Raw genomic sequence first — 70,421 nt, 5'->3', positions numbered from 1 at the left:
AGAATGGTGGCTGAGGTCAGCGTGCTAATATTATGAGGCAGGATACTTTTCCTTTCATAACCATGGGAGCTACTTCAATTTCTAAGGGTGTGTGTACTGTGTCTCCAACAACAAAATACTCACTCTCCATTTCCATGTGCAATATGGTCACGTCTACTAGGCTGCTTGACAGATCCACTGTAATAATTGTCCAATCAGTAGTTCTGAAATGAAAACCTTTGGTAGTCTCCAGCCTGACACGACTACAAGGCTGCCAGATCTGGTTAACAGAAAATTTAACATTTAAATTATTTGGTATACCCACACTTTTTATCCCATCCTCCCCCTTTGTTTTTAAGAGAGAGGCCTTTGCCACTGTAGTGCCTGCAGTATTTATATCTTTGTGCATTATGATGTTAAGAGCAGGCACACGCTGCAAACTCAGTTTTTTCTTTTGTTGGACTTCTTGAGCTTCTGGTTAAGAGGGCATTCCCTAGCGAAATGTCCTTGCTTTTTACACTGGAAGCAGGTGATACGCTGCCGCTGTTCAGGTGGCATAGGTTGCTTCCTTTCTTGTGATGTTTCAGCTGCTGCAGGCTTGGATGGAGCTGGCCTTGGATTCCTTTCTGGTACTCTGAACAATTCTGCTTTACTGGCGCAGGCTTCTATCATTTGTGCTAGGTTTGGCTCAGGGTACATAGGAAGACTTAGAATGACTCTGTGACAGGCCTCATTGGCATTTTTTTGTACCATCTCTTTTATCAATTCAGCCTGGGTTGCTGGATCATGCACTTGTCTTTCCACCTGCGCACACAGACGATGTACGAACTGCAAAAAGTCTCAGAAGCATATTGTTTTACATTAACATAACTGCCAGTTATCTCAACTGTTGGTAACGGATTAAAACTTTTTTCAGCCATATTGCAAATTTTATCTAAAACAAATTTGGATAATACTCGAGTTTGTTTTTCAGGGCAATGCCAAGTCCCTTCACCACTTAAATGATCCAATGTTAATTCATTACCTTCCAAATCCTTGGAATTGTCAGTGCTTTGGTGAAGCTCTGTTAAAAGAGCTCCTAAAGAACGTTTCCACATATTAAACCACACATCATATTCTAAGGGAGTTAGCAAACACCTGAAAATATCTTTTAAATCGTGAGGTGTCATCTCATTGGAAGTAAATATCGCTCTCAGCATACCCTTAAAAATCTCACTGCTTCTACCAAATTCTCTTTTCACTTTATAAATTTCTTTTTTATCTTGATATGAGAGAGCTTTATACTCCCTTCTTCCATTTCTTCTACCCACATAAATTACAGGAGCAGCTGATGGTATATTATCTCCCTCTAAGATCTGGACTGCAGAGCTTGGTACAGCCTGTATTCCCCCGCTGCTGTCAGCCGAGGCTTCCCCTCCCCCTCCTCCTTCTCCCTCAGCCTCTGGGCTGTCCCGCTCCCCCGTGGCCCCGCTGTAGCCTGGAGGATTGTTATTTGTAACCTGAGCCAGGAAGAGGTGACTAGGGTAAATCATAGGTGTAGGATTAGGATAGTGGACAGGGAAGGGGGTGGAGAAGAAAGGATTGTGGGATGAAGAAGCTGGGGCATGCTTGCCGCCATGGACCATGTGGTCCCCATCACTGTGAGACAAGGAAAGATTACTTTTCGGAGTATCATCAGAGTTCTGTTGAGGTAAATTCGAAAAAGATGGGTATAAAGAGGATTGGTTGACAGACTGCTCAGAATTTACAAAGTTTGGATCCTTTGAAGGGACAGGGGAATTTGGAGAAGATGAGGGGGATTTCAAAGCTTTTATCTGTGGCTGTTCTTTATTTTCCAATTGTAATAATTGTTTGCGAATATTTAAAAATATGGGGAGGAACAAAGCTGTAGCAGAATTACCTTTTTTTATTTTAGAAGTCAATACATTTCCTATTTCATCCCAAAATAAAACCGAATTAATGTCTTGTTTTTCAAAATTTGGAATTTCTTTAGAAAGCCAAGATACAAATTGTGCTATTGTTTTCTTTCTAATTGTTACATGCTCTGCATTAATCAGTTCTTTAAGCTGAGAAATAATACTGTTTTGTTGTGCCGATAAATGTGAGCCCATTGTGATGTTATCAGAGCAATTTGCACAATATCCTATACCTTCACGTAATAATCACACAGAGAAAAACGACACTTTCCTGACCCGAGTTTAAAAAACTCCGCCATAAAAGGGAGTGCGGGCTCTCCACGGTCGGGATGAAACCCTGAACACGTGGCCCGCGTTCCGCCGGCCGTGTCAGCTCCGGGGAACCCTTGCCGCCTCAAGCGGGGTTCTGGGGAGCCCCCCAAAAGCTGCGCAGCGCCGGTTCGAAAGGGGTTAATTTAGCGATCCCGCTTGTCTTGGTGGGGGACCGCTCCTTCGAGCCACTGCCGCAGCCACCCGAGGTGCCGCAGCTCCCGCGGCAGCTCTGGGTCCTAAAGCGCATCCTGCTGCCGCACCGCGACCGTCTCCGCCCGGGGAAACCTGTTGCCTGGCGACCTGGTCCAAGTCTAGCACAGTGGCCCTAACCCAGGGTCACTCGGTCCATCAGCTCCAGGACACCAATGTGGTGGACAGCAAATGGCGTTTATTGAGGGGTTACAGGGGGTTTTAAGGACAAGTGTGCTTGGGTCATTTCCTCTAGCTCACATCCGGCAAGGGGCGGCCAGGTACAGAGCTGAGGTCAGACCACAAGGGGGAGGGGAAGGGGGTCCCTGGCTGCCCGTACATCCCGAAAATCTTCCGTGCGCAATATCCCTATCTCTCTACAGAAACCCCTTCCCTCTGGGATCCCCGCCTCCACCCAAGGGAGTAGACTTTACTTGTCCTGACGGACCTCGGTTTCTCGTGTGATTCGTAAAGGATGTTTATCTTCTACAGCCGACTCCCTCCAGGACTGAGAGTGGAGTTATTGGCCATCTCCCTCCCTGGGAGCTGTTTAAAAGCAGCTAGCTAAGCAAGGAGGGTAGTTGAACAGACCAACGAGCTTATTAAATTCCTAAAAATGGAATTCAGCTACTTGTGGGCTAGTAATTAAAACAAGCTGCACACGTTGGTCGCCAACTGTAACACCTTGTAACTCCTTCCTAGTTACTTACTCTGAGGGAGCCAAAGGGTGCTACATTAGATAAACGAAGGAATCCCAAAGAGGCTCTTTGTCTTTCTCAGGGATCTTGTTTATTGCATGGTGACTCCGGAACAAAGAGGTTTAGAGTCTCAGCTAACGGACTTTTCTAGGGAAAAGGCCAGGGAGGGGACTTGGAAAGAAGCCAATAGGATGTGGACACGAAGTTAGGATAACATATTCCTTATACCTCTTAGGTATTGGGTTACAGCATCAGGGGAGCTCAGGAGATCGAAAATCTTATCCAGGCATTAAGAAGTTAAAATTGTATCCAGATCGTGAAGAAAACCACAGCTGGAGGCCTTTTCTGCCACGTGCAGAAGTGAGCCGAGCCAAGCCGAGCCGGCAGGGCCAGGGCCATGCGGCCGGTGCCGGAGCCATGCAGCCAATGCCGGAGCCATGCGGAGCCGGGGGCCGCCAGGCCACCTCACCCTCTGGGAGCCGGAAACTGAAGGACCATTACTTAGCTTGATCCAAGGTGATTTGTGAAAGTGAAATAACTTTTCATTGGTTTCCCAAGCTGTCCCTCACCAAATCAGCTCCCCAATTAGTGCCAGCAGCTCACAGGGGAAACTCCCAGAGACGGGAGAGTCCCTCCCACTCCCCAGCCTCATGGAGCTTCCCTCAGGCAAAATCCAACACTCCCCCTAGCATGTGAAACCAACACAAGGCCCCATGGTATCGCAATATCTCCGTAGTTACTTGAGGCCCCATGAAGCCACAACGACCCCTAATTTCTCTTAGGCCCCATTGTGTCACAATGACCCTTTGGTTCTCTTAGGTCCCATGGTGTCACAGTTGCAACTTGGTTCTGTTAGGCCACATGGTGTCACAATGGCGCCTTGGTTCTTTGAGGACCCATGATGTCAACATTGGCCCATTGTTTCCATTACAGCCCATAGTGTCTTAATGGCCCCTTCGTTCTAGTAGTCCCCGTGATGTCACAATAGCCCCTTGGTTTTGTGAGGCCCCATGGTGTCACAACAGACCACTGGTTTCAGGCGGAGGAATCCCGGCAGGGATAAAGGTGCTCCTGCCCTGCTGCATCCTCAGCCAGCGCTGCCCAGAGCGAGAGGAAGATGAAGGTGGCTGTGCTCAGCGTGGCCCTGCTCTTCTCCATCCTGCTGTGTCCCCTGGCACAGGCCAAGGTGAGGCACCAGCCAAACGCTGTCCCCACACCCTGCCCTTTGTTGCCACCCATCCCATCCCACCCTTTTTGTCCCTTCAGAAATTCCCTCTCTGTCCTCTCCAGGTCCCCAAATACCTCCCCTGACCATTCCTGAGGCCTCTCCTTCCATGTCCTCCCTCAATCCTTTGCCTTTCTTCCTGGCCACTGCAGCGGGGCCCCCTTCAAAAATTCCCTGACTCACCCCCCTTCCCAAATCTTCTCTGGGTTCTGTCACTTTTCTCCCCACCCATCCTCGTTTTTCTGTCCCCACCCAGTCACTCCCTTGCACTCCCATATCCCTACCCTCCAATTCCTTTTTCCTCCCCTGTACCTCTCACCGAGATCCTTCCACACCCCCAGCCCAGTCCCTTGGGCCCTCCACTGGCCCCAGTTCAGTGTCTTTGGGTCTCCCCCCCACCCCAAACAGATCTCCTTGGAGGCCCTGAATTACCACCCCACTGCCCCCACCCTGCTCCCTGCACCTGTGTCCCCTCCCAGCCCCACAGGGTCCAATCCAGACCAAACTTTTGTTCTCCTTTCCCAGGCGCTCCTGGAAGGAGTCCAAGATGATCTGCAGGAAGTGAGTGGGGTGCTGGGATTGGAGGGCATCCCCTCAGGGAATTTGGGTGCAGTCATATCCTCCCATCCCTCCCTGGCACTGGGGCCATGCCAGTACCCGGTGAGGTCTCCTGGTCTCTCTGCAGATTGATTTAGACAATGTCGCCGTCCTGGAGACGCCTCTGGTTGGTACCACTAGTTCTGCCAGTGCCAGACCTTCCCCTTGCATGGCCACCACACCCCAGATCATCCCAGTACATCCCAGCACAGCCCAGTGCACCCCTACTGACCCCCCAGACAACTCCACTGCCCTGCAGATCCTCCCCAGGGAACTTCTTTTCCTAGGCCCCCATTCCATTCCCATCCCTGTGCCCCCAGCACCCCCTGGATGTCCCAGGTTGCAGCCCCCTGCCCCAGCTGTGCCTCTTGGCCAGGCCCCCAGTGCTTCTGGGCAGAAGCAGCTCCTGCACCCCATTGCTCCTCTCAGGCCCCTTTCCCAAGGTCCCCCATGCTTTTCCCTACCTCCCAGTGCAGCCCAGTGCCCCCAGTCTGTCTCTAATGCTGTGTTTGTCCCCAGCCCCCAGCTGTTGAAAAGGTGGAGGCTGTTTTGTGGCAGAAGTGCCTGGCTGCCTCTCTGGGTGCCTAGGTGAGCCGTGCCTGCAGAGTGAGGGGTGAGGAAAGGGTGTCACTGTCGGTGTGGTCTCTTTAAGCCTGAGATCCTTCACCGGAGAACACTTGGTGGTCTTAGAGTTTGTGTTTTTCCCAGCTCGAGCACTGAAGAAAAGTCAGAGGCCGTTTTCTGAGGTTTCCAACGTTGTTTATTCTTTCTTATCTAAGAAATTCTTTCTCTGACTAACAGAGGTCTGCCTAGCATGTCTGTTGGAGGCACACTGCCTGCCCTCTGGGCAGGTCTTATATTTTATACTATAAATTACGTACATTATGCTTACAATTAATTTCCAATACATGACACTTACATTGCACTGTCCAACTTTTTCCCAAACCAATCCAGAAGTGCCATCCTGGCCCAAAAGATGGAGGCTACAAAGAAGAAGAAAGAGAGATATTCCAAGCCCAAAAGCCTCCATCTTAGCTCTTATTATAAACCATTCTATAAATTCACTTTTCAACCTTCTAACAATCTAATTTATGCTCTACTTATTTTTTGTGACTTGTAATTCTTTCCGTAATGATGGGAATTTTTCCCAGAGACTGAGATCAAACCCACAGGGGTCTTGGGCACTATGCCAAGGTGTCTGAACCCCCTGCCTGGATCTAGAAGCATCCAGGGAAGCCAGGGGAATACCCTGGACTCCCACAACAGGGCCCCTCTCATATCCCACTGGGCACCAAAGGTCACCTTCTGGGGTTTGTTTTTAGGATTGGAAGTTGTGGGGACATCAGTGTCCTGATCCCCTCTGGCGGCATCAGGAGATGATCACCCCTGGAGGAACCCCCTGACCCCTTTGTGCCTTGGGCCATTTCCCTTGAATAATCAATAAATCCTTTGAGCAAAGCTTTGCTCTGTGTCCGTGTCTGTGTCCGTGGGTCTGGATTTCCTCCTTTCCTGCAGCTGGGGAAAATCAGGCCAGGTCCAGTTGCTCCATGCTGGGCTCTGCTGCCTTGACACAATCTGTGCTCTCCCCTGGACAAATTGTGCTGGGAGTTGTGCAGGGTCCAGGGTGAGTGAGTTGAGTAGGTGTTTGGGTTTCCAGGTGGAGGTTCACTGTGAGCATGAAAAGAATGGCCCTGGGTTGAGAGGAAAAAAAAATAAATTTTGATACAAACTTTCTTTTAATACCCTTTCCCTAAAAATTCCCTATTTACTAAAATAAATTTATTTTATTTAATTCAAAAACTTTTAATTTTAAAAAAATCTTAATAAGTCAAAGGTATGTTTAATAAAGAATATTTACTGGTCTTGAAATTTGGTTCCCTGGCAGATTGTGGCTGCTGGGTCTACCTGTCCCTGGGCAATGGGGACTGTGGGGTGTTCTGGGTGTGGGGACCTACACGGTCACCTGTAGTGCCTGGCTATGGTGGGGTAGAACAACCAGGGTGTCCTGGCAAAGGGTAAGTGGTTCTACCTGGCTCTGGGGTCCTTCTTGGCCAGCAGCTCCAGAACTGGGATGGGCTGGGTGGATCAGTTTTCCCCAGGCATCCTGGGAGCTCACCAGGGGCTGGGTCGTGTTTGCTGACTCTAGTTCCAATCCTGAAGGAGCTGCTGGTGCTGGCACCACCCTGGGGAAGCTGCACAGCAGAACCAGCACAGGGCATTGGCCCGGCAGAGGGACAAGAATCCCCCATGGGGACACTCTTCTCTCTCATCCATGGGCACAAAGCAACAAAACTCCAGAGGAAAATCTTCCTCTGTGGGCATTGTGGCTCCTCGGACAAGTTCCAGAGCAAACAGTCAAGACAGTGGCCTGAAAGGTTTTCCCAGCTGGGTCACAACACATCTCTGATGAATCTACAAGAAGGAGAAAGCAGAACCCTTTACTAATGTCCTTGGATGCAAACAAGAATCACAGCCATGGACAGCTCTCAGGAGCCACTTCTCAGGGGATTTTCACTTCTTGGATGCCCAAGATGTCTGAATGTCTTCCTGGTGCCTCAGGCCCTGGGCAAGCAGGGCTTATCAGAGGTGCTGACAGGGGACCAACACCCCTCCCCTGACTGGGCACCTCTGTTTGCCCAATTTGATCCCAGTGGCTGCCTGGGGACAAACACCGCTCCCCGTATCCCTGGGGGTGGGCACATCCTGCTGTGGGGCAGTGTTGGCCTTGGTTCAGGGCATTGCAGAGACCCTGTGTGGGGACAATGGCCCTGGGGAGCTGTGGGTGAGTGCCTGTGAGGGACAGTGCTGGAATGTTGGGGATGGGGTCCCTGGCACCCCCCATTTGTGGCAGCTGTGCAGAGCAGGGCCCAGGAGCTCTGGGTGGGCAGGGTGGCTCTGGGTGGGACAGGTCAGCCCCAGGACAGGGGACATTCCTGTCTGGACTCTGCCCTGTGGCTTGAGATGGGACTGGCTTGAGTGATGCAGGGAAAGGGAAATGGAGTGCTCTGTCTGTGGGAACAAGCACACCTGGGGTATTCCCCAGGCCTCAGCCTTGTGTTCAGGTGATCAGCCCAGTGTTCCCAGTGTCTGCAGTGACTGCAGATCCCAATCACCCACCTGCCCTTGACTCAAACTCCTCTCACATTGCTGTTTTCCCTGATTCCAGATGCCCCAGGAAGAGGGGCAACTATCTATCAAGATTTGAGTCAGAGACAGGGACAGCTGATTTGGGAACAGATTCCAAATTTTACTGTGAGCTACATTTGCTTATACAACATTTTCAGGAAGGCTAGGAATTTTTTACCACATTCATTGGGTTAAACATCACATGGACAAACTTTACATTTCTTCTTAATTCAATCTTCCTTCCTTTCACCAGTCCTTATCAAATCTTCTTGTAATTTTCAGAGCTATGCTTGCTCTTGCCAAGGCTTCTTGGTTATCAAACTGCATGTGCTAATTAAAGCTACACTGCTATCAGTCTTAGTTACCACAATTCTCAACCCCATGGAAGCTCCCAACACATTCCTGATCCCATGGAAGCTTCTGCAGCAGTTCCTGACCCCATGGAAGGATCTGGGGAATTTCCTGAACCCATGGAAGCTCCTGGAGCAGTTCCTGACCCATGGAAGGATCTGGAACATTCCTGACTCCATGGAAGGACCTGGAGTAGTTCTTGACCCCGGTGGAAGGATCTGGAAGATTCCTGACCCCATGGAAGCTCCTGGAGCAGTTCCTGACCCATGGAAGGATCTGTGTGGAGAGTTAGGGAAATGCGTGCAGAAGACACCGGGATGTGCGGTTAGATAGAACCCCCTCCCCCTCACAGACCCTCTGCTCTGGATCAGAGCCCACAGCTGGACGTGAGCTAGAGGAAATGATCCCTACCACCTAAGCTATAAAGACCCTTGTAACCCCTCAATAAGCGCCATTTGCTGTCCACCACATTGGTGTCCTGGAGCTGATGGACCGAGTGACCCTGGGTTAGGGCCACCGTGCTGGACTTGGACCAGGTCGCCAGGCAACATCTGGTGCTGAAACCCGGGAGCCGTCGGGGAATCGGGGGTCGCCTGAACAAGTGCCAGTGGCTGCACAACTGGATTTGTGCAGCGGGGAAGACGTCCCCGGACCCGCGAGGTGCATGGACGCTATCACGAAGGTCGTAAGTGAGATCCACGAGCAGTGGGGTATTGACTGTAAGCTTAAGGACTTTATTCTCGCAGTGCCAAGACTAATTAAGGTGGGGGCTATAGAAAGCCCGATAGAAATTCTCCATCCGGAGATATGGGATAAACGCACACGGGCTCTGGCCGAGGATACCATGTCCTCCTGCTCAGGAAAACCCCTCAAATCGTGGGACAAAGTTATCCAGGTTTTGTGAAATGCCCGGCAGGAGCAGGAAAACTGGAAAGCAGCGCAAACTTGTTTATTAGCCACGCCGCAGCTGGGGATCGGGGCCGCTAATCAAACTGCGGAACCGGTTGAGCACGCAGACGCGCGGACCCCAGAAACCCCTCCACAACTCACCAGTTCAGAATCACCGCCACCGGAGCGGGGGGAGTGCGCACGGGCATTGTGGCACATTGGGGCTAACGGAGGAGGCGCAGAGTGCTGCTATAATATCGGAGCTCGCAGCAGCTGATAACAAAGCACCTCTGCCGTATGTGTTCGAAAATGGCGCCGGGCCGCGTGGTAGGGGGTGGACGCGAGGGGCGGAAATGCAGAGGGCTCGCTGAACAGCGCAAGCGCAGACGAGCAGGGAAGAGGGGCGGCCCCCGAGGTGGAGTGTAAGGCCAATCAAAGAGCTCATTTTAAATCAGGTCCTTATAGGGCAAGAACCTCCCCCAGCAGGAGGCGGGGGGATCCCAGGGGGAGGGAACAGCCCGGCCCCTGGGGGAAGGGGCAGGGGTGGAGCCCGAAAAAAAGGCTGAGCAGCCCGGACGTGTCTAGCCAGTCGACTCCGGCTCTAACTCTGACCAGAGCTGGGATAGCCAGTCGGAGGGATAGTCGAAAGAGGAATCTAACATTGGCTGGGGCTTTAATAAAAAGGAAGCAGCAGCATATAAGACCACTAGCTGCAACCCTCCTGCGTGAGTTAAGGAGACATCAGAAACAAATCGAACCCCCCTTACAGACTGGCGTAAGATAAAAATAGCATGTGTGGAATGGGCTCCGTCTGCCACACTGGTGTTCCTGGTCCGAGTGGGAGGAGCGTACGGGAACCAAAGAACCTACTCACCGATAAATCCGAAAGATGTGCAGGCAATTGTTAAAGCAGTTGCTGACAAAGGGCTTAATTCTGCCATGGTTTCTACAATTATTATTAGCATTTTTAGAGGCGATGATATGCTTCCCTTTAATATCAAACAGACTTGCAGGCTGATCTTTAATGGGGCGGGGATGATCGTTTTTTAAACAAGAATGGGAGGACAATTGTGCAAAGCAGCTAGCTTTAGTATCGGGGGGAAAACAATCCTCTGCACATGCAGCAAAGAAAGAACACCTAGCTCCCATCAAAGCAGCAGTTCGCACTTCAATAACCAGTGTAATGGCATGCACTTGCACTGAGTAGACTCAAAAGAAAAAAAAAAAAAAGATCACAGCTAACCATAGCTCTAGCCACAAAACACAGATGCTAAAATCTACCACCTCCCCATCCAACCTCCTAGCCAAACCATCCCTCTCCAACCCATTCCTAAGCGTGTTAACCTTCTGTGTCCAAGTTTTAATTGTCCCCAGAGTCCTGTATAACCAGGAAGAAGAAGTGTACCGCCTGCTTGAGGAGCCAGGCTGGCTCCACAAGCAAGAAGTATTAACGGGCATCACCATCGCAATGCTCCTTGGTTTAGGAGCTACCGGCGCTGCCACAGGCGTCTCGGCCCTCGCAACACAACATCAAGGCCTGGCCCAACTGCAGATGACTGTTGACGAGAACTTGCAGAGGATTGAGAAATCCACTTCTTCCCTGGAAAAATCCCTTTCCTAACTCTCAGAAGTCGTCCTCCAAAACAGACGAAGACTAAACCTTTTGTTCATGCAGCAAGGAGGCCTGTGTGCCGCCTTAAAAGAGGAATGCTGCTTTTATGCGGACCACCCCAGAGTCGTTAGAGACTCCATGGCCGAACTGAGAGACCAACTAAACCTCAGAAAAATGGACAGAGAAGCTCAACAGAGTTGGTTTGAATCCTGGTTCAACCGGTCCCCATGGCTCACCACCCTAATTTCTACCCTAATAGGCACACTCACCATAATCTTACTAACACTAATCTTCAGGCCTTGCATATTAAACAAACTGGTGCTATTTGTTAAAAAGTGTTTAGAAACTGTTAACATTATGTTCGTCAAACGCCAACAATTACTTTAAGGCGTGCCTGTTACAATTTTATACTAACTTTACTAACCCATGAAATTTTATAATGTCTACATTTTATAATTTTATACAATTTTTACTAATCATGAGGGAGGGGAGAAATGTGGAGAGTTAAGGAAATGCGTGCGGAAGACACCGGGATGTATGGTTAGATAGAACCCCCTCCCCCTCACAAACCCTCTGCTCTGGATCAGAGCCCACAGCTGGACGTGAGCTAGAGGAAATGACCCCTACCACCTAGGCTATAAAGACCCTTGTAACCCCTCAATAAGCGCCATTTGCTGTCCACCACATTGGTGTCCTGGAGCTGATGGACCGAGTGACCCTGGGTTAGGGCCACCGTGCTGAACTTGGACCAGGCCTCCACGCAACAGATCTGGAACATTCCTATCACCATGGAAGCTCCCTGAACATTCCTGCCCCCATGGAAGGACATGAAGTGATTCCTGACCACATAAAAGCTCCCAGAGCAGTTCCAAACCCCATGGAAGCATCTGGCGCAGTTGCTGACCCCATGGAAGCTCCTGGAAGTTCCCAACTCCATGGAAGGATCTAGAACATTCCTAAAACCATGAAGCTCCCTGAACATTCCTGACCCCATGGAAGGACCTGGAGCGATTCCTGACCCCATAAAAGCTCCTGGAGCATTTCTGATCCCATGGAAGGATCTGTACCTGGAACATTCCTGACCCCACGGGAGCTCCTGGATCCGTTCCTGCAGTTCCTGACCCCACACAAAGGGAATCCTCTCCCCAAGGAGCAGAAGCACAAACGAGCCCATGCTCTGTTCAGGGGTTTATTGATCTTTACAGGAACATTCCCGGGGCTCACGGGGCTCAGGGTTCCTTCAGCAATGAGATCTCCTTGTGCCGTTGGAGGGGGCAGCGCTCAGGGTCACCACCGGCTCCATCCTAAAAGCCAGAGGCCAAAACGTGACCCCCCGGGGAAAGCAGACGGGCCTTGTCCCCTCCCCTCCCCAGCAGGAGCAGGGAACTGGGGACAGGCACGCCTGGGACAGGACTCAGCTCCTCAGATCCCAGTGAGACCCAGATCTGCTCCACCCGGCATGCCCCAAACCCTCCCTGAGCCTCTCCTGCCCTCCCAGAGTCCCCCGGGTGTAAGGACAGCCTTGGGGACAGCTCTGGCCATTGTCTCCACACACAGAGCAGAGGCAGCCTTGTGGACACACTTGGGGACAGCCTTGGGGACAGCTCTGGCCATTGTCCCCCGCACATGGAGCAGGACAGCCTTGGGGACAGCTCTGGCCATTGTCCCCCGCACATGGAGCAGGGACAGCCTTGGGGACAGCTCTGGCCATTGTACCCCGCACATGGAGCAGGGACAGGCTCCTCAGGGTCCCTCTGCTGGCCCCAGGCTCTGCCCACCCCAGGGGGCTGTGAGGGTCCCTCTAAAGCCCCCCAGGAGCCCAAAGGTGGGGTTGGGGCAATGCTGGGGGACACTGGTGGGCACAGGGGGACACTTGGGGGCACTGGGATGACCCCAAGGTCTGTGGCCATGCCAGGGGTGCGTCTGGGCCCCACAGAGCTCAGGGTCCTCACCTCAGACCTCTTCACTGGAAAGGCTCTCACTGCTCCCTGCAGAGAGACACAGGGATGTCACCAGGGTGTCCCCAGGGCCACTGTGGTGTCCTCAATCCCAGTGAGGTGTCCCCAGTCCCACTGAGGTGTCAAAAGTTCCACAGAGGTGTCCCCAATCCCAGTGAGGCATCCTCAGTCCCACTGAGGGGTCCCCAAACACAGTGAGGTGTCCCCAGGCCCACTGCAGTGTCACCACACCCAGTGAGATGACCCCAATCCCCAGTGAGGTGTCCCCAGCCCCAGTGAGGAGTAGGAGAAAGAGGAGGAAGAAGATGAGGAAGAAGGAATTCCAATCAGGGGGACAAGGGGCCTGAAGCTTAGGGTGAGTGGTTGGAGGAGAAAATGGGACAGGGGTACAAAACCCGAAGGGTCTGGGAGGGGCTTTGGGACAGGGGGATGAGAAAGGGATTTGGGGACCTCCCACATGGGGGTAATAGAAAGGGCAAGGGGGAAAGAGGGTGGGAAATGGACAGGGAATGAGGCACTGTGGAGTTATTGGGGTAACTGGGATTGCAATGGGGGCCTCTCTGGGAACAACTGGGGTAACTGGGATAACTGGGATTGCAATGGGGGCCTCTCTGAGAAAAACTGGGATTTACTGGGATGCACTGGGGTGCACTGGAATGGGTGGGAATACAATGGGGTGCCTCTCTGGGAAGTACTGAGATTTACAGGGGTGCATTGGGATTTATTTGGAATTATTTGGATTCACTGGAGGGCCGTAGCCCTGAGGGGGAAGGTCTGGGCCCACAATTCCCAATGCTCACCTCGCTGTTCCTGGCTGTGGCTTCCCCCTGCAGAGAGACCAGGACACATCAGTGGGGTGTGCCCAGGGCCAGTAGGGGATGGTGTGCACAAAGCGGTTCCCAGTTCCCTCAGTGAGATGTCCCTAGTCATAGTGAGGTGTCCCCAATCCCAGTGAGGTGTCCCCAGCCCCATTGGGATGTCTCCAGCCCCAGTGAGGTGTTCCCAGCCCCAGTGAGGTGTCCCCAGCCCCATTGGGATGTCTCCAGCCCCAGTGAGGTGTTCCCAGTCCCAGTGAGGTGCCCCAATCCCAGTGAGTTGCTCCCAATCCCGATGAGGTGTCCCCAGTCCCAGTCAGGGATGGGAGGGTAGGGGTGAAAGGGTCCCTCAGTGATAATGAAATGGGGGAACTGGGGACCCCACTGAACTGGGGATGGGGTGTAGGAGGAGGAGAAGGAGGAGGACAATTAGGAGAAGGAGGAGTAGGAGAAAGAGGAGGAAGAAGATGAGGAAGAAGGAATTCCAATCAGGGGGACATGGGGCCTGAAGCTTAGGGTGAGTGGTTGGAGGAGAAAATGGGACAGGGGACAAAACCCGAAGGGTCTGGGAGGGGCTTTGGGAGCAGGGGGATGAGAAAGGGATTTGGGGACCTCCCACATGGGGGTAATGGGAAAGGGCAAGGGGGAAAGAGGGTGGGAAATGGACAGGGAATGAGGCACTGTGGAGTTACTGGGGTAACTGGGATTGCAATGGGGGCTTCTCTGGGAACAACTGGTGTAACTGGGATAACTGGGATTGCAATGGGGGCCTCTCTGGGAACAACTGGGGTAACTGGGATAACTGGGATTGCAATGGGGCCTCTCTGAGAAAAACTGGGATTTACTGGGATGCACTGGGGTGCACTGGAATGGGTGGGAATACAATGGGGTGCCTCTCTGGGAAGTACTGAGATTTACTGGGGTGCACTGGAGGGCCGTAGCCCTGAGGGGGAAGGTCTGCGACCACAATTCCCAATGCTCACCTCGCTCTTCCAGGCTGTGGCTTCCCCCTGCAGAGAGACCAGGACACATCAGTGGGGTGTGCCCAGGGCCAGTAGGGGATGGCGTGCACAAAGCGGTTCCCAGTTCCCTCAGTGAGATGTCCCTAGTCATAGTGAGGTGTCCCCAATCCCAGTGAGGTGTCCTCAATCCCACAGAGGATTTCCCACAACCCAGTGAGGTGTCCCCAGTCCCAGTGAAATGTCTCAAATCCCAGTGAAGTGTCCCCAGTCCCACAGAGGTTAACTCAGAACCCAGTGAGGTGTCCCCAATCCCAGTGAGGCGTCCCCAGCCCCATTGGGATGTCTCCAGCCCCAGTGAGGTGCCCCAATCCCAGTGAGTTGCTCCCAATCCCGATGAGGTGTCCCCAGTCCCAGTCAGGGATGGGAGGGTAGGGGTGAAAGGGTCCCTCAGTGATGATGAAATGGGGGAACTGGGGACCCCACTGAACTGGGGATGGGGTGTAGGAGGAGGAGAAGGAGGAGGACAATTAGGAGGAGGAGGAGTAGGAGAAAGAGGAGGAAGAAGATGAGGAAGAAGGAATTCCAATCAGGGGGACATGGGGCCTGAAGCTTAGGGTGAGTGGTTGGAGGAGAAAATGGGACAGGGGACAAAACCCGAAGGGTCTGGGAGCGGCTTTGGGAGCAGGGGGACGAGAAAGGGATTTGGGGACCTCCCACATGGGGGTAATGGGAAAGGGCAAGGGGGAAAGAGGGTGGGAAATGGACAGGGAATGAGGCACTGTGGAGTTACTGGGATAACTGGGATTGCAATGGGGCCTCTCTGAGAAAAACTGGGATTTACTGGGATGCACTGGGGTGCACTGGAATGGGTGGGAATACAATGGGGTGCCTCTCTGGGAAGTACTGAGATTTACTGGGGTGCATTGGGATTTATTTGGATTTACTGGCGTGCACTGGAGGGCCATAGCCTGAGGGGGAAGGTCTGGGCCCACAATTCCCAATGCTCACCTCGCCGTTCCTGGCTGTGGCTTCCCCCTGCAGAGAGACCAGGACACATCAGTGGGGTGTGCCCAGGGCCAGTAGGGGATGGCATGCATAAAGCGGTTCCCAGTTCCCTCAGTGAGATGTCCCTAGTCATAGTGAGGTGTCCCCAATCCCAGTGAGGTGTCCCCAATCCCACAGAGGATTTCCCACAACCCAGTGAGGTGTCCCCAGTCCCAGTGAAATGTCTCAAATCCCAGTGAAGTGTCCCCAATCCCATAGAGGTTAACTCAGAACCCAGTGAGGTGTCCCCAATCCCAGTGAGGTGTCCCCAGCCCCATTGGGATGTCTCCAGCCCCAGTGAGGTGTTCCCAGCCCCAGTGAGGTGTCCCCAGCCCCATTGGGGTGTACCCAGACCCAGTGAGATATCCCCCGTCATAGTGAGGTGTCCCCAATCCCACTGAGGTGTCCCCAATCCCAGTGAGGTGTCCCTAGTCCCAGTGAGGTGTCCCCAGCCCCAGTGAGGTGTCCCTAGTCCCAGTGAGGTGTTCCCAGTCCCAGTGAGGTGTCCCCAAACCCACTGAGGTGTCCCCAGTCCCAGTGACATGTCCCCAATCCCACTGAGGTGTCCCCAATCACAGTGAGGTTTCCTGAGCCCCATTGAGGTGTCCACAATCCCACTGCAGCTCCCGCAATCTTGGTGAGGTGTCCCCAGCCCCAGTAAGTGTTGGGGTTCACAAACTGGTTCCCGGTTCCCAGTTCCCCCAGTGGTTCCCCCCACAGCTCCAGAACTCACCATGATGATAGAGCAAACTTCTGCGGGCACGTCCAGGGGGCCCTGGGAAAGGGGATCAAAGGAAGCTCAGGACTGGGCCTGGTGGGACCGCAAAGAGACACAGGGGTCCCCAGACCCACCAGCCCACGGCTGCCCCCGAGCCAAGGAGGAAAATCCCAGAGATCCCAACCCAAAGGATGTCCTGCTCACCAGGAGGAAAGAATCCTGTCCCGGAGCCATGGTCGTGGTCACAAATCCAACCCTGTGTGAGATGCAGAAAGCATCGTCTGCCAGCCTGAGCATCTGCCAAGGGGCACAGGAAGATGGAGAAGAGCAGGGCCATGCTGAGCACAGCCACCTTCATCTTCCTCTCGCTCTGGGAAGTGCTGGCTGAGGCTGCAGCAGGGCAGGAGCACCTTTATCCCTGCCAGGACTCCTCCCTGCACCCTCCCTGACACCACCAAGGCCAAAGCCCGGCTTGGCACAGCACTCAGCCCTGGCCACAAGCCCAGCCCTGGCACAGAGTCCATCCCAGCTGTGGCACGGATCCAGACCCCATGCCCAGATCCCTGCAGCTTCCTGCACGGGCCAGCGGCCCCTGGAGGGGACTGGGCACCCAGGGGTCCAAGGGGGACAGGCAGGAATCCAAAGGCAGCCGGGTACACTGTGGGGACAACCCCCATTCCAACACAATCCATCCTCCAACAGACCCCAGCACCACAGCCCCCCATCTCCCGGTTCCCCTCCCCTCCCCGAGTGCTCCTTGCAGGACACCCCAGAGCTGAGCCCAGCCCCAATTCTGATGAGGCAGAGCAGGATTGTCCCTGTTCCCACTGCAGCCCCTGGGCTCAATGGGGGTGCACTGACCCCTCTTCTTAGGGTACCAGCACCCCAGGATCAGGGAGAATGGGCAGGTGGGAGCACAGCGGGGTCCTGGACCATGGCAGCAGCTGGAGCACTGGGATCTCCAGTCTGTGCAGGTGCCCTGGGAGCACTGGCCAATGGTGGCACTGGGACACCAGGGCTGGCCTTGTGGCAGTGCTGTGGTGGTGGCACTGCCTGGCTCCAGCCCGTTCCTGACCCTGCAGCCCCAGACTGCTGTGGGCCCCCAGGGGAAGATCCCCTGCCAGAGCCCGGCACAGGCATGGCCACCGTGTCCTGCTGGATCAGCCCAATGCTGCTGTGCTGAGCTGGCCCAGCCATCGGCTCCCAGGGCTCTGTGCCCAGCAGGGCTGTGGCTCCAGGCTGGGCTGGCACTGGGACACAGCTCCCACAGCACCCCTGGCCCCAGGGATGGCCCCGTCTTGTCCTGCCCTTGTCCCAGCGCTGGCCCTGAGCTGGGGCTGACCTTCCCAGCCGATGGTCCTGCGCTGCTGTCCCAGCTCAGAGGCCCCTGTCAGGGTGACCCCGAGGGCACAGATCAGTGACAGTCCCTGCCAGGGCTCCCAGGAGCTGCCAGGACCTCCATTCTCCACTGATATTCCGGGACATTTCCAGGAGATGTTCCCTTCTCACAGGACACTGACCTCACAGATGGGACCTGTTGTGGCACAGGTCAGAAAATTCTTCAGGTACCTGACTTGACTGTTTGTGTTGGATTTTCCTGAGGAGCCAGCAGTGATGTGGAAGATTTTCCTTTTGCGTCTTGGTGCTTTGTGCCTTCTTTGTTGGAGAACTGAGAAGCCTTGATCCGGGTGGGGCCCAGGGACATTTCCAGCCCCTGCATAAAAAGGTGCCATTCCAGATTTTCTCAGCTGGGCATTCATGGACTCTGCACAGACGTGCTCCTATTTCCAGATCGGCAACAGAATGGAATATGGAAAATTCCCGGTTTGGTGTCTGATGGAGAGATGGGTTAGAGAAGTGTCCAGGGGGGTGTGAGGTGCAGCTGCTGTGGCCTGGTCTGGTCCTTTCCTCTCCCTGAGCAGGACAGTGAGCAACCTGGGAAGTTTCTGATTTTTCTGCCATCATTTTTTCCACACTCGCTTCCAAATCAGTTTCTGGTCTGCCATTCTCCCCAGGCTGGGACCACAGGGAGGTTTTGTGGTAAGTCATGGGGGAAAAGAGGAGCCTGTTCTCCTCACACTGACATCTCCCTTCTAAATTTTCCAGAGCTCTACAGTTCCCAGACTCCCTCACTAGCTGTTGTGTGGGGGGGGGCACAGGAGTGGAATAAGGGGTCTCAGTGCTGTTGCACTGGTTTGGCTGGGAGAACTGGCTGGTGAACAGTTGCTGGCCATAGCAATGCCTCTCCCCATCAGTTTCCCCAGCTGTGCCATCCTCCTGTTCCTGCTGCACTCCTGACAGGTGGGTTTGGGCTGCAGTAGCTGAGTGGCTTCACCTCCATTGGGACCCTCCAGGATCAAGGCTCCTTAATTCTCCAGCAAACAAGGCACAAAGCAACAAGAGGAAAAAGGAAACTCTTCCATGTCACTGCTGGCTCCTCAGAACAATCCAACACAAACATGCAAGTCAGGTGCCTGAATGATTTTCTGACCTGTGCCACAACAGGTCCCTTCTGTGAGGTCAGTGTCCCGTGAGGGGGGAACATCTCCTGGAAATGTCACGGAATGTCAGTGGAGAATGGAGGCCCTGGCAGGGACTGTCACTGTCACTGAGCTGTGCCCTCGGGCTCACCCCTTTGAGCTGGGACTGGATCATCCTGGAAGTAAAACCAGGGACCCTTGGGATTCACTGTGGCTCAGAAAAACCTCCACTGGCTTCAGAACCTAAATCAAGTTTGGATCACCATCCAGTGATGCCCAGCTTGGGTCTCATGAAAATACTTCTCCACGCACCCATGCAGGCAGAACACAAAAGCAGAGCACTCTGTTCCTGTCCTATGGACTGCTGGAATGGTTCAGAAGTGGATGGCAATTGGGAAGGACTGCAGGACTGCTGCCCCATTCCCAACCCCACTGTCAATGCCCATATCCCCAGCAAGGGATCCCCAGCTGGGCTCTGTACCCTCAAATTTCTTACTCTTGGCCCCAGTATCTGGCATTGGAGTAACCAGCTGATAGTTTGCTCTGCTAGAGAGTGGCTGAAATCTTTTTGCATCTCTCCCAAGTCAGCCTCTGCTTTCATGGATCCTTCCTGGCTCCAGGGCAGCCAGTGCAGCCAAGGGCCATGGTGTGGTGTTTGTGTGTGTGGAGATCCAGAGCTGCCCTGTTCCCCTCCCAGTGTGTGGAGCAGGGGCAGGATGGGCCCAGCTGTGTGAGACAGAGTTGGTGCTGGGCTTCCTTCCCTTGGTTTGAACCTCATGACACTCCCTCCCTCCTGATCTCGCTCAGGTTGAAGACCCAGACTGTTGGAGGTGACAACCTTCAGAGGGACCTGCCTGTGTTTCCTCACCTTGCTGACCACAACTGCGCTGCTTTGGGGTGGGGCAAATTCCTGGGTGTGTCTTCCTAAAGAGCTGGTGAACCTTAGGAAAACCTGGAAACCTCTTCTTGAGAAGCACCACCAGGAGGATTGTGGCCTCACAAGAATGTTCAAGACACTGAAGAATTGTTGGAATCAGGGAAAGCACACCTACAATGGAGGCACAGGTGGGGCAGGGGCCATTCTGTGTGTCCTCATCTGAAAACATCTTGGAGGACAAAAGGCAAAAAACAGGGAAATTGGGAATTATCTCCATCCCCAAAGCACAGGGATGGCCCAGCACAGAGCTCCAGTGCCTGACAAAGAACAAGGCCAGGATTTTACAGCACTTCCCAAAAAGCCCCCACAGAGCACAGCGACTGCAGCCCAAACCCACCTGTAAGGATTGCAGCAGGAACAGGAGGATGGCACAGCTGGGGAAACTGATGAGGAGAGGCATTGCTATGGCCAGTAACTGTTCACCAGCCAGTTCTCCCAGCCAAACCAGTGCAACAGCACTGAGACCCCCTGTTCCTCTCCCGTGTCCCCTCCTCTCCCCCACACTACAGCTAGTGAGGGAGTCTGGGAACTGTAGAGCTCTGGGAAATTTGGAAGGGAGATGTAAATGTGGGGACAACAGGCTCCTCTTTTCCTCCCTGTGACCCACCACAAAACCTGTGGTCTGTCCTAGTTTGAAGGACAAGTGTCTGCCAATAAAGGCAGAAGCTCTTATTTGAAATAGAGAATGTAAGTCCTCTCCCTCCCAAGTATTGTAATTGTTTGAATCAGGAACTCTAAGGCAGAGATAAGGGGGTAGGAATAACAGCTCTTTATTAATATATCTAACCAGACAAACAGAAACAAGAGCATGTATGAAAATTAACAACAAAACAGAACAAATAATTCAGTTCCAGTCCTTTTTTCAGCCGCAGACACACTCTGCCTGCTCTCGGTCCCGGTGGTGAAGACGGGGCAGAGCCCACACAGCTGTGCAGGTGGCAGATGGGAGCAGAGCGGGGGGAGGCAGCAGCGGCCGTGCTGTGTCTCAGGTGGGAGCAGGGTGGAGGGACAGCTCCCCGCTCACCATTTGAGTCCTGGTGGTCAGCTGTGGTCTCAAAGGTGGTAGGCTGGAGCAGGGCACATGCAGAACAATGTCCCACAGCAGAGAGAGCCTGGCTCTCTGGCGTTCTAACCGCATGGGCTGAAGATGGCAGTCATTCCCCTCCGAGCTCGCCTGTGAGAGAGCAGTGCCGGGAAACCAGCCCCCACCTACCCCTTTGTCTAGAGTCCTGCAAAGAGCATGGGCGCAACACGGCAGGCTCCCTTAGCATAATAATGGGAAAAATTCTTTAAACTGGGACAGTAAGAGAACAAACCCCAACCCTTAACATGGCCACAGCCAGAGGAGAATGGCCAAGCCAGAAACTGATTTGGAAGCTGAGTGTGGAAAAAATGCCAGAGAAAGGATGGCAGGAAAATCAGAAACTTCCCAGGTTGCTCACTGTCCTGCTCAGGGAGAGGAAGGGAACAGTCCAGGACAGATCAGCTGCACATCAGACCCCCTGGACACTTCTCTAACCCATTTATCCATAAGACACCGAGCCAGGAATTTTACATGTTCCGGTGAGCTGCTGATCTGGAAATCAGAGCACATCTATGCAGAGTCCATGAATGCCCAGCTGAGAACATCTGGAACAGCACCTTTTGTGTGCAGGGGCTGGAATGTCCCTGGGCCCCTCCAGGACAAAGGCTCCTCAATTCTCCAACAAAGGAGGAACAAAGCAACAAGAGGCAAAAGGAAAATCTTCCACATCACTGCTGGCTCCTCAGGAAAATCTAACACAAACAGTCAAGTCAGAGGCCTGAAGGATTTTCTGTCCTGTGCCACAACAGGTCCCATCTGTGAGGTCAGTGTCCCATGAGAAGGGACCATCTCCTGGAAATGTCACGGAATGTCAGTGGAGAATGGAGGCCCTGGCAGCTCGTGGGAGCCCTGGAAGGGACTGTCACTGATCTGTGCTCCCTGACAGGGGCCTCTGAGCTGGGACAGCAGCGCAGGACCATCGGCTGGGAAGGTCAGCCCCAGCTCAGGGATAGCGCTGGGATGAGGGCAGGGCAGGACAGGGCCATCCCTGGGGCCAGGGGTGCTGTGGGAGCTGTGTCCCAGTGCCAGCCCAGCCTGGAGCCACAGCCCTGCTGGGCACAGAGCCCTGGGAGCCGATGGCTGGGCCAGCTCAGCACAGCATTGGGCTGATCCAGCAGGACACGGTGGCCGTGGCTGTGCCAGGGCTCTGGCAGGAGATCTTCCCCTGGGGGCCCACAGAAGTCTGGGGCTGCAGGGTCAGGAATGGGCTGGAGCCAGGCAGTGCCACCACCCCAGCACTGCCACAAGGCCAGCCCTGGTGTCCCAGTGCCACCATTGGCCAGTGCTCCCAGGGCACCTGCACAGACTGGAGATCCCAGTGCTCCAGCTGCTGCCATGGCCCAGGACCCCGCTGTGCTCCCACCTGCCCATTCTCCCTGATCCTGGGATGTTGGTGCCCCAAAAAGAGGGGTCAGTGCAGCCACATTGAGCCCAAGGGCTGCAGTGGGAACAGGGACAATCCTGCTCTGCCTCATCAGAATTGGGGCTGGGCTCAGCTCTGGGGTGTCCTGCAAGGAGCACTCGGGGAGGGGAGGGGAACCGGGAGATGGGGGCTGTGGTGCTGGGGTCTGTTGGAGGATGGATTGTGTTGGAGTGGGGGTTGTCCCCACAGTGTCCCCAGCTGCCTTTGGATCTCTGCCTGCCCTCCTTGGCCCCCTGGGTGCCCAGTCCCCTCCAGGGGCCGCTGGCCCGTGCAGGAAGCTGCAGGGATCTGGGCATGGGGTCTGGATCCGTGCCACAGCTGGGATGGACTCTGTGCCAGGGCTGGGCTTGTGGCCAGGGCTGGGGGCTGTGCGAAGCCAGGCTTTGGCCTTGGTGGTGTCAGGGAGGGTGCAGGGAGGAGTCCTGGCAGGGATAGAGGTGCTCCTGCCCTGCTGCAGCCTCAGCCAGCACTTCCCAGAGCGAGAGGAAGATGAAGGTAGCTGTGCTAAGTATGGCCCTGCTCTTCTCCATCCTGCTGGGCCTCCCGGCACAGAACAAGGTGAGACTCCAAGGCCATGGGCTGGGCTCAGGGCTGGGGCACTTCCCAACCCAGGGGCTCTGCCGGGCTCCCTGGCCCCAGCCTGTGCCGCTTTCTCCTTGTCATCATGGCCTCTGTCCTTCCCCTTACCGCAATTCAACTCCCGCTGCCAGAGCCCGGCTTCCCCACGGGATGCTCCAACCCGGCTCCTCCCTGACAGGGCCCCAGAGCTTTCCTGTCCTGCTCCCTCCAAATTCCGTCCTTTTGAGTCTTCCCATGCCATGCCATCCCATCCCATGCTCATGGTCCCCTTGGGCACCTCCCTCCCCAGCAACTCCTCTGTTTCCCACACAAGGACAAAGGCCAATCCTAAAATGAGCTGAAGTGGGACCAAGATATCCAAACTCATTTAACAGCAGACTAGGCTGAACTCGGCCAAACTGGGATGAACTGGTCCAGTCCCAAGCCAGGCTGAAATGGCACAAACTCGGAAATGCCCCCCACCCTCCTCCTCCCCTCACTCCCCGTCCCCTCCAGATGACTCCCAGTGTCTTCTCTCCAGTCTTTGCCATCCGTTCATTGCCTTTCACCCTGCAGTGATGTTCCCAAATCCCTGTCACCCTCTGCTGAGAGCAGTGGACAGACAAGGGCAAGGGGATGCTGGGGACACCTGTGTCCCCCCCCAGCCCCTCAAGGGCCAATCCTGACCAACCTTTTGCTCTCCTTCCCCAGGCCATGGATGGCAGTGGTGAAGCTATATGTGCTGGGGTAAGTCCTGGAGCTGGGTGCACCAGTGTGGGAACTGGGGGGCAGTTTGGTCACCCCCAGCCTTTGCTGGGACTGGGGACACCCCAGTGACATCTCATGGTCTCTCCACAGGAAGGTGGTGGCATTTCTAATGGCCAGGTGAGTACCCTGAGTTCTTCTGCTGGGCTCAGACTCTCCCCTCTCATGGCCATGACCCTCCAGGGCATCCCAGTGCACCCCAGTGCATGTCTGTACACCCCAGAGCTTCCCAAGGCTGCCATTGTATTCCCACCCATCCCAGTGCACCCCAGTCACCCCCAAAGAGCACCATGGCCAGTCCTCTTCCTCTCCTCTTTCCCTTTCCCATTGCCCATGACAGTGGTGTCCCCAAATCCCCCTCCTGGACTCCCAAAGCCCCTCCCAAACCCATCAGTTTTGGTCCTCTGCCCCTGCTTTCTTCTGCCCCCACCCACCTCCCACTTCAGCCCCCACACCCCCCCCACTGGAATTCCTGCCTCCGCACCTGCATTCCCCCATTCCCATCCCTTCAACACCCCCAGCCCCATCCCGTGGGGCCCCCAACTTCCCCCAGTTCAGTGTCTTTGGGTCCCTCTCACCCCGCTCTGTTCCCTCCTCCTCGGAGGCCCCAAATTCTCCTTGTTTTCCTTGTCCCCATCCCCACCGTGGTCCCTGCAGGAACAGGCATCAGCTGGAACTGGCTGGGGTGGGACTGGGGGAGCACAAGGGATTTTCCTCCTCAGATTGGGGCTGCCATGGGGCTTGGGGACACCTGTGACCCCCTGAGTCCTGCAAGGGCCATTCCAGACTAAACCTTTGCTCTCTGTCTGCAGACAGCTGTAGGAGGAGTTATAGGTGGATGCATTGTGGTAAGTCCTGCAACTGGGGCACCAGTGTGGGAACTGGGGGCCAGTTGGGCCCCCCCATGCCTTGCTGGCACTGAGGACAGCCCAGTGAGCAGTGACATTTCCCCATCTCTCTGCAGAAAAAGAATGGCGTCCAACGAGTGAAGAGGTCTGAGGTGCGTACCCGCAGTTCTGCTGGCCCAGAGCTTCCCTTGTCCTGGTCATCTCCATCCAGTTCATCCCAGTGCACCCCAATGTGCCCCAGTACACCCCAGTATGCCCCAGTATCTCCCAACATGCCCCAGTATCCCCCTGTGTGGCTCTAACCCCACCTTTCTCCCCTGCCCCCCGTGGCTGAGCAGGTGCAGCTTCAGCAGGAGTGATGTCTGGCTGCTCCTCTGGATGCCCTGGTGAGAAATCTTGGGGGATCTCCAGCCCCCCCAAAGATCCTCATAGAACCCTGAGCCCTCTGGGGTGGGTAGAGCTTGGGAACACATGGAGGGGTCTGTCCCTGGTCCGTGTGCTGGGGTTAGGTGGACAGAGCTGTCCCCAAGGCTTTCCTTGCACTGGGGAGCTCTGGGCACACCCAGTGTCCCTGTGAGGGCAGTGAGGGCTCTGGGAGGTTTTGGGATATTCCAGGGTCAGGGGCTCTGGGAACCACACGGATCTCAGGAGCCAAGTCCAGTCCCAGGTGTGTGTGAGGCTCCAAATCCCTTCTCCTGCTGCAGGTCCCTGCAAAGAGAGGGGTGGGGACAAGGTCCCTCGCATGTTCCAGTGGACACCGGTGTCACGATTTGGGCTCTGCCTTTCAGGCCTGGAACTGGTGGTGACACCCAGGTCCTGTCCCCGTCCAGCAGCATGAGGAGATGATCATGTCTGGATAATCTCCCTGATCCCCTGAGAGCCCTGAGAATTTCCCCTGAATAATCAATAAACCCCTGCAGCAAAACAACTCTGTGTTGCATGTGTGCTTGTTCTCATGTCTGTGTGTCTTCCCATGTCCATTCTCACATTCATGTGTTTTATGTGTCTCTGTGTGTTCTGTGTCCCTGTGTGTTCCACATCCCTTTCTGTTTCCATGTCCCTGTGTGTTCCTGTGTCCCTGTGTGTCCCCATCTCCACGTGTGTTCCCATGTCCATGTTCTGTGTCCCTCTGTGTTCTGTGCCCCTTGTTCGCCCCTGCGAGTCTCCACTCCCCTCCCCACCATGACCAGAGTGACTCTGGGGTCCCCTAGGGGTCTCTCTCCCTTCCCTCCTCACCATGTGCCCTGGGCAGGGAACACTCAGGGGACAATGTGGGGACACCCAGGGAGGACTCCTGGGGGCTGGGGAGGCTCCACTGGTGCTGGGACTGAAGAGCAGCAGTTGCCCATCCCAAACACTGTCACCACCACTATCATCATCACCATCACCACCATGCCCTCCATGATGCCCCTGTGTCCCTTCAGTGTGTTCCCCCATGTCCTCCCCCACTGCGACCCACCCTCCTCCCCCACCTTCCACCCCTGTCCATGTCCAGTGTGTGTCCCAACCCCATGGTGACCCCCAGATGTCCCTGACAGACCCCCAGACTGTTGGAGAACCAATCCCTGCCCCATATGTCCCCTGTGTCCACACCCCATGTCCTCCTGTGTCCTCATGCTGTCCCTCATGCCCCTGTCCCTCCCAAGGTGACCCCTTACTGCCCCATAATGTCCATCCTCACCTGTCAGAGAGCCAGATGGTGCCCTGGGTAAACATGTGGCTGATGGGCTCCATCCATCCTGTGTTCCCACCGTGTCCCCCCATGTCCCTTCCCATGATGACCCTCCCAATCCCTTCCCCCATGGTGATCCCCCAATGCCCCCTTGTCCCCCAAAGCCAGTCAGAAATCCAGTCACAGGCCTGGATCCCACCCGGGGTGAACATCTGGCTGATGGGCTCCATCTGCCTCTCCACATCCCTGCTCTTCATCATCCTCTCCATCCACACCTCTCCTGTCAGAGGGGAGCAGGGGGACACAGGGGGGACTTGGGGAATAGTGGCCACAGGGACAGCTGGTGCCCATGGGGTTAGTGGTCATCAACATGGCATTCATGGGGATATTGATGGCCTTGGGTGGGGCTGGTAGCCATCAATATTATGGTCATAGCGCTTGGTGGCCACTGAGATGATAGCCATGGACACACTTGATGGCCTTCAGGGTGGACATCATGGGGCTGGTAGCATCAAGTGTGGGTCTGGGGGCCATGGGGAGTTGCTAGCTGTAGGGATTGGGGTGTGTGGCTGATGGTGGAGACAGGAACGTGACACACACACACACCGAGTTCATGCAACAACAGCCCCGTTTATCGATGTGCACTCTCTTTTATTGGGGCTTGGAATTTCCCATGCTTACAAATATGACTGGTCAAAGATCTGAACTCTGCCATCTCCATGGCCAATTATCCGGGTGTATTCCCAGTTCAAAGGGATTGTCTGGGTCCCCTTATTTGAACTTGAATTCAGCCTTTCATTTTAAACTTGGGGACTTGTTTACTTCTTGTTCTCCAATGAGCCAGGCTGGTCAGGGTGGTGTCTGCTATGGCCAAATTGTTCGTGCAGCTCTAGCCCAGCTACAGCTGTCACAGTTGGCCATGGAGGGGTTGGCTGCCATCAGTTGGTAGCTGTGGAGTTGGTGGCCATGGGTCTGGTGGCCATGACTGTGGTGGCCATGAGTGGGGAGTCTGTGGCCATGGACATTGGGGTGGTGGCCATGAAGATGGTGACCCTCAGAATGGTGGCCATTTGGTTTGGTGGCCATGGGAGTTGGGTTGGTGGCCAAGGGGGTTTGATGTACCCCAGGGGTTCCCCCTTTGTCCCCCAGTGCCTCCTGATGATGCCCAAGCTGATGCCATTGTCGCTGATTCCTTGGCTGATGGTGCTCAAGATCTCGTTCCCCATCGTCCTCCTGGGCAAGACCCTTCAGTTCATCGCCAGGAAATACCTGGAGTGGCCAGGGGGCAGGACGTGTCCCCATGTCCCCATAGCCCCCTGTCCCAGTGTCAAGGTGTGACTTGGGTTTGCCAACCTTAATATATTTAATTTCTTTTAGAGACGGGACCCAGGAGTAGAGACAAGGCAGGCTTAAAACTTAGAAAGGTATGAGAAGAAATTTATTAATAACACAAAAAAAAAATATTCAGAATAAGATCCCTAGATTGTTCCCTCCTCCCCTTCATTCAACATTTCTTACCAACAAACATACAGAGAGCACTTCAGTCAGTGATACATTCAAATAATCAGTTCAGTTCACTTAAGAGAGAAAAGTCCCTTTTTGGTTATGGCTTAGGTGGCGTCTTCACCTTCACAATCCACATCCGCCCGGGAAAATATTGCAGATTATGACTCTCCTCCCATTCTGTCACAGTCCTTCCAGAGCTGTGCAATGGGTTATGTTACACACATGGGGTATTACTTTTAAAGGCAGGCTGCTGAAAAACAAGATTCTCTTCATCTCCTTCACTATCAAATGTCTCTGTCCTTATTCCAGTCCCAGAACAGAGAGAGCTCCAAATCTCCAAGACAAAAAAAGTCTTCTTCTCAAGCACCCCAAACCTCCCCAAGTATATTTCACAGTTTAAAGGAATTTTAGTGAAGTCACAATCCCCTTAGCCCACAAAAAAAAGGTTTTCAGCTACTTACCAGTTTGCATCTTTTCAATCTCTTCCAACCAGGAACTTTATTCTGCTGACCTTTGTAATCTCGATGCTTTCATTTTTCTCATTCAGGGAATGCTTAGGAGATTGAGGATCTTATTCAGGCATAAAGAAGTTACAATTGTATACAGATCGTGAAGAAACAACACAGGCAGCTGGAGGCTTCTTATCTCAGAGCAAGGAGGGGAGGGGGGAAGGGAGAGCCTTTGGTGCCGAGCTGGGCCCCCCGCAGAGTTGGGGCACCAGGCCGGACTCCAGGCCAAGCCCAGAGCCGGGCCGCAGCCCCCGGCCGGTGACCACCACCCCCAGAGACCAGAAGCCGAAAGAGAGCCAGCATACCTGATCCACTGTGATTTGTGAAAGCGAAATAACTTTTCATTGGTTTTCTGAGCTGTCCATCACCAAATCAGCTCTCTGATTGGTGCCAGCAGCTCACAAGGGAAGCTCCCAGAGACAGGAGAGCCACTCCCACTTCCTAGCCTCATGGAGCCTGCTCTGAGGTGAATCTTCCCCTCCCCCCAAGTACGTGAAACCAACACACCCAGCATCCCCAATCCCCCATTCCCATGGGCCCATGTACCCCCTGAACCGTGCCCTCTGCCCACAGGTCACCTCCGTGGTCATCTTCACGGTCCATGGTCACCTCCAGCTCCTCCCTGTCCCCTCTCTCTTGCGTCCTGTGTCCCTTCCACCATCTCCAGCTGGTCTTGACCATCTCCATGTCCCCACCACCATCTCCCTGTTCCCTCCTCATGTCCCATCACCATGTCCTGTTCACCTTGAACATCTCCACATCCCCCCTCATGTCCTCCCCTTGTCCCCACCACCTCTCCACATTACACTGCCCATCTCCATGGCCCCAGTTCTATCTTCCTGTCTCCCCCACCTCCTCCCTGTCCCCTCCACATGTGCCACCACCATGTCCTGGTCACCTCCATGATCTCCAGGTGTCCTTGACCCTGTCTCCTCCCTCCCTGCTCCCTCCACCATCTCCTGGTCACCTCAACCATCTGATCCCTCTTCCCACCACTGTCCCCACCACCATCTCCAGGTGACATTGACCATCTTTGTGTCATCTCCACGATCTGCTGTCACCTTGATCATCTCCTCCTGGTTGCCTACCTGTTGCCGTGGAGAAAGATTACGGAGCGGCGAGAAAACACAGCAACAAGACACTCTCTTGCTTGGTGCAGGAAAGCAAGAAAGAGCAATTTATTAAAAGAAGCCATTGCCTTAAATAAGGCAGTTTGTGCAAAACAAAATACAGACAGATCATTGGGCAGAGAGAGAGAGAGACACCTCTTGTGCCAGGCTTTCCCATGGATTTTGCAGGTGCTTATCTCTGTTATGATTCTTTCTCTTATGTTTACAGTAAAGGAAAAGTCTCTAGCTTGGGAAAAATCCTAGCTGAGGCTGAGAAAGTTTCATGGCCTGAGAAAAATACTTAGAACTAGAGAAAAAGGCCTGACAGCTTTTGCCCAGGCCTTCAGCAGTGTCCACACCTACCCATCCCCATGACCCCACCACTATGTCCATGCCCCTCTCCATGTCCACAATTCCATCTCTGGTCTCTTGTCTTGACTCTTGTCCCTGTCCCCACTGTCATCTCCATGCCCCCTCTGCTGTCCCCTCCACCATTGTCCCCAGCCACTTTGATCTCCTCCCTGTCCCCCATTCCCCCCTCGCCATGTCGTTCTTATCCCCTCTCCCCCATCTCCATCTTCTGCCCTCAGCCCAACCTTGTCCTGCCCCTCGGCCCCAGCCCCGCCCACAGGAGCACCACTGGCACTGTCACCAAACCCCTGGCACTGTCACCTCCTGTCACCCTCACCTGCCTGTCAGTCACCCCCCGATGCCACTGTCAAAAAAGGGAATTTCTCCTCCCCCATCCCAAACTACCTGGGGTTTTTTTTTTGGGGGGGGGGGTGGGGACCCTCTAGGCAGCCAATCACAGCCCGGGGTTGGGCGTTGGGGAGAGGAGGGCCACGCCCCCCCAGGTAAGAACCTCCCGACCCCCAATTCGGGCTTCAGTCGCCTCCAACTCTGGACAGGTCAGTGGGGCTCCCCTCCCCCACCTGGGAGTCTCGGGAATGGGGTGGGGGGGGAGGGGCGGGTGATGTGGCCACTCCGGACTTTGGACCCCCCTGAGCTGGGGGGCAAGGGGCAGGAGGAGGAGAGGGACCTGCATTTGTGGGATGGGACCCACATTTGATCTCCTTCCTGGACCCCCAAATCCACCCCCTGCACCCCAAAAGCCCCCCTGCACCCAAAAATCTTCACCAAAATACCCTTAGGACCCCAATATCCTTTCCAGGACGCTCCGATGACCCCCAACCTCCCCCCAGGACCCGCCCAAAATCCCCTTCCCAGGACCCAATGACTTCCCAAACCTCCCCAGTACCCCAACATCTCCTCAAGGACCCTCCAGATATCCTCAAAACCCTGAAGATCCACTCCAAATCCTGCTAAAGAGCCGCTAAAACCCATCCCAAAATTCTCCCAAGGCCCCAGTATCCCCCAGACCCTTTCAAGAATGCCCCAAATTTCCCCTTCCGCACCTCAATAACCCCCAAATCACCTCCAGACCCAAATATCTCCCTGAAAATCCTTCCCGGATCCCAATATCCCCTCAAGGACCATCCTGTGACACTCAGCCCCCTCCCCAGCATCCCCTCAAAACTCCCCCAAGGACCCCCCTATTCCCCAAACCCCTCAAAGGGAACCCAAATTTCCACCTCAACCCCTCAATAGCCTGAACTGGGGGAATCGTGTGTTGGGTAACTACATTTTGGTGTTTGTAGTTTAGGGACCCCCGAATTTGGGGGGCCAGAAAACACCCTTGAATTGGGGGCTCTGGAGAGAGAACCCTGATTTGTGGGGATCAATCAGGGCAGGAACCCCAATTTAATTCACAGACGGGGGGAGCCCCCATTTTACCCTGCCCCATACTGGGTCTGAGGGATCAGGTGTCACTCTGGGGCTCCCAAAAACCAACCCAAATTTCCCCCTCAATACCTCAAAACCCCTCCAGACCCAAATATCTCCCTGAAAATCCCTCCCAGATCTCAGTATCCCCTCAAGGACCCTGCTGTGACCCTCAGTCCCCCAAGCATCCCCTCAAAACTCCCCCAAGGAATTGGTGTTTGGGAATTCCCAAGGACCCCCATATTCCCCAAACCCCTCAAAGAACAACCCAAATTTCCCCCTCAACCCCTCCAACCCCCTCCAGACCCAAATATCTCCCTGAAAATCGCACCGAGGAGCCCCAAACCCTCTCAGGGACCCTCCTAGGGCGCCAACAACCCCTCCACAGGACCCCAAATGCCCCCGGATGACCCCAATCCCCCGTCCCGCAGCCCCCAAATAACGCCTCTGTCTCTCTGCCCAGGCTCCCCCGGACCATGTCCCGCTCGCCCCCAGCCCGGGGCTGGGCCCCCCCGCCGCCCCCGCACCGCCTGCGCTCCCTGGCGCGCTCCTGGCTGGACGAGGACGCGCCCTGGCCGGACGCGGCGGTGGCGACCGTGGGGGACAGCGCGGTCCGAGCGCAGCTGCTCAGCAAGGGCGGGGGGGACTCGGGGGGCGTCCTGGCGGGGGCCCCCCTCGCCGAGGCCGTTTTCGGGGTGTCGGGGTGCCGCCTCAGCTGGAGGGTGCCCGAGGGGGCGGCGCTGCCCCCCGGGCAGGTGTTGGTGGCCGAGGTGGAGGGTCCGGCCGCGGGGGTGCTGGCAGGGGAGAGGGTCGCCCTCAATATTCTGGGGCGCTGCAGAGGGGTGGCCTCGATGGCCGCCAGGGCTGTGGGGGTGGCCCGGGCACAGGGATGGGCGGGGGTCGTGGCGGGCACCCGAAAAACCACGCCCGGGTTCCGCTTGGCGGAGAAATACGCGCTGGGGGTGGGGGGCGCTGACCCCCACCGGGGAGGTTTGGGGGGACTCCTCCTCCTCAAGGACAATCACCGAGCGCTGGCGGCGGCAGCGGGGGGGCTCGAGCAGGTGAGGACGCCAAAATTAATGGGCAGTGGGGGAGGGTCTTGAATTGGGGGGTTCTGGGTGTGGGGGGACTCCAGAATTTGGGGACTCCTGGATTATGGAGTGCTAGGCGGAGACTGCGGGGGCAGCACCCCAGTTTTTGGGGAGATTGAAAGGGGGTTCCCTTGAATTGGCGGGTTCTGGGTGGTAAGCATGACAACCCAAATTTGGGGGTGGGGGATGGGGGGAATATAAGGCTTGGAGGAAATGGGGCTTTTGATGGATGGGGGCTCGTTTTTGGGGGAACGATGGTTTGGGGTACCCCCATCTTCGAGGGTGGTGGGGAAGTGCCAATATTTAAAGAGGTACCAATTTTGGGACAGACTCTTGGATTGGGGTATTCTGGGTGTGGACTGCTGTGGGAGGAGCCCTGAATTGGGGGGGATGGGTGGGGGGGGCCCAGTTTGGGAGGGAAATTGGGGGGTAACCCCTGCATTGGGGGGGATCATGTGTTGGATAACTCTTAATTTTGGTTGGGAGAACCTCAACTTTGGAGGCAGCAGACACCCTTGAATTGGGGGCACTCTGGGGAGAGGACCCCAGTTTTTGGGGGGACAGTGCGGGGACCGCAGTTTTAAGTGAACGACTGGGGAGAGCCCCCATTTTACCCTGCCCCATAGTCGGGCGTCGCTCTGGGGTTCCCCTTGACCCCCCCTCTTCCCCAGATGATTTTGGGGGTGCGCCAGGCCGGGGGCTTCACCTGCCGGTTGGGGGTCGAGTGCTCGAGTGCGGACGAGGCGCTGGCGGCTGCTGGGGCTGGGGCTGACATCGTCCTGCTGGACAAGCTGGCCCCCCAGGTGAGCCCCAAAGTCGGAGAGGGACCAATAATGGTGGGACCTCAGCTGTGGGCTGGACCCCAAAAATGGGAGATTGGACTCTAAAAATGGGGATAAACCCCCAAAATGGGACACAGATCTCCCGAAAAAGGGGGGTAACGCCATAGATTTGATCTCTGCCCTCACCAGGTGAGCTCCCAAAATCTGGCAGGGGCTCCCAAGAATAGGATGACCCTCCAGGTGTGAGGCTGGACCCCAAAATTGGGGGTTGAGAACCTTTAAAATGCGAGGTAGACCAGTGAAATGGGTTGAACACCCCAAAAATTTGGGGTTAACCCCATAGATCCAGGCTCTTCTATCCCCAGCTGAGACCCCCAAAACTGAGGAGACTAGAAAAAATGGGGAACATCCCGGGGTGAGGCTGCACCAGTCAAAGGGGAATCTGCTGTAAATGTGGGGCAGCCCCAAAAATACGAGGGGGAATCTCAATTTTGAAGGGTCAGAGGGTTGGGTAATCCCAGTTTGGGGGATTTTGGGTGAAGGGACCCTGGACTTGGGGAGTTTAGGTGGGGGGACTGTAATTTGGGGGTCAGTTGGTGGGCAAATGCCTGGATTGGAGGGATTGGATGGGAGACCACAATTTTGGGGGATTCTGGTTGGGAGACCTGCCATTTGGATTGGAGAGCCCAAATTTGGGGTTGCCTGGAGGTCAGTGGTGGGTGGTGCCCCCAGTTGGGCAGATGTTGGTTGGAAAACCCCTGTTTTTATTGGGCTTTGGGTTTAATTGGGATACCCCTTGATTTGGAGGGTTTGGGGGTGGACACCCCAATTTTGGAGCTCAGGGGGTGGAGTAATCCCTGAATTGGTGTTTTCTTGTGGGGGGCGACCCAAACTGGTAGATTTGGGCCAATTTGGGGGATTCTGCACTGTGTAGCATCCATTGCACATCCATATGTGCAGCATACTCCCAGATTTTGGGGAGGGGGTGCTCCCTGCTGACAGGGTGTCCCCCCCAGGAGCTGCACGCGGCGGCGGCACAGGTCAAGGCTGCTCATCCCGGAGTGACAGTGGAGGCCAGCGGGGGCATCGTTTTGGGGACCCTCCCTGAGTTTCTGGGGCCCCACATCAACGTGGTGTCCATGGGGTGTATGACCCACAGCGCCCCCGCCCTGGACTTTGCGCTGCGGGTGCTGGAGCCCTAAAATCCATCCCCTGAGCCTAGGACCCCCAAAATCCAACCTAGGACCCTAAAATCCTGCTCTGGAATCCCAAAACCCAACCTGAAATGCCCAAATCCATTCTGGGGAGGGTGAAACCCACCATGAACTCTGAAATCCACTCTGGGAATCCTCAAATCCCAAGGCTCCCCCACTGTGAAGTCAGGCACTGAGTCCTCCCAGTCACAAGGGGGCGCCAATTCTTGAGAGCTGCTCACATCCTGGGACACACAAAAACCATTTTGGACCCCAAAATCTGTCTTGGAACCTCCTGAATCAACCCTGGGACCTTAAAAGTCCACTCTGGGGCCCTCCAGAACCCATCTTGGGACCCCCAAATTCCCCCCGAGACCCCACAAAACCCACTCTGAGGATCCCAAATGCCACCCTGAGATCTCCCCATCCCCATTGAATCTTTGTACCCGCAAATAAATGCTTACCTCACCTCCCCACTTGTCCCCTCAGTTTTTTCAGGGGTCCAAGCTCCATGTGGGGGGAGGGTCAAGACCCAGTTTGAGAGGCACAGGTCCCAGTCTGAAGAGCTGAGACCCTAGTGTGAGGATCCCAGATCCTGCTGGAGGGTGCAGACCCCATTTTGGGGGCACTAGATCCCAGTTTGAGAATCCCAGACCCAGTTTAAAGAGCCCAGATTACAGTTTGAGGGTCCCTGACCTCAGTTGAGGAGTCCAGGACCTGAACTCCCAATGTGAGGCAGGTCCCAGATCCCACTTTGAGGGTCCCAGACCCACCAGCATCGCACCTGGCCCCACCAGGGTAAGCTAGACCACATGATGCCACCTAATGAGGTGTCTATATCCAGCATACACTAAACTTAGGTTATACAAGAATTGTTATTCCTTTTATCTCTCGGTGCCCTCGAGCCCCACATTGGGCACCAAAATCTGTCCTGGTTTTAAGGACATGTGTCTGCCAATAAAGGCAGAATCTTCTCTTTGAAATGGAGAATGTAAACCCCCTTCCTCTAAATTATTATAAATTTGAAATTAAGGGGCTCTCAGGCAATAACATGGGAATTAGGAATAACAGTTCTTTACTGGGTGAATTAAAATAGAAATACAGTATTACAAAATACAATCCCAACCCTGACAGAGTCAGAATATAACCTGACACCCTGTCAGTCAGGGTATTGGTAGCAGTCTGATCAAATGGTGGCTACAGCCCCCTGCAGTGGCAGGTGTGGTTTAGCTGAAGCAGTGCTCCTGTAGGAGGGTGCAACCTTCCTCCAAAAGTCCAGGGATGATGTAGAAAGGTCCAATTTTCCTCTGGAATCCAGTGGAAAGAAGGATAATTTGCTGTCCAAAAGCTCCATTTCTCTCTAGGTAGGAAAGGCTTGGTTCCTCCCACTGGCTGGAGCATCTCCCAATGGGATGATGTAATTTTATCAGTCATACAGTGGGACTTAATGGCTCAGCAGCAGATGATATCTTTCTGGTGGGAGTATTGGTTGTGGAAAAGGTGAAGATGATTTCCCCATCTTGTCTTGAAGATGGACCATTAGCAGATGGTATGTGCCATGGAGATAAGGAATCACTACCCCACCCGGTTTTAACAGATGGTGATAGAATACACATTTCTGGCCACATCAACCGAAAACACCAATTTGGTCAGATATGCCACATGGTGTCAAGATGGACCCGTGGTTCTGTGCGGTCCCATGGTTTCACATTGGCCTCTTGGTTTTACAAGACCTCATGATGCCAAAATGGCTCCTTGGTTCTGTAAGGTGAACAATGATCCATTTGTTTTGTTTGGAATCATCATATCACAAAGGACCATTGGTTCCATGAGGCTCCATGATGTCAAAATGGCTGCTTGGTTCTGTTAAGCCGCAAGGTGTGACAATGTCCCTGTTCTATGAGGCCCCATGGTGTCACAATGGCCCATTGGTTCCATGAGGTCCCATGGTGTTACAATGGCCCCTTGATTCTATGAGCTCCCATGGTGTCATAATTTCTCCTTGATTCTGTCAGGACCCATAGTGTCACAATGTCCTCTTGGTTCTATTAGGCCCCATGGTATTACAATGGCCTCTTGGTTTTGTTAGGTCCCATATTGCCACCATGGCCCCTTGGTTCTTTTAGGCCCCATGGTGTTCAAAATGGCCCTTGGTTCTAGGATCTCCCATGGTTTTCAAAATGGCCCTTTGGTGCTAGGAGGCCCCTTGGTGTCACCATGGCACCTTGGTTCTGGTTGAGGACATGTTGTAACAATGACCACTTATTTCAGATATGCCACATGGTATCACAATGGAGCCCAGGTTCTGTGAGGTCCCATGGTGTTACAATGGCCCCTTGGTTCCACAAGCTCCCAAGGCATCCCAATGGATCCTTGGTCTGTTTGGCCCTATGGTGATACAATACACCCTTGGTGCCATTAGCACCCGTGGTGTCACAATGGCCCCTTGGTTTTGGTTGAAACCATGGTGTGACAATGGCCCCTTGGTTCTGTGAGGCCCTGTGGTGTCAAAATAGACCATTGATTCAATGCGACACAATGGTGTCACAAAAGCCCCTTGGTTTTTTTAGACCTCATGTTAATCACAATGGCCATTGGTTTCGTTAGGCTCCATGGCGCTTAAATGACCCTTTGGTTCTATTAAATCCCATGGTGTCACAATGGCCTCTTGGTTCTATGAGGCATCATGGTGTCAGAATTGGCCCTTGTTTCTATGAGGCCCCATGATGTTAAAATGGCATCTTAGTTCTATGAGCCTCCATGGTGTCACAATGGCCCCTTGGATTTCTGACGACCCATTGTATTCAAAATGGCCCCTTGATTTATGACCTCTCATGATGTTCCAAATGGCCCCTTGGTGCCATGACGCACCATGGTATCACAATGCACCCTTTGTTCAATGAGGGCCCCTGGTGTCACAATGGTCTCGTGGTTCTATGTAATGGTTCTGTGAAGTCCCATGGTGGCAGGGTTGCACATTGGTTCTGTCTGGCCTCATGGTGTCACAATGGCTCATTTTTGTCCCCAGGCCCCATGGTGTCACAATGGCATCTTGATGCCATGAAGAGACCTGCTGGTGTCACAATGGCCACCTGGTTCTCTTAGGTCCCATGGTGTCACAATTGTCTCTTGGTTTAGTTCGGCCCCATGGTGTCAAAATGGACTCTTTATCCATAAGGCACATTGATACCACAACAGCCCCTCGTTTTGGCTAGGCCCCATGGATTCACAAAGGCCCCTTGGTTCTATGAGGCCCCATGGTTTCACAATGAGTCCTTGGATTTTTCAGGCTCCATAGTGTCCCAATGGCCAAATTCTTCTGTTAGGCCTCATGGTGTCAGAATGGTCATGTGTTTCTACGCAGTCCCATTGTGTCAGAATGGACCCATGGTTATGTTTTGCCTCATGGTGTCACCATGTACCCTTTGTTCCTTTCAGCCCCATGGGTCCAAAATGACCCATTTGTGACAGACAGCTCCCTTGTGTCACAATGGACTCTTGGGTCCATGAGACCCCTAAGTGCCACAACGGTCCCTTTTTTCTAGGTGCCACAATGGTCCCTTTTTTCCCAATGGTGTCACAATGGCCCCTTGGTTCTATGAGGCCCTGTGCTGTCTCAATGGCCACTTGGTTCCGTTAGACCTGATGATGTCACAATATCCCCTTGATTCCATGTTAGTGAAATACAACATCTCCCCATTTTTTGTTTAACAAAGCTAAAGGAAAGGAATCAGGTTAATTTTGATTCAGAATATGAATGCGCCCGCCACTTACAGTTTGTGGGAAAATTAGACTGGTTTTGGTTTTTCAACTCTATGTGGTTGACTACTGAGGTAGAAGGAATGAGACCATTAATAGCTTTGAAAACCAAGCAACGAAGGATCCCAAATGCCATTATTATAAGGAAAAGAACAACAAGAAAAAAAATAATTGTTTTAACTATGGAAATCCACCACCCTGTGAGTCCTCATCCTTTGAACAGGTCCTTGAACCAATCCTCGGATTCTTGCTTCACTTGTCTGATCAAGCTGTTTATGCTTTGGAGGGTAGCGTTAGGAGCTTTCGAGGTGAGGTTCATGGATTAAAGTCCTTTAAATTCCTGGCACTCGTGTCCATGCAGTAGCAGGAGGAAGTCTATGGCGGCACGATTTTGGAGTGTGATCTGCCTAGTAATTTCCTCATCTTCTAGGAGGGAGCTGATGGTGATGAATGTTAAGTTTGCCTGTTTGACCGCCCAGCTCTCTCAGTGGCCCGGTTCACCTAGAACCTTGGCTGCTGTGACCCATGAAAGGAAAAGGGACACAGCAACTCTTTTTGACTTCACCCAATGAAAAATTTCAAAATTACAGTTTGGATCCAATTTGTTAGCACTTCACTTCTGGATTTTGTTAGCGGATTTGTTTTTGTGAGTCCATTCGCCAGTTAAGGTTTAGTTGGGTGCCAACAGGGACAACAACCCGAAGGTACGTGGCCCTCCTAGTAGCCGAGAAGGGATCCCTGCCCATGCCTGATCTCCACAAATCAAAAACTATCCCTTAGGGAGGCTTTTGGGACTTGAAAGATTTGGGTTGTCTGCTGCAACATGGTTTAGGGTATTACACCACTGTTTAGCAGTGAATTCCCCATGATATTGCAGTATGTTGTGGAACTCTTTGGTGCTGGAAGGTTTTGGGATGACAGTAAAATGAATGCAGTGTGGTGCGAGGGAGGATCCCAATAGCTCTAATTCTTGGGGTTCCTGGGCTGCTTTGGGCAAGTTTGGCAGCCAGTTCTCTATGGGGTTCTTAATAATTAAAGGTTGCTGCTGATTTTTGTATGGTTGGATGCTGTATAACTCAAGAGCTTTGTAGGACATACATGTGCTAAAGCTGGCTGGATATTCTTGAGCTTTCAATGGGATTCCTACCAGGCAGGTGGACACAGAGTCTTTTGCTGCTGCGTGGACAGGCATATGTTTTCCTGTTGAAGCATTTGTGCCAGGCTCACCCAGATGCTTTGACATGACTGAGGGATGATCCACGCAGCTGCCAGACTGTTCAGCATTAATAAGATGACAAGTTGGATGGGGCTCATCACAGGGTTGAGTGGAAGGTAGGTTTTCTCTAAAAGGGAAAAACAAACATTTTTAATGCATGTAAAAGTCTCTGTTTCTGTTGGAATGTAGCCACATTTAGGATGATTTTCTTTCCGCTTTCTGGTGGCGTCTTCTTTTTGAAGCAATGGCTACTTGCTTCTCATCTCCTCCTGGAGCTGGATTTTTGGGAACAAAAGGTTTGACCCAGCTCTGGGGAATCCACCGAGGGCCTGAGGGGGTGGCTACGCATGCATAGTCATGGCCCCAGGTAAGAAGTTCATAGGGGCCTTTGGTTTCCTAGGTTTCTGGGTCCCTAATCAAGACTGGTGGACGTTGGGACAATTTGAACTGATTACCACTGTTAAAGTGACGTACCACAGGTGGACTGTGGAGAGTTAGGGATATGTGTGTGGAAGATATCGGAATGTATGGTCAGAAAGGACCCCCTCCCGCTCAGAGTCAGACCCTCGCTCTGGACCTGGCCGCACCCAGCCAGATGTAAGCAAAAGGAAATGACACTAACTGCCCAAGCTATAAAGACCCTTGTGACCCCTCAATAAATGCCATTTGCTGTCCACCAGGTTGGTGTCCAGGAGCATATGGACTGAGTAGCTTGGAGTTAGGGCTGCCATGCTGGGCTTGAACCAGGTCGCCATGCAACAAGTGGTCCGAAACCCGGGAACGGCCTGGGATTTGGGGGTCTCCTGGACGAGAGCCGGCGGCTGCACAGCTGGACTAGTGCAGCGGGGGAGACATCCCCAGACCAGCGAGGAGCATGGATGATATCGCAAAGGTCGTAAGTGAGATCCACGGGCAGTGGGATTTTGATTGTAAGCTAAAGGATTTTATTCTCGCGGTGCTGAAACTGATAAAGATAGAGGCTATAGAAAGCCCGGTAGATATTCTCCATCCGGAGATATGGGATAAATGCATGATGGCTCTAGCCAAGGAAACCATGTCCTCCGGCTCAGGGAAAACACTCAAATCGTGGGGCAAAGTTATCCAGGCTCTGCAAAATGCCTGGCAGGAGCAGGAAACCTGGAAAGCCGCGAGAACTTGTTTATTAGCTACGCCGCAGCTGGGGATCAAGGCCGCTACAGAAACCGTGGAGGCGTTTGAACCGGTCGAGAGGCCGAAACCCCCTCAGCGACCCCCGAGTCTAGACTCACCACCATCGGAGGGGGGAGAGCGCGCATGGGCATTGTGGCAGGGGCTAGCAGAGGAGGAGTGGAATGCTGCTACAATATCAGAGCTCCAAGCGGCTGATAAAAAGGCCCACCCACCATATGTGTTTGAAAATGGCGCCGGACCGCGTAGTGGGGGGTGGAACAATGACACGGGGGACGGAAATGCAGAAGACTCGCTGAGCAGCGCAAGCACAGGCGAGCAGGGAAGGAGGGGCTACCCCCATGACGGAGCTTAAGACAAATCAAAGAGCTCATTTTAAATCAGGTCCTAATAAGGCAAGAACCTCCCCCAGCAGGAGGCGGGGGATCCCAGGGGGAGAGAACGGCCCAACCTCCAGAAGCAGGGGCGGGGTCAGAGCCCGAAAAAAAGGCTCAGTACCCCAGAAACATCCAGTCAGTCGACTTCCGGCTCTGACTGACTGGAGCTGGGACGGGTGGCTGGAAAGGTGGTCAGAGGACGAATCTGACACCGACTGGGGCTTTAACAAAAAGGAAGCAGCGGCTTATAAGATCACTAGCTGCAACGCTCCTGCGTGGGTTAAGGGGATATCAGAGAAAGATTGAACTCCGCTTACAGATTGGCGTAATATAAAAATAGCATGCACGGAGTGGGCCCCATCAGCCACACTGGTGTTCCCGGTTCGAGTGGGGGGGGGCAGACGGAAATCAAACAACCTATTCACCAATAAATTTGAAAGACGTGCAGGCAATTGTTAAAGCGGTTGCAGACAAAGGAATAAATTCTGCCGCAGTTTCCACACTCATTGATAGCATTTTTGGAGGCAATGATATGCTTCTCTTTGATATCAAACAGACTTGGAGGCTGATCTTTGATGGGGCGGGGATGATCATTTTTAAACAAGAATGGGAGGACAATTGTGCAAAGCAGCTAGCCTTAGTAACGGGGGAAAACCATCCACTGCACGGCTCCAGCATACAGAGGCTAATGGGCACAAACCCAGCTATGATCACCCCACAAGCACAGGCAGAGGGCCTGTGGGCCCATGAGGTCATAATAACAACCCGTGCAGCCCAAAAAGCCATCCGTGCTTCTTCTAAACTAATAGTCAGACCATCACCATTGTCCACAGTAAAGGAGAGTAAGAATGAAAGCTTCACTCAGTTCATGAACCGCCTCCAGGCAGCATTAGATTCCTCTGCATTACCTTCAGAGGTGAAGGGTCCTGTGCTAGTAGACTGCCTACGCCAGCAATGCAATTCATCCACCAAGGACATTTTAAGATCACTGCCACCTGGGTCCAATATCGCAGCCATGATCAGACATGTTGCAAAGGAAGAACACCTAGCTCCCATCCAAGCAGCAGTTTGCACTGCAATAACCAGTGTGATAGCATGCTTCAAGTGTGGCCAGGCAGGCCACGTGGCAGTAAAGTGCCCCCAGTCAGGACACCCACCAGCAGCTGCTCCACCATGCCAGAGTATATATATTGTGAATATTAGGGGTGTAAAACTATTGTGACGAGCAATAAATGAAAACCACAACAGCCTGATAAGTTCCTGCAAATTAAGTATACTCCCCATGGCTGTCCCAAACCAAAATTTAATATAAATGGGTACGAGATCTTGCCCCAAAGCAAGAAACAACACACTTGCACAGGCTACATAATGACAATCCTGCAGCCGACCCATGATGGCTGGGCCACAGGCAAAGTGTGGACAGCATTTGTTCATCTTTCGCTCCGCATCTGGGCGAACATACAAATTATCAGGTTCCCACCTTCAATATCCCAATCAGTCAGACCCAATCCAGTTCTTGCACTGAGTAGACCCAGGAAAGAGATTGCAGCTAACCACAGCTCTAGCCACAAAAAACAGATGCTAAAATCTACCTCCTCCCCATCCAATATCTTAGCCAAACCAACCCTCTCCAATCCATTCCTACGCTTGTTAAATGCTACCTTTTTATCGTTAAACCAATCCAACCCGAACCTCACAGAATCATGCTGGTTATGCTATGATGCACAACCCCGTTTTTATGAAGGTGTTGCCCTCGATCTCCCATTCTTATTTTCAAAGTCACACAGTCCACGCCAATGCAGATGGGACACCCCCCGGAGAGGCATTACCCTAAGCCAGGTCACGGGCCAAGGCAAATGCTTTGGCAATGCAACCTTGGCAATGCAGATGGGCAACGTCTGCCTGAAATTCGTCAAACTCAAAGGGGGGAAGTTCCAGTGGGTGATCCCAGCTGCATTGAGAATGTGGGTCTGTCAACGATCCAAGGTAAGCCCATGTGTACTCCTTAACTAATTCAATCATTCTACCAACTTTTGTGTCCAAGTTTTAATTGTCCCCAGAGTCCTGTATCGCCAGGAGGAAGAAGTGTACCGCTTGTTCGAGGAACCCAACCGGCTCCACAAGCGAGAAGTAATAATGGGCATCACCATCGCAATGCTCCTCGGTTTAGGAGCTACCGGTGCTGCCACAGGCGTCTCAGCCCTTGCAACACGACATCAAGGACTGGCCCAACTGCAGATGACTGTCAATGAGGACTTGCAGAGAATTGAGAAATCCATTTCTTCCCTAAAAAAATCCCTTTCCTGACTCTCAGAAGTCGTCCTCCAAAACAGGCGAAGACTAAACCTTTTGTTCATGCAGCAAGGAGGCCTGTGTGCCGCCTTAAAAGAGGAATGCTGCTTTTATGCGGACCACCCCAGAGTCGTTAGAGACTCCATGGCCGAACTGAGAGACCAACTAAACCTCAGAAAAATGGACAGAGAAGCTCAACAGAGTTGGTTTGAATCCTGGTTCAACTGGTCCCCATGGCTCACCACCCTAATTTCTACCCTAATAGGCCCACTATAATCTTACTAACACTAATCTTTGGGCCTTGAATACTAAACAAATTGGTGCTATTCCTTAAAAAGCATTTAGAAAGGGTTAACATTATGTTCATCAAACGCTGACAATTACCTTAAGGAGTTCCTGTTACTAACACATTTACAATTTTATACTAATTTCACTAACCCATGAACTTTTATAATGTCTACATTTAATAATTTTATACGATCTTTACTAATCATGAGGGAGGGGGGAAATGTGGAGAGTTAGGGATATGGGTGTGGAAGATATCGGGATGTACGGTCAGAAAGGAACCCCTCCCCCTCGCAGTCAGACCCTCACTCCGGACCTGGCCGCACCCAGCCAGACATAAGCAAAAGGAAATGACACTAGCTGCCCAAGCTATAAAGACCCTCGTGACCCCTCAATAAACGCCATTTGCTGTCCACCACGTTGGTGTCCAGGAGCATATGGACCGAATGGCTTGGAGTTAGGGCCGCCGTGCCGGGCTTGAACCAGGTCGCCGCGCAACAGTAGACTCATGTTTTCAAATGAACAGTTCAGAAAATTGATATTAAACATGGCTTTGCAGAGCTTCTGCTGTGGAGACATGCACACAGTTGAACTGCTCTGTCTTGCTAGGAACTGCTTGAGCATCTGATGGGCATGCTCAATCACAGCGTGGCCTGTGGGGGAGTGGAGGATGCCAGTTTTATGCTCCGCTCCCCACTGCTGGACAAATTCCAGGAACTCCTTGGATGTATATGCTGGGCCATTATCAGTTTTGATTTCCCTAGGGATCCCCAGCACTGAAAAGGCTTGCACTAGGTGTTGTTTGGCATGCACAGCCCTTTCTCCTGTGTGGGCAGAGGCATAAACTGCACCTGAATGTGTAAATGCTTACATGAACATATTTGAGGCAACCGAATCTGGGAATGTGTGTGATATCTGCCTGCCACACTTCACAGCTGCCAAGGCCCCAGGACTTAAACCCCATACCCAGTGATAGCATGGCCTGGAGCCAGCAGCTAGGACAAGTGGCCACAACGGCTCGAGCCTGACTCCGTGTCAGCTGGAACTGATGGATCAGACCTGGCACATTCTGGTGGTATTGCTGGTGGCTCAGCCTTGCCTGTTGGAAGATGTTAGGAAGGTGTTCTTTCTCAGCTGGGGCTGCCATGGAGTCTGCCTTACGATTCCCTTCTGCGATTTCACCTGGCAAATTGGTGTGTGACCTGACATGTATCACATAGAATGGATGCTTTCTATGTGAAACTAAATAAATCAGTTTTGAGGGCAACCTGAAGAGATGTTTGTTCTCCATGTCTTTGAGAACTGCCTGCTTCACTCTATACACTACCCCAGCAACATAAGCTTAGTCGGTTACCAAATTAATTGGCTTTGGGAACTTCTCAAAGGCTCTCACTACTGCAGCCAGTTCAGCTTCCTGGGGTGACTCCTCCACAAACTCAACATCAGCTTCCCAGTGCTGAGTCTGGGGATTTCTCCAAGTCATCACCGACTTGTGGGAAGACCTGGATGTGTCCGTGAACACTGTGAGAGCTTTGAATGGTCTCCAGCTCCTCTTCTCACAAGGAATGAGGTGGAATTCCTCATTAAACAACTTGTGAGCTGGGGCGTGGACTGATATTTGTCCACTGTAGCTGCCTAGAGATAGTTGGAGGCTGGCATTGCTCTGGATCAAGTGCTCAACATCTCTTTGGTCAGCCTTTCAGGAGAGTTTCTTCCCTCCTCAGAAAGTTTGACGTGGAGGTGAATACATGCACAGTCACAACCAGCCAGTTCACGCATTTTCATCCTTACCTTCCGAATCAGCTGAGCCATCAGCTCTTGTGGCTGAGTGATGGTCTTGGATCTTTGGTGGGAGAGGAAAACCCACTCTATGATTAAGAGTGAATCTCTCTGCCCTTTGATCCACTGGAATATCAAATTGTGTAGGTGTGGAAGTTTTCCCAAAACAATGAATTTGAAAGGCAGCTCCGGCTGATAACAGTGAGCCTGCCTCTCTGCCAAAGCCTTCTGTACTTTTTCGATTGCAATTTTTGCCTCTGCGGTCAGTTCCCTGGGAGAAACCAGGTCTCTCCCCTTTCAATAAATTGAAGAGGGGCCTAGGTCCTCATTGGTGGGGCCTAGCCAGGGCCTGACCCAGTTCAAAGACCCACACAAGGAATGGATATTTGCTAGGGTTTTGGGATTACAATTGATTTCCAATTTCTGTGGGACTGTGGTCCATGCAGTAATCTCCAAGCTCAGGTTCTTCCAAGGTGGCATTCTTTGAACGTTGTCTTCCTGCAATTGAAATCCAGCAGAGGTTAAAACTTTAACCACTAGGTCAAGTGTGTGTTGGAGTACAGAGTCATTGGGGGCACACACAAGCACATCATCCATGTAGTGTAAGATGATGGCATCCCTTCTTTGTGCGCACACAAGGGATAGCAATGAGGCCACATACCACAGGCAGATGGAGGGACTGCACTTCGTTCCCTGCAGGAGTACTTTCCAGTGATACAGCTTCATTGGGGCTTCTCAATTTATCGAAGGAACTGAGAAGAAAAACCTTGGAGCATCTTCAGGGTGTAGGGGAATTTGGAAAAAACAATCTTTGATGTCTAAGACAGCCAATTGCCAGTTTGGGGGAAGCATCGTTGGGGAAGGCATACAAGGTTGGGGAGACCCCATGTCCTGAATTACTTTGTTTATTTCTCAAAGGCTGTGTAGCAATCTCTACTTGTCTTTCCCTGGTTTCTTTATTACAAAGACTGAGGAATTCCAAAGGGCTTGTTGCTTCTTCTATGTGGTTTTTTGCCAATTGTTCCTCCACAAGCTCCTCGAGCGCCTTAAGCTTCTCCTTACTCAATGGCCACTGCGCTACTCATTTAGGGGTGTCATCCAGCCAAGTTAACTTTTGGGTAGGGCGCTCCTAGGGTGTGTGTGCTGTGTCCCCAGTAACAAAATACTCCCTGTCCAGTTCCATGTGGTGTATTGTCATGTCCAGTAAGCTGTTTGACAGGTTCACTGTAATGACTGTCCAGTCGGTAGACCTGAAATGAAAACCTTTGGTAGTCACAAGCCTAAAACAGCCACAAGGCTGCCAAACCTTGCCAATTCAACATTTAACATTCTTGTTTTTCTGCATCCCCACAACCTGTATCCCTTCCTCCCCCTTTTTATTAAGAGAAAGGTTTTAGCCGGTGTGGAGCCCAATGTATTTATATCTTTGCGCATGATTGTGTTAATGGCGGGCACGCTCTCTAGACTCTGTTTTTTTGCTTATTGATCTTCTTCTATTTCTGGCTTTGTGGACAGTCTCTGGCTAAGTGTCCTGGCTTTTTGCACTGGAAACAGATGACCTGTTGGAGCTGCTGTGGTGACATTGGTTGCCTCCTTGCTGCTGATGTTATAGCTGCAGTAGTCTTTGGGTGTGCCTTTACCAGATTTCTCTCATGTGCACTGAACAATTCTGCTTTTCTGGAGCAGGCTTCTATCATCTGTGCGAGACTAGGTGGTGGTTTGAGGGGAAGGCTAAGAATAACCCTGAAACAGGTTTCATTAGCATTCCTCTGACCCATTTCCTTAATCAATTCTGCCTGTATTGCTGGGTCATGCACTTGCTTCTCCACCTGTGTCCAGAGGCAGTCCACAAACTGCAAAAAATTATCAGAGGCAAACTGTTTTACATTAACATAGCTGCCCTTAACTTCAACTGTGTGCAATTGGTTAAAAGCCTTTTCTTCAACATTGCAGATTTTATCAAAAACAGACTTATAACAATAACACTCGGGTTTGTTTTTCAGGGTAGTGCCAATTCCCTTCAGATGTTCATGTGTAATGTCATTATCATCACAATCTTTTGCATCCTCAGAGCTTTGTTCAAGCTCTTGTAAGAGCACCCTGAGAGAGCATTTCCATATATTCTCCCATAAATCATATTCTGAGGAGGTCAACAAACACCAGAAAAGGTCTTTTATGTCATTGGGTACCATCTCATTTCAAGTAAAAGTTAATAGATCTCCTATTTTATCCCAAAATAAATCCGAATTTATATCTTGCAAATCAAAATCTGCAATTTCAAAAGACAGCCAGCAGAAAAAGTGTTCTAATCGTTACTTAGAAACTATAACATCTGCAACACTTAAAATTTCCCTAAGCTGGGAAACTATTCTCTTTTGCTGAGCAGAAAGCTGTGCACCCATTTTGATATTTTAAAAGCAATCTTCACAATCTGTCTACCTTTTCACGCAATATCCACACAAACAAAATTGGTTCCTTTCTGACCCAACTCCAAAAACCTGAAGAACGGGGTGAAGCCACGTGGCCAGGATTGTGCAACCCCTACCATGTGCATCTCGTTCCGCCGGCCGTGCCAGCCCCCGGGTAACCCTGCCGCCCTGCCGCTGTCTCTGGGGGCGCCCCAGGTGCCAGACGGTGGTAGAGACGCGAGCCGCGCCTGGTGCGAGCGGGATGATGTCACAATTGCTGCCTGCACCGGTGGGGCGGGCCCCGCGTGTACTGTTGCCACTGCCGCCCAGCCATGGAGTCTAACCTCCCCCCCGCTGCCGCACAGCCACAGGTCTGAGTGGGGAACCCCCCTCCCCACAACTAGGGGCTAATTTCAGGGTCCCCGCCACACACGAGGGACTCTTAACCTGTCCCGCGGACCTCAGCTACCTGTGTACCTGCATGAAAAGTCCTTGTTCCTGGGCCAACTCTCTTTTGAAACTGGAGCGAGCTCCCGGCCTGAGCCTCCACCCCCAAGGCTGCACAGACAGCAGCTCCCGAGTGGGGAAGGTAGTTGAACAGTCCAAAAAGCTTAATAAATCCCTAAAATAGGACCCTAGCCACACGTGGGCTCTCTAACGGTTGCAAAGCCCAACGCCTGGACGCCAACTGCAGTAGCTTCCTGGACCTTCCTCTTGGCTAGCTCAGTACTAAGAAGTCCAGAGCCCTGCAGGAATGAAATAAAACACAAAGAGGCTCCTTCTTCCCAAGTGGTTTAAAACTTTATTTCCTGAAGACTTCCAGGGTTAAAGAGGAAGTTAGACTGGCTGTCTGTAGTATTTTAAACCTCCTGCTAGGGGCAGAGGGAAACCAGACCCCAGCCAATTAGCTTAGGGTGAAGGGGAAGGGGGAGAGGAAACGACAAAACCACAAGATAGGGTACAGGGGAGTTCAGAGAGTTATCATTCTCAGTGCTACATAAACCAAATAAGAGAGATACAACACAAGGATGGTAGCCAATGCTCTGTGGAATTGGCTGGAAAGGTGGAAAAAGGCTAACTGGCATAGAGGAAAATCAATCTGGGCTGCTGATGAGTGGAAAGACATTACCACTCGGGTAGATATGCTATCTGTGAAAGTCTGTCGTGTGGATGCCCATGTTCCCAAGAGTTGGGCTAATGAAGAACACTGACACAACGAGCAGGTAGATCAGGCCACACAGATAGAGGTCTCAAAGATAGACTTAGATTGGCAACACAAAGGAGAATTGTTCCTGGCAAGATGGGCCCATGATGCCTCAGGTCACCAGGGCAGAGACGCCACCTATAAGCAGGCATGATACTGAGGGGTGGATCTAACCATGGACAGTATTTCTTAGGTTATCCATGACTGTGAGACTTATGCTGCCATCAAGCAAGCCAAGCGGTTGAAGCCCCTCTGGTATGGTGGGCAATGGTCCAAATATAAGTACGGAGAGGCCTGGCAGATTGACTACATCACACTGCCTCAGACCCACCAAGGTAAGCGCTATGTGCTGACCATGGTGGAAGCCACCACCGTATGGTTGGAGACCTACTCGGTGCCTCATGCCACTGCTTGGAACATCATCCTGGGACTAGAAAAGCAAGTCCTGTGGAGGCATGGCATCCCCGAAAGAATTGAGTCACACAACAGGACCCATTTCAAGAATGACCTTATCAATGCCTGGGCCAGAAAACATGGCATTGAATGGATATATCATATTCCTTACCATGCACCAGCTGCCAGGAAGGTTGAACGGTGCAATGGCCTACTCAAGACTACCCTGAAGGCACTTGGAGGGGGAACCTTCAAGAACTGGGAAACAAATTTAGCAAAGGCCACCTGAATGATAAACACCTGAGGGTCCATCAATCGAGCTGGTCCTGCTCAATCTGAATTCTTGCACACAGTGGATGGAGATAAAGTCCCTGTAGTACACGTAAAAGGTATTTGAGGAAAAACTGTTTGGATTAGTCCTCCCTCGATCAAGGACAAAGCCATCTGTGGGATTGTCTTTGCTCAAGGGCCTGGTTACACTTGGTGGATAATGCAGAAAGATGGGGAAACCCATTATGTACCGCAGGGAAACCTAATCTTAAGTGAGAATTGTGTGTAAGGTTTTTTCATTATGCAGGTGGTAATAGATAAGGGGTGGATAATGTGTTGGGTTGATGCAGCCAGAAATGCGTATTCTATCACCCTCTGTTAAAACCGGGTAGGGTAGTGATTCCTTATCTCCCTGGCACATATTATCTTCTATTGAGCCATCTTTAGGACTAGGTGGGGCAATCAGCTTTATGTTTTCCACAACCCATTCTCCCTCCAGAAAGATATCATCTGCTGCTGAGCCATTAAGTCCCACTGTATGACTGATAAAATTACATCATCCCACTGGGAGATGATCTAGTCAGGGGAAGGAGCCAAGTTTTTCCTACCTAGATAAAAAGTGAGATTTTGAACAGCAAGATACTGTCTTTCCACTGGATTTCGGAGGAAAACCGGACCTTTCCACATCTGTTGTAATTCGGTATATGAGGTATAAGAACTGAAATCAGGATCCTGTAACCTCCTTCCTGCAAACCCCAGTCCCTGTCTCCCTTTCCGGTCCTGTGACCTTCCCCTGTGTCCTTGTACCCACCGGGGGTCGGGTATTCCGGCCCCTGTCCCGTCTGTGTCTTCATCCCATTGGCAGCTAGCCAAGGCCACTCCCATTCCCCTCTCCTGAATACCTGTTCCCCAGAGAAACTCAGCCTCTTTCCGGCCATACCATCGCCATGCAATAAACTGGGACTGAAAGAGCGTCTTTTGTATCCTTCTCCATCCATGATGCGATACTTTGTCTGATCTTAAATAATTAGGACAAAGACACAGTATAACAGCATCAGTTGGCGCCCAATCGTGGGGCTCTCAGTTATAGACCCCATTTGGCTAAGAAGTCCCTGTTTTAGGACTTTTAAACGCCCGTTGGCTGTTCAACTACCTCTGTGGGTCGGAGCTGCTTTTTGCCAGCGCCGAAACATAAGAGGGTGAAATCGGATAACTTCTCCGCGAGACTCGGAGGAGCCGGTTCTGGATTGGAGCTTTTGCAGAGTTACTGCGAGACCGCACTCCGTCTGAGGAAGGTAAAATCCCTTCGGGGAGGCGGGAACCCCTAGCTAGCCCCGAGGTACTGGGGAGGGGGGAGTTTTAGACGGAGTAGCCCCAAATTCGCGGGGGGAGGTTTGTATCCCGCGGGGGCAGCGGCGGCAGTCCCGCGTGGAGTGGCGAGCATGTGTGCGGTGTTGCGCAACTCCGCCGGCATTTACGTGCTCGGCCCCTCCACCGGCGTGTGCTGTACTATTGGCGTGAGCACGGGCGTGGCGAATTCCCTTCGGAGGAGTTCCCCGGGACCGCCAGGTGCTGCCATAGCAACAGCCGCGTGTAGTAACAAAGCCCGGTACCCCCAATCACCTGGGTTTGCAACGGACTGCTAATTTGTAACTTTCTGCAACAGTATAGGAATCGTGCATTTGTGTTTATAACATCGGAATGGGGGGGAAATTTTCTGCACAACAAAAGAGCATTATTTCTCAGCTTAAAGAAACGTTAGATGCACAGGATTTTGTAATTTCTAAAAAACAGATTAAGAAATTTGTTAGTTTGTTGTCTCGAGAAGTTATAGAATTTGAAAAGCAGGATATCCATTCAGTTTTATTTTGGGACAATGTTGGAAATTTATTAACTTCTAAAATACAGAAAGGTGATACCACGGCTGCTTTATTTTTGCCTATATTTCTAAATATTCACCAACACTTAACGCAATTAGATTCGAAATCTTCTGTCCCTGAATTAAAATCCTCTTTGCCTAATTCGGAATCTTCTGTCCCTGAATTAAAAGAGAAATCAGAAATACCTCAAGAAACTACTAATTCTAACAATCCCCCCAGTTATACAATGTTGCCGCCTGAAAATTCTAATTTAGAAAATCACCTTTCTTCAGTGCAAGGGGGAAAATCTGTACTAACTTCTAACAATATGCCTTTTTCTTCCAATAACCCATTCCTGCACCCAACTCCCATTTCTGCTCCATATCTTCCCAGCTATGTAAACCCATATTTCCAAGCTGCTGTTCCTATATCGCCTTGTAACTATCTTTCTAACACGGGGACAGAAAACAATAGGAGCTCCGTGAGAGCTGAGACAGGGGGAGGGGCAGCACGTGTTTCAGGAACGAAGGCAGAGACACAGAACCACTTAACCCCTAACTTACTGACTAACCCTCCTCAGCTTTTTGATGCAGCTCCAGTTAGTTATGTGGGTAGAAGGAATGGTAGGAGAAGCTACGAGCCATTCTCATACCAAGATAAAAAGGAAATTTGTAAGGTGCAAAGGGAATTTGGGAGGCAAAGTGAAATATTTAAAGGGATGCTAAGAACAACCCTTTTGTCTAATGAATTAGTTCCCCAGGATATAAAGGACCTCTTTATGTGTTTGCTAACTCCAGCTGAATATGAATTATGGCTTAATATTTGGAAACGTTCTTTAAGCAGTCTTTTAACAGAGCTTCACAAAAACCCTGAGCATTCCAAAGATTCAGATGATAATGAAATTACATTGGATCATTTATGTGGGGAGGGTGAAATTCACTGCCCTGAAACGCAAATTCGGTTATTATCTAAATTTATTTTGAATAAGGTTTGTGATGCTGCTGAAAAGGCCTTTATCAGTTTGCCAACACCTGAAGTAACTACTAGTTATGTTCATATTAAACAGCATTCTTCTGAGAGTTTTTTAAGTTTTATAGATCGATTAAAGACACAGGTGGAACGCCAGGTGCAAAATCCAGCCATGCATGCAGAACTGAAGGAATTAGCAGAGAAGAACGCTAATCAAGCATGTCGCAGAGTCATCTCGAGCTTACCACTCTACCCGGAGCCCAGCCTAGCACAGATGATCGAAGCATGCACACGCAAAGCAGAACTGTTCAGTGATCCTGAGAGGAACCCGAATCCAGCACCTCCTAAGCCTCCAGCACCTCCACCACCACAGATGAAGAAGCAGCACATGTCATCACAGCAGCTAAAGAAGATCACCTGTTTCCAGTGTCAGCAGGAAGGACATTTTGCTAGGGACTGTCCTCAGAACAGGAAACAGAAGAAAATCAGTGAACCAAAAAACTAGAACTGAGGCGCTGGCCTGCCATAAACACCATAGAGCACCAGGATATAAATTCTGCAGGCTATACTGTAGCAAAAGCCTCTCTCTTAAAAACAAAGGGGGAGGGTGGAAGGGACAATGTGGGGATAACAAATAATATAAATGTTAAATGTTCTTTTAACCAGGTCAGACAGTCCTGTGGCCGTGTAAGGCTCCAGACTACCAAAGGTTTTCATTTCAGATCTGCTGAGTGGACCATCATTACAGTGGACATCTCAAGCCCCTTAATTGACATGACGGTTTGCCACATGGAGAGTGAGTATTTTGTTGTGGGAGACACTGCACACACACCTTTAGAAATTGAAATAGCTCCTATGATCATGAAGGGGAAAATATCCAGTGTTATAATATTAGCCCGTTGCTCTCAAGCACCTTTCTATTTGTGTGAGGGGCAAGTACTGGCCCAAGCCTTTCCTATTCCAGCAGACATCACAGCAGATGATAAGTCACCAGAGGTTTACTGGGCAGAAACAGTAAAGGAGGAAAAACCTTCTCTAGCATGCAACATGACACATGGAACAGATCACCTACACGTCCAGGGTGTTCTGGACACGGGATCAGACGTGACCATTATTCCTGAAAAACTTTGGCCTTCACATTGGGAATTGCAACCTGTGGCTGGGCAGCTCCAGGGTATAGGAGGAGTTAAATTGGCAAAAATATCAAAACGCATTGTACAAATTGAGGGACCGGACGGCAAATTGGCCAGTGTTCGTCCGTTTGTAATTGATTACAAATGTCCCTTGTGGGGGAGGGACTCCATGTCACAGTGGGGAATTAAAATGATAATTCCAAAAACCCCTCAAGATTTTTTGGAAGCAGCCACTGTAGACTGCCAAGTCCAGAAACTAGCATGGCTAAGTGATACACCTATCTGGACAACACAGTGGCCGCTGAAAAAGGAAAAGTTACTGGCACTTGAAAAACTTGTAGAGGAACAATTGGCAAAAAATCATATAGAAGAAACACTTAGTCCCTGGAATTCTCCAATCTTTGTAGTGAAAAAACCAGGGAAAGACAAATGGAGATTGTTGCATGACCTTAGGGAAATAAATAAAGTAATTCAGGACATGGGGTCTCCACAAATTGGGATGCCTAGTCCTAGCATGTTACCTAGAGACTGGCAATTGGCAGTTTTAGACATCAAAGATTGCTTTTTCCAAATCCCATTACACCCTGAAGATGCTCCCAAGTTTGCATTCTCAGTGCCATCATTGAACAGAGAGGCTCCAATGAAGCGATACCACTGGAAAGTGCTTCCACAGGGCATGAAGTGTAGTCCTGCTATTTGTCAGTGGTATGTAGCTTCATTGTTGTCTCCTGTGCGTGCACAAAGCAGGGAAGCTATAATCCTACACTACATGGATGATGTGCTGGTGTGTGCTCCTGATAACTCCATACTCCAACACACGCTTGACCTAGTAGTTAAAGTTTTAACCTCTGCTGGATTTCAATTACAGGAAGACAAGGTTCAAAGGATGCCACCTTGGAGATATTTGGGCCTACAGATTACAGCCAGGACCATTGTTCCACAGAAATTACAAATTAATTGTAACCCTAAAACTCTTGCAGATCTTCACTCTCTGTGTGGGTCATTGAACTGGGTAAGACCTTGGTTAGGCCTCACTAATGAGGACTTACAACCTCTTTTTAATTTATTGAAAGGGGAAAGGGACTTACTGTCTCCCAGAGAGCTGACACCTGAGGCAAAAGCTGCAATTGAAAAGGTACAGAAAGCCCTGTCTGAAAGGCAGGCTCACCGCTACCAGCCTGAACTACCTTTCAAATTCATTGTTTTGGGAAAACTGCCACACTTACATGGGTTAATATTTCAGTGGATTGAGGGGCAGAAGGACTCACTCTTAATCATAGAGTGGGTCTTCCTCTCCCACCAAAGATCCAAAACTATCACACAACCACAGGAGCTTATGGCTCAGTTGATTCAAAAAGCAAGAATGAGGCTGCGTGAACTGTCTGGGTCTGACTTCACATGTATTCACCTGCCAATTAAACTTTCTATGGAGGGAAAAAACTCTCCTGAAAGGCTAACAAAAGAAATGTTTGAGCATTTGTTACAGAGCAATGCCAGCCTCCAGATATCTCTGGATAGCTACACTGGACAGATATCTGTTCACAGCCCAGCTCATAAGTTGTTTAATGAGGAATTCCACCTCATCCCTCATGAAAAGAGAAGCAGGAGACCGCTTCAGGCACTCACAGTGTTCACAGATGCATCGGGGGCCTCCTATAAGTCGGTGATGACTTGGAGAAATCCTCAGACTCAGCATTGGGAAGCTGATGTTAAGTTTGTGGAGGGGTCACCCCAGATTGCAGAACTGGCTGCAGCTGTGAGAGCCTTTGAGCAGTTTTCAGAGCCTTTCAACCTGGTAACAGATTCAGCTTATGTTGCTGGGATAGTATCCAGGGCGGAGCAGGCAGTGCTCAAAGACATCAATAATGAGCAGCTCTTTAGGCTGCTGTCAAAACTAATCTATTTGATTTCACACAGAGAACATCCTTTCTATGTAATACATGTGAGGTCACACACGGAACTGCCAGGTGAAATCTCAGAAGGGAACCAGATGGCAGACACCCTTGCAGCTCCAGCTGAAAAGGCACTCCTTCCTGACATTTTCCAACAGGCAAAACTGAGCCACTAGCAGTACCACCAGAATGCAGCAGGTTTGGTCCGTCAGTTCCAGCTAACACGGAGTCAGGCCAAGGCTATTGTAGCCACCTGTCCCAGCTGCCAGCTCCAGGCCATGCCATCACTGGGTATAGGGGTTAACCCCCGGGGCCTAGGCAGCTGTGAGGTGTGGCAAACAGACATCACACACATTCCTAGTTTTGGACGCCTCAAATATGTTCATGTGAGTATAGACACATATTCAGGTGCAGTTTATGCATCCGCACATGCAGGGGAAAAGGCTGTACATGTAAAACAACACCTAGTACAAGCCTTCTCAGTGTTGGGGATCCCTAAAGAAATAAAAACAGATAATGGACCAGCATACACATCCAAGGAGTTCCTGGAATTTGTCCAGCAGTGGGGACTGGGACATAAAACAGGCATCCCCCACTCCCCTACAGGCCAAGCAGTGGTTGAACACACACACCAGACACTCAAACAGGTTCAAGCTAAGCAAAGCAGTTCAACTGTGTGGATGTCTCCCCAGCAAAAGCTCTGTAAAGCTCTGTTCACAATCAATTTCTTGAATTGTTCATTTGAAAACATGACTCCTCCTGTGGTCCGTCATTTTAACAGCAGTAAACAGTTTAAATTGTCTCAGCATCCACCTGTTTTGATTAGGGATCCAGAAACATGGGAAACCAGGGGTCCCTATGAGCTAGTAACCTGGGGAAGGGGCTATGCATGTGTATCAACCCCCTCAGGCCCTCGATGGATCCCTCAAAAGTGGGTTAAACCTTTTGTTCCCAAAACTCCAGCCACAGCAGAAGGAGATAAGAAGCAAGTAACCATTGCTTCAAAAAGAAGACGCCGCAGAGGAAAAGGAAACAAAAACCTCATAAAGGAATACCCTCTGTCAGAAAAGGACTTATAACATGTATTAAACTGTTTGTTTTTCCTTTTAGAAGAAAGCTACCCTCCGGTTAACCCTGTGTCCTGTTAGCTTTGAACAGTTTAGCAGCTGTGTGGATCATCCCTCAGAAAACATATGCCTGTCCACTGCAGCAGCAACAGACCCTGTGTCCACCTGCCTGGGATGCCAGGAATTTGAAGGACTTTGCTGCATAAACCTGACTTCAAGAGCTTCTTAATGTCCACACTGCTCTGCAAGAAACAAAGGACTGGTTTAATGAACTGTTCAAGGGCTGGGGGTTTTCTGGGTGGTGGACTTCCACAGTCAAAACCATTATGTTATTTGTTGTTATTTCTTTCCCTTGTAGCAATAGCATTTGGAATCATACTTCAGTTAATATTTAAGGCCATTACTGGTATCACTTCTTCTACCTCAGCAGACAATCATATAGAGATAGCAAATATAAAACAATCTAATTCTCCTGCTTATCACAAATGGTAAGCAAAATCATAAATTCGGACTAAAATTAGTTTAATATCATCCCCCTACTTAAAAAACAAAAAAACGGTGAGATGTTGTAATTCGGTATATGAGGTATAAGAACTGAAATCAGGATCCTGTAACCTCCTTCTTGCAAACCCCAGTCCCTGTCTCCCTTTCCGGTCCTGTGACCTTCCCCTGTGTCCTTGCACCCACTGGGGGTCGGGTATTCCGGCCCCTGTCCCGTCTGTGTTTTCATCCCATTGGCAGCTAGCCAAGGCCACTCCCATTCCCCTCTCCTGAATACCTGTTCCCCAGAGAAACTCAGCCTCTTTCCGGCCATACCATCGCCATGCAATAAACTGGGACTGAAAGAGCGTCTTTTGTATCCTTCTCCATCCATGATGCGATACTTTGTCTGATCTTAAATAATTAGGACAAAGACACAGTATAACAGCATCTCACATCAACCCTGGATCTTCAGAAGAAAACTGCGCCCTTCTACAGGACCACTGTTTCAGCTGAACCACACCTGCCAATGCAGGGGGGCTGTAGCCACCATTTAATTGCATTGCTACCAACACCCTGGGTGTCAGGTTGTATTCTGACTCTGTCAGGGTTGGGATTGTTCTTTGTAATACTGTATTTCTATTTTAATTTTCCTAGTAAAGAACTGTTATTCCTAATTCCCATATTGTTGCCTGAGAGCCCCTTAATTTCAAATTTATAATAATTTAGAGGAAGGGGGTTTACATTCTCCATTTCAAAGAGAAGCTTCTGCCTTTATTGGCAGACACCTGTCCTTCAAATCAAAACAGGACATGAGCAGGCTTTTCCATGCTGTTACCTGCTTGCTAGGAGTGTAACCTGGGAACATGTTCAAGCCTTGTCCAGACCAGGTGGGGGCTTGTAGCCATTGCTGCTTGGGCCCTAGCTAACATGTTCGGCCTTGCTCGGACTTGTATCCCAGCACAGTCAGCATGTCACACCCCACCAGGAAACTGCCTATAAAAGGGGCATGACCAGAGGTAGGACGGATATGTTGGAAGGGCACAGACTCCCCACACTCCCAGCCTTGTGTTGCCTGTTCCTTATCAACAAACTAATAAATTGCCTTATTGATTGACCTACCTGACTGTGGTGAATAATTTATAACAGACAGAATGGTTGCAGGGTTGTATGTAGTCTGTAAAAGGGGAAGGATGTCTTGCTTCAGCCCCACCTAGCTGATCACCTCGAAAGGGGTGAGCTAGACTAGAAATAAAGGGGGGCATTTCAGATTTCCCGCACACTGCACACACCTAGGTGAAAAGCACTCCTGAATTTATTTGAGGGCTCTGTCTTCAGAAATTTACAAATATCTCTTGGTGCAAAAGGTGAGACTGTGTTGTTGTTTTTGTTGTTTGTGCAAACACTTGTCCTCCCTGGAAGTGAGGGGGGAGCACAACGAAAGCTCTGTGTGTAACAAGTAATTGACCTTCCTGCAGTGGTTTTACTTCCCCCTTGCAAAATGATTGAAAATCATAGCTCAGAAGATAAAGCTGCTTTTTACACTCTGTTAGCTAAATATAACGCCAGACCCTACCAAGGGGGAGAGGAGTGGGCACACAGTAATTGGTTTAATCTAGACAATGTGATTGACAGAATATGTACTTTGCAACATGAAACAAAATTCAAACTGGGCAAAAAGAAGACCATTCTCTGCTCAGTTTTGGGAGTCTGTCTTACAGCAGCTATAGAAACACACTCTAGGTGAAGAAGTGAGGAAAAAACAATTATTGACTCTCTACAAAATGTGGGAATGTAGTGGGAATTTTGCAAAAACAATTAGATGAAGAAAGAAATAACAATCACTTTTTGAGGGATGAGATTCATTTTTTAAGGGATAAAATTCATTCTTTAAGGGATGACAATCATTCTTTTAGGGCTGCCATAAAAAAGGAACACACCAACTCTTTAAAACACACTGACTCACCACAAGAAACAAAGGAGAAGGAAATGAATAAAATATATCCTCAAGAAGAACTAACTGTGATGAAAAATTGTGGGGGATATTGCTGCCCTGTAATTAAAACAGAATTCAGTTATATCAATGATGAGGATTTTGATCCACAAATAACAGCTAAAAATATCCTGTACACTGCTACTGAATTATCAGAACAAGAAGCTAGTGGGTACTGGGGACATTGGATTTTCTTTACAATGGGCGAAAAATATAACTCACGGTCCCTAACTAAGCATGCAGCTTCCTGGGCAGAGGGGCTTCACCGCTTGGAAAGGGTAGCTTTCACTGGTACTCCCGACCAACTGCTTAGAAAACATTCACAAAGCTGTCTGCTGGCAAATGATGCATGAAAGGAAATTCACTGTTGGCTATAAATCACCTATGCAATTACCTGAAAATGTAAAAAATACCCTCTTCCCTCTGGTGCCAAAGAAGGGATCAAACCAGTTATACAGGTCTTGAGAGACCAAGGAGTAGTAATTAATACTCATTCTCCTTTCAATTTTCCTGTATGGCCAGTCTGGAAACTCAAACCTGACAATGTTCCTGTTTATCAATATACCAATGATATCCTTGTGGGAGGACATGAAATAGAAGTAGTGGGAGATACTCTAACCTCTTTAGATCAGATTAAAATGCCTGAATCCAGGAAAGATCTCCAAGAAGCTTTAGGATTATTGTGTTCTAGAGAAAACACATTACAGTCACTACTGGGATCCTTCCCCCTGACTGGTTGGCTCAGAGATCCTCAGTTAGGAAGTGGTATGCTGCCCAAGTTTAGGACAAAACTGGGGGGGGAAACCTACAAAGAAGCCCCCCAGAGAATAAGCCCCCCTCACAATTCCTCCCCCCCACTGGGTTCAGAAAGAATTTTACTTGGGGGGAAAAGTGGAAAAAACCTCTTTATTAACAAACACAAGAAAAACACTTCCCAGCACCAGGAAAGTACAATCTCAGATGACAAAAAACGTTTTCACCAAAGTGAGAGACAGTCGCTGCTGGGAACGGTGAAAAGCTTCTTTGGCAGGCTCCAGTGGCAGTCTCTGATGTTCAGGTTCCGTCCGGAGCCGTACAGATCTTCGAGATGAAGGGGAGAAGCGTGGGGGAGGAAAAAACAGCAGCCAAGGAAGCAGCAGCAGGGCAGCGGCAGCCGTGACAACAGCAAGCTGGGGCAGAAAGCAGCTGGGCAACAGCAGCAGCAGCCGGGATAGCAAGCAAGCTGGGCAGCAAGCAGCAGCAGCAAGCCAAGCAGCACAGCCCGGGGCCCACACCCCCAGGCGGGGGAGAAGCGGCACCGGCAGCAGCTCCATGCGAGATGTGGGGGCAGGGAGAGGAGCAGACACAACACCAACCCGGGAATATGCCCAGATCGAACATTACTGTAACATCTCAGTAACAGAAAGAGCTGTAAAAAATCTGGCAATTCAAGAAAATAAGAGCTTGACTAGTAGCCAAAACAAACCTGACTCAGTAATCCAAGTTGGCTCTCCTTTCTCCCCCAAACAAACAGCAAATTCTTGATTCACTAATGCTTCTGCCAAACAAGAGAAAAAGCTGTGGAAATACAAGGCAGTAGCCCCCCACACTTCCTCTGGTGAACAAATTATTACTGAGGGAGAAGGCAGTTTTAAGGTTAGGGAGCTAATGGTTGTTTGGAGTGTGCTGATAGCTGTTTGGAGTGTTTTCCAGCTTGAGGTACAGATTGCTTCTTTTGTTTGCATTTACACCTGACTCTTTTGCTGTGTTTAAAGGAGGTAAAGAGTGGCTTCCTTTTTAGCAGCAAAATGATTGGGAAGTTAACAGAATTCCAGTCTGCCAGATAGTTCCATCATTTTAATCTCCTGCCTCTTTGTGGCATGTTCTGTTGTGTTTACTTTTCGCAGAAGAACGCCGAGGGACATGAAGATCAATTGCTGAATCCCTCATTGAACCTGTATATAGTTATGGCACAAGACCTCACGGCCATGTTTTATTTTGTGAAATCCAAAATCAGAATTGTTGGCTAAACTTAACTGCTGGACAATTTTCCCATGAAGTCATGTATGGTATAAACATTACAAAATACTGGGGAGAACTTGATGTTAGTATTGTAACATTAACTACCCAACCACCGGTTATCCTGAGCCTAAAATTTAGTAAATTGGACTATGCGTAATGGTGAGGAAGGCACTTTTCCTACTGAAATTCTGAGAATAATTTGGGATAATGCCCATGATTTTGAAAGAGAATTCCAATCCTGGTGGAACATGGTAAATTTTACCTACAAACCCAGCATAAACACAGCCATAGCCTTTGTAATGACGATACACAATGCTTCAGTGCATTCAATATTCCCTATCATTGCATTAGGGCTGAATCATGATGGAGTTTTTCTCTCTTCTTTTGAGCATAGAGAATGGGCCCATCAAATTGGTGAGAAGTGGCAAACTGTCAATTTGGAAACTTGTATTGTCCAGGAACAACAAGGGCTCAAGATATTTGTTTGGACACAGAACATTATGTTTGTAACTTTGAAATTCATCCAAATGAAATTCCTCAAACAGTACTGGTGTATATAGGCAATGGGTGTGCATGCTTAAGAACTGCTTGTGATAGCATTTTTTATAGAAGATTTAGTAATGAGTACTAAAAATCATTCAAATCTTTGTGTCTGCAACTTTACTAAAATTACCGGATGTGATTTTCCATTGTAGCCCCAGTTAGTTCTCATCACCTCCTACAGTCCAATTACACACTGATCCACCATCTATTGCCTACTCCCATTCAGATGAACATCACTTTGGTAAAGCAATTGTTGCTTCACCAAGACTTAGTTGAAATTTTGGAAAGGATCAAGAAAAATGGACATAACCCCTTAATATGAGTTTGTATGGTTTCTCCTTCCCCGTACGGGCCACCAAATAAGAAATGTCCTAGTTTGGACAAACTTAGGGGAAAAAAAACCCAGAAGAGCTCCCCAGGGAATAAACCCCCAATTCTTTATCCCACTGGACTTAAGAAAAAAATATTTCACTCAGGGGGGAAAAGTGGAAAAAACCTATTTATTGACACATACAAGGGAAACACTTCCCAGCACAGATCCAGATGACAAAAAAAAAAATTTCACCGAGAGAGAAAAAAAAAGACGTGGACGATTCAATCTTCACTAGAAGGACGAGATGCTTCTCTGGCCGGTGTCCAGAGGCAGGCCGCAGGGTTCCTCCGGAGCGAGCTGGTGCTGATCCTCGGGAGGTGAGGGGACGGGGGGGGAAGGGAGAGGGAGAGAGAGAGAAAGGAAAGAAAAAACAGCCAGCAAGCCTTAAACAACAGCGAGCTAAAACAAATAATTCAAGCAATATAAAGCCAAAAAAAAAAGAAAAAAAAACAGCTAACTAACAAACCAGGCAACGAACTACTACCACAGCAGCAAAAGCCACACGCAGCAGCAGCCAGAGCCAAGCGAGCCACCGCAAGAAGAGAAAAAAAAACCAAGGCCAGTCCACAGAGTCAAGCCCAGGCGGCCCCTCCCCCGGGAGCAGACAGCTTCATGGCCAAGGGGGGCAGGGTGAGGAGTCAGTCAAAACACCAACCCAGGACAGAGTTCATCATAATATGGAAGAAATTAATCGTGTTCTGGAAAGAGTAAAGAGAGTTGCCGAGCACAGGTGGTGGGATACTCTTTTTGGGTGGTCACCTTCTGCTCCAGGTCTCCTGAAGAAATTGTGTCATCACATCATTGTTCTCTTGATTTTGGTTTTGATTGGTTTTGTTTTATCAGCAACTCTCTACATCATCAATTGGAAAATGATGAAACAGTTAACACAATTGACCTCCATCTTGAATATACACAAATTGGTCACTGTTGACACCCTTAAGGTTATTGACACAACACAAACTATATGATTTGAAATAAGATAAAACATGGTATTGATTAAAATTGCTTGTTTTAGTTGTGCTGCATTTTAAATATTGATTTAAAATTGTTTTGTTTAGTTTTATTTTGAATTGAAATTGATTATATTTCTTTGTAATCAGAAATTGAATGTATGTTCAAATTGAAAATTGATTATTTGTTTGTTTTCTTTCTCCCTTTTCCTTTTCCTTTTCCTTTTCCTTACTTTTTACCTGCTTTTCTATTCTGTCTGACTTTCTGTCTCTGTTTTCCGGGATATGCTGCCAACTCGGAAAAGTCCTGAACACTTTGCAACAACACTACAAAGGAGTGCTCTTGACGATGATCGTGGCTCACAGGGTGGTGTAAGGGTCAGTCCGAAGTTTCCTTGATCTGCCTTATGAGAATCATCAGAGACTGAGACCCCGGGACCCCACTACTTGCTCTGGACTGGAGTTTCTGTCCTGGCCGAGGTGGATGCTTGCCAAGGGACTGTTCTGCAGGTGCATGCTGTAGTGTCTTGGTATACTGTGTTCGAGCAAGTATGGGCTGGGAGAGCTATACTTTCTACACCTGCTTCTCAGAGCAATGGGCCTCTGCACACAATAGTCCATAAATCTTCCCACCTTTTGGCCAGCGGCCACTTGCCTTGGAAAATGACTATGAAAAGATCACTTTCTGAAAAGACTGCTGAGATCTCTTTCTCACCAGTGGACAGAAGACACCTCTATTGGCTGAAGACCACAAGGACGCTGTGCCATCTGTTGGTAGCTATTCCTCATCCTTCTCTCTCTCTCTCTCTCTCTCCACCCTTTTTACTTTGTTGCCTTTATCTCTCCCTCCCCTCTATCATAAAACCGAGATGTTGGCACGCAATAAAGTGCATTGCTGCTTGCTGCTGAATAAAACTTGAGCCCTTGCTGTTTGTCTTTTGCACCCTGAGGTCAAAAAAACCATCACGACTCCTGCTCAGGTTGAGCAGATCGTGACAGCCTGATGGTGTCACAAAGGCCCCTTTGTTCTGTGAGGCACCATGGTGGCACAATGGGCCCTTAGTTGTGTTTGGCCCCATGGTGTCACAATACACCCTGGGTTCAGTAACAGCCTATGGTGTCACAATGGCCCCATGGCTTTCTGAGGACCCATGGTGTCACAATGGACCCTTGGTTCCAGGCAGTACAAAGGTATCACATTGGTCCCTTTGTTCTTTTAGGCCCCATAGTGTCACAATGGGCCTGTAATTTTGGTGGAGAGCATTGTGCCACATTGGCCCTTGGTTCTGTTAGGCCCCACGATGTTTGCAATAGACCCTTGGTTTCATGACGCCCCATGGTGTCAAAATGGACTCTAGGTTCTCTGAGGACCCATGGTGTCTCAATGGACCCTTAGTTCCATGAAGCCTCATGGAGTCATAATGGCCACTTTGTTCAGGGGGCACCATGAAGACACAATGCCCCCTTGGTTTTGTGAAGCACAGTGCTGTCACAATGGATCAGTCATTGGTTCTAAGCAGCACAATGGTGCCACAATGGCCCCTTGGTTTTCTTAGGTCCCATGGTCTCACAATGGCCTTTTGTTTAATTAGGCTCCACGGTGTCACAATGGTCCCTTGGTTCCATTAGGCCCCATGTAATCACAATGTCCCCTTTGTTCCATGAGGTCTCATGGTTCCTGAACAAGCACTTTTTTCTTTAGGACCCATGGTGTCACACTGATGCCTTGGTTCTCTTAGGACCCATGGACTCACAATTCCCCCTTGGTTCTTGATGTCCCATGGTGTCAGATTGGCATTTTGGTTTCATGAGGCTCCATAATGTCAAAATGTCCCCTTGATTCCTTTAGGCCCCACAGTGTCACAATACACCCTGGATTCTATGAGGCCCTCTGGTGCCACAATGGCCCCTTGTCCCTCTGAAGTCCCATGGTGTCACAATGGACCACTGCTTGCAGGCAGCACAAAGGTGTCGCTCTGACCCCTTGGTTTTTTAAGCCCTATGGTTTTGCAATAGGCCACTGGTTTCAGGTGGCACAATAGTGTCACACAGGACTCTTGGTTCTAGTATGCCTCATGACGTCATATAGCACCATTGGTTTCATGTGGCCCAGTTGTGTCACAATGGCCCCCTAGCTCTCTTAGACCAAATCATGTTGCCAAAAGACCCTTGGTTCCATAAGGCCCAATGGGGTCACAATGGACTCTTGGTTCTGTTGGGCCTCAGGGCATCACAAAAGCCCCTTGGTTTCCTCATGCACTTTGGTGTCACAATTTCCCCTTATTTCTGTTAGGACTCATGGTTTCACAATGGCCCCTTGGTTCTATGAGGCTCCATGGTGTTCAAAATGGTCGTTTGGTTGCATGAACTCCCATGGTGTTCAAAATGTTCCCTTGGTGCCATGAGACCCTAGGGTGTCACATTGGCCATTTGGTTGTCTTAAGTGCCATGGCACCAAAATGGACCATTGGTTCCATGAGGCCTCATGCTGTCACAATTTTCCCTTGTTTCTATTAGGTACCATGGTGTCACAATGGACCATTGGTTTCATGCGGCACAATGGTGTCACAATGGCCCCTCGGCTCTGTGAGGCCCCGTGGCGACACAATGGTTCTGATAGGCCCACTTGTGTCACCAAATCCCTGTGTTCCGTAGGGCCCCAGAGTATTGCAATTTCCTCTGGGTTCCCTTAGGCCCCATGGTGTCACAAATGCCCCTTGCTACCATTGGGCCCCATGGTGTCACAATTTCCCCTTGGTTCTATTAGGCCCCATGGTGTCACCATGGCCCCTTAGTCCTATTAGACTCCATTATATTCAAAATGCTCCCTTGGTTCTATGAACCATGGCCCCTGTGTTCTATTAGGACCCATAGTGTCAAATTACACCCTGGGTTCTATGGGGCCCCATGGTGTCCCAATGGCCCCTCAGCTCTGTGAGGCCCCATGGTGGCACAATGGTTCTGATAAACCCAATTGTGTCACCAAATCCCTATGTTCTGTAGGGACCCAGAGTATTGCAATTTCCTCTTGGTTCTGTTAGGCCCCATGGTGTCACAATAGTCCATTGGTTTCATGAGACCTCATTGAATCACAATGACCCCTTGGTTCTGTTAGGCCACATTGTCACTATGACCCCTTGGTTCTAGTAGGCCCTATGGTTTTCAAAATGGTTTCTTGATTCTGTGAGCCCCCATAGTGTTAAAAATGATCTCTTGGTGCCATGAAACCCCTTGGTGTCACAACGGCACCTTGGTTCTGTTAGGCTCAATGTTTTTGCAATGACACCTTGGGTCAGACTGGCCCCATGGTATCACAATTTCCTCTTGGTTCCATTAGGCCCAGTGGTGTTACAATGGCCCTTTGGCTCTGTGAGGCCACGTGGTGTCACAATGGACCGTTGGTTTCATACAGCACAATGGTGTCACAATGGTCATTTGGTTCTTTTAGGCCCCTTGGTGTCACAATGGCACTTAGTTTCGTCAGGCTCCATGGTGTTACCATTGCCCTTTTGTTCCGTTAGGCCCCATGTAGTCACGATGGCCACCTGGTTCCTTTATGTCCCATAGTATCACAATGTCCTCTTTGTTCCAGGAGGCACTATGGTGCCACAACAAGAACTTTTTTATGTTAGGACCCATGATGTCACAATAATGCCTTGGTTCTCTTAGGCTCCATGGTGTCACAATTGCAATGTTTTATCTTACATGATTTTTAGTACTCACTACCAAATCTTCTATGAAAACTCTATCACAGGCAGTTCTTAAGCATGCACACCCATTGCCCATATACATCAGTACTGTTTTGGGAGTCCTGTTCCGAGGAATTTCAAAGTTACAAACCTTCTGTTCTGTGTCTAAGCAAATATTTGGAGTTCTGATTGCATTGTTTTCACAGATAAACTCTTATTGTTCGGGACAATGCACGTTTCCAAATTAATAGTTTGTTACTTCTCACCAATTTGTCAGGCACATTCTCTGTGCTCAAAAGGATGGAGAATACCTCCGTCATGGTTCAGCCCTAATGCAATGATAGGGAATATTGAATGTACTGAAGCATTACATTTGGTCATTATAAAGGCTGTGGCTGTGTTTGTGCTGGGGTCGTAGGTAAAATTTGCCAAGTTCACCAGGACTGGAATTATTTTTCAAAATCAGTGGTATTATCCCAGATTATTCTCCCAATTTCAGTAGGAAAAGTGAATTCCTCTTATAATTGAGGCAGCAACTGACTGCATCCAGAATTGAGCCTGGATACAGCTGAGAGCTAAAGAAATGTTAGCCAATTTATTCATTAATACTTCTAAATCAATATTATTCAAAATTCCTAATCTTGTTCCCACAACACTGGTTACTTCTCATGTCATTCTATTCTTAAAATGATCCTGCTTTTGCAACCAGGTTGTCCACCCCTAGAAAAGGTGAACAAGCTGGTTGAACTTCTGAGACATTGTTTTGCACTGGAATTTGACTTGTCATGCTGAATTAAACAATATTTGTTGTTGGCCAGTTTTCCAAATTACCTATGGTCCAATTTAAAAAATTTTCCGGCTAAGCATAACCAGTGGTTGGGTAGTAGGTGTTACAAAATTAACATTGAGTTCCCACCCCAGTATTTTGTAATGTTTTTACCACACACGATTTCATGGGATAATTGTCCAGCACTTCCATTTTACCAAACAATTCTGATTTTAAATATCACAAAATAGAACACGACTATAAGGTCTTGTGCCATAACTGTAGGTTAACCAAGGTTCGATGAAGGATTCAGCAACTAATCTTCATGTCCCATGGCGTACTTCTGTGAAAAGTAAACACAACAGAATCTGCCACAAAAAGGCAGGAGATTAAAATGATGGAACTATCCAGCCTGTAATGCAGACTGGAATTCTGCTACACTCCCAATCATTTTACTGCCAAAAAGGAAGCCACTCTTTACCTCCTTTAAACACAGCACAAGAGTCAGTGTAGATGCAAACAAAAGAGGCACTCACTTCAAGCTGGAGCAAACAACCAACCAACAACCAACTAAACCTCAAAAAAACCATCAGCTCCCCAACCCAAGAGCTACCCCCTTCCCCAGCAGTAATTTGTTTAACAGAAGCATTAGTGAACAAAGAATTAGTGAACAAAGATTGTTTGGGGGAGAAAGCAGAGGCTACTTTAATTACTGAGGCAGTTTTGTCATGGCTGCTACCCAAGCTCTCAGTTTCTGTTATTGCCAAATTTTTTACAGTTCCTTCTATTACTAAGAAGACATTACAGTATTGCTTGATTGGGGCATACCACTTCCTTACTGAGGATTTCTGGGCCACCCGGTGGTGGCGGCGGGAGAGAACCCAGTAGTGGCTGTTTTCAAAAACTTCACCTGCTGAGAAGGTTTTTGAATTTTCTCTGAGGCAATTTGCAAGTTAAATCTTTCCAAATGGGACACTATTTTCAGCTGGGTATTCCCCACTACTTCTATTTCATCTCCTCCCACAAGGATATCATCAAAATACTGATAAACAGCCACATTGTCAGGTTTGGGTTTCTGGACTGGCCATACAGAACACTTCAAAGGAGAATAAGTGTCTTTGTTTCTCAAGTCCTGTATAATCGGTTTGACCCCTTCTTTGGCACCAGAGAGAAGAGGGTATTGTTTACATTTGCAGGTAATTTATAGCCAGCAGTGAATTTTATTTCATGTATAATTTGCAAGCAGGCAACTTTGTGAATGTTTCCTAAGAGTTGTCAGGGGTACCAACTAAAGATACAAGGTCTCCCCTTTTGTGGTGTCACAACAGCACCTTGGTTCTGTGAGGCTTCACGATGTCACCATCAATCCTTGAATCAGATAGGCCACATGGTGTCACAATGAACCCTTGGTTCTTTGAGGCCCAATGGTGTCACAATGGTCCTTGGTTTTGTTAGACTCCATGGTGAAACAATGGCCGCTGGGTTTTGTCAGGCCCCATGATATCACAAAGGCCAGCTGGTTCTGTTATTATCCATTCTGTCTCAATGTCTCCTTGAGACCCATAGTGTCTTAGGCCCATAGTGTCACTGTTGGAGAAGATGAAATAGAGGAATCTTGCAAATATGAATGATCAGATTCTGGGAATATAGAAACCATGAATGAAATTGAAATGAAAGCCATGTTTGAGATACCAAGCCCTAGTTACTAAATAACCATGAAAACACTAGGATGGCCCACTGAAGCTAATCCACTCTTGACAAAACAATGTCCTTGGCCAGAGGACAAGGCCAAAAGACACAAAAGACTAGCCAGCACCCAAAGATTAGATCTTAGAGTTTAGAATGTCACAACTTACGCTAACATAAGGATTCCTATAGGCTGCATGTAAATGCTATAGAATTTGTATTTTGTATTATATTGGTTCTTGGAAATCAGAATATTCATTATGGAAAAAGATTTATTGTATTACAAATGGGAAGTCAGTCTCTTTACTCTTCTTTCCTTCTCTTCTCCACTTCTCTTCTCCTCTCCCTCTTCTATTACCCCATACCCTTTTATCCCATTACTCTCTCTCTCTACCCTCCTTCTTCTCTCTCTCTCTTCCCCTTTTTTATCTCTTTAACCTGCTCTGTGGCTGTGCCGAGCAGCTCCTAGCAGGCTCTCTTATAATAAACTGCAACTGTAGCTTTTAGCCTCAACAGAGCGTTTGAGTCTTGTTCCGCACTGTCCACCCTGATACAAAGAATCCAGGAGTCTCCCGCAGTCACAATTGCCCCTTGGTTCTTTGTTACCCCATGTTGTCATAATGGCCCCTTATTTCTCTGAGGCGCTATGGTGTTATCATGGCCCCTTGGTTCTATGGGGACCCATGGTGTCCCAATGGCCTTGTGTTTCAGATAGGCCAGATGGCGTCACAATGGCCCCTTTGTTTTGTGAGGCCCCATGGTGTTAAAATGGTCCCTTTGTTCCAGTTGACTCCATGGTGCTACAATGGCCCCTTGGTTCTCTCAGGCTCCATGGTGTCACAAAGACACCTTGGTTCTGTGAAGCTCCATGGTTTCAAAATGTCACCTTCGTTCCACTGGACACCATGGTGTGACAATGGCCCCTTGGGTTTTTGAGGCCCTATGGTTTCAAAATAGACCCTTGGTTCCATGTGACACAATGCTGTCACAATGGCCCATTTGTTCTTTGAAGCCCCATGGTGACACAATGGCCCCTTGGTTCTGTTAGGCCCACAGTGTCACAATACGACCTTGGTTCTATGAGGCACCATGGTGTTACATTGGCCCCTTAATTCTGTGAGGATCCAGGGTTTCACAATGGTTCCTTGATTCCATGAGGTTCCATGATTTCAAAATGGCCCCTTGTTTCAATGAGGACCCATGGTGTCATGATGGCTCCTTGGTTCTCGAAGGTTCCATGGTGACACAGTGGATCATTGGTTTCAAGCTGCACAATGGTGTTAAAATTGCCCCTAGGTACTGTTCAGCTCCATGGATTTCACAATAGACTCTTGATTCCATGAGGCTCCATGGTATCAAAATGGCCCCTTGGTTCTTTTAGGTCCCATATCGTCACAATGGCCCTTGCTTTCCTTGGGCTCCATGGGGTCACAATGGACCATTCGTTTAATGTGGCACAAAAGTGTCAAAATGGCCCCCAGATTCTTTTGGGTCCCATGGTGTTCACAATACACTCTTTCTTCCCTAAGGCCCCATGGTGTCACAATGGCCCTTGGTTTCATTAGGCTACACCGTGTCACAATGGCCCATTCATTCTGGTAGGCTCCAAGATATTATGATGGCCACCTGGGTCTTTTAGGCCCAAGGTGTCACAATGGACCCTTGGTTCCATTTGGCCTCATGGCATCATAATGACCCCTTGGTTCCAATAGGCCTCAGGCCGTGATAGGCTTCATAGAGT

At 50.3% G+C, this 70,421-nt stretch overlaps 3 protein-coding genes across 4 annotated transcripts; all 3 read left to right on the top strand.

Moving 5' to 3' along the window:
• Positions 1-4,088: 4,088 nt before the first annotated feature.
• Positions 4,089-6,378, top strand: LOC130266183 (uncharacterized). 2 transcript variants are annotated; one of them, XR_008842750.1, is made up of 5 exons: positions 4,089-4,280; positions 4,845-4,880; positions 5,005-5,043; positions 5,436-5,504; positions 6,239-6,378. XR_008842750.1 is itself a non-coding variant. In XM_056515553.1 (3 exons), the coding sequence occupies exons 1-3, from the start codon at positions 4,212-4,214 to the stop codon at positions 5,506-5,508; spliced, it is 609 nt and encodes a 202-aa protein (XP_056371528.1). In that variant the 5' UTR covers positions 4,089-4,211; the 3' UTR covers positions 5,509-6,371. The 2 variants fall into 2 exon arrangements, 1 of the variants encoding a protein (XP_056371528.1); XM_056515553.1 differs by having other exon boundaries at positions 5,005-6,371.
• Positions 6,379-31,326: 24,948 nt separating this feature from the next.
• Positions 31,327-34,529, top strand: QPRT (quinolinate phosphoribosyltransferase). The gene is made up of 3 exons (XM_056515509.1): positions 31,327-32,124; positions 32,826-32,957; positions 33,953-34,529. The coding sequence occupies exons 1-3, from the start codon at positions 31,540-31,542 to the stop codon at positions 34,136-34,138; spliced, it is 903 nt and encodes a 300-aa protein (XP_056371484.1). The 5' UTR covers positions 31,327-31,539; the 3' UTR covers positions 34,139-34,529.
• Positions 34,530-40,948: 6,419 nt separating this feature from the next.
• On the top strand, positions 40,949-42,661 carry LOC130266146 (uncharacterized). The gene is made up of 2 exons (XM_056515486.1): positions 40,949-41,647; positions 42,184-42,661. The coding sequence occupies exons 1-2, from the start codon at positions 41,181-41,183 to the stop codon at positions 42,659-42,661; spliced, it is 945 nt and encodes a 314-aa protein (XP_056371461.1). The 5' UTR covers positions 40,949-41,180.
• The last annotated feature ends 27,760 nt before the right edge of the window (positions 42,662-70,421 follow it).

This window comes from Oenanthe melanoleuca, unplaced genomic scaffold, assembly GCF_029582105.1.
Source record: "Oenanthe melanoleuca isolate GR-GAL-2019-014 unplaced genomic scaffold, OMel1.0 S001, whole genome shotgun sequence".
Lineage (NCBI taxonomy): Eukaryota > Metazoa > Chordata > Aves > Passeriformes > Muscicapidae > Oenanthe > Oenanthe melanoleuca.
The sequence above is the reverse complement of the archived record's forward strand: the minus strand, read 5'-3'. Positions and strand labels throughout refer to the sequence as shown.

Bases quoted from the DNA above. Each gene is read 5' to 3' on its own strand.
- LOC130266146 (XM_056515486.1), top strand. From the start codon at position 41,181: ATGCTTCTCTTTGATATCAAACAGACTTGGAGGCTGATCTTTGATGGG. The intron at 41,648-42,183 runs GTCCAATATCGC...GAGTAGACCCAG, and splicing joins TTAAGATCACTGCCACCTGG to GAAAGAGATTGCAGCTAACC.
- QPRT (XM_056515509.1), top strand. From the start codon at position 31,540: ATGTCCCGCTCGCCCCCAGCCCGGGGCTGGGCCCCCCCGCCGCCCCCG. The intron at 32,125-32,825 runs GTGAGGACGCCA...CCTCTTCCCCAG, and splicing joins CAGCGGGGGGGCTCGAGCAG to ATGATTTTGGGGGTGCGCCA. The intron at 32,958-33,952 runs GTGAGCCCCAAA...TGTCCCCCCCAG, and splicing joins TGGACAAGCTGGCCCCCCAG to GAGCTGCACGCGGCGGCGGC.
- LOC130266183 (XM_056515553.1), top strand. From the start codon at position 4,212: ATGAAGGTGGCTGTGCTCAGCGTGGCCCTGCTCTTCTCCATCCTGCTG. The intron at 4,281-4,844 runs GTGAGGCACCAG...CTCCTTTCCCAG, and splicing joins GTCCCCTGGCACAGGCCAAG to GCGCTCCTGGAAGGAGTCCA. The intron at 4,881-5,004 runs GTGAGTGGGGTG...GTCTCTCTGCAG, and splicing joins TCCAAGATGATCTGCAGGAA to ATTGATTTAGACAATGTCGC.